Here is a 72089-nt window from a genome sequence, read left to right on the forward strand (position 1 = left end):
ATTATGAAGCGCCGTGTACCATGCATTGTAAATATCAGCTCGCGACGAAGCCTGGTGCACGTGTAACAGCGGCACGGAACGTATAGTATGCCTTGTGCATCACTCAAGAGCGACATAACATAAATGCAGTCTGTGAAGAGTTCTGATTTTCCACACGAGAATGTTTTGTAAAATTGTAAAAAAGTACGGATGTGTTTTAAGTAAGGAAATATCCTCGTACCTCTCCATTTCTTAAAAATAATGGAGCCTCTAAGTAACGTATTTGGTACACGCCCTCCCCCATCTATCGTTTCCAATGATCTATATGCAATTTGGTACATGTAGATACCCAGACCTCCCCATCTATTGTCATCGATGATCTATATGTAGTGCACGAATTCAGAGCATGACATTGAAAGACTAAATTCATCATAATGCTTTTTTTTTCAACATAATCCCTTTCCAAATTGCTACACTTTTGCAACGACGTTGGAGGAATTTTATCGAAGTTTGGAAGAGGTTCTTCTCTTGGCTGTCCAAAACGTTGGCCAAGATCCGGCTAGAGCTTTCTTCATGCTTAGGAACAGATGGAAGTCTGACAGAGTCAGATCAGGAAAATAAGGTGGGTGTTGGTCGATTGTAGCCTTTAAAACGAGTGACGTGTACACTGGCGCAATGTCCCGATGGAAGAGAAAACCTTTTCTCAGCTTCAACCATCTCTTATCTCAATTTCACCACGACATCCTAGGCCTAACCACGGAGGCCATAACCTTTCAAGCTGATAGGAGAGTCTTTGCCTTCTTTGATTGTGGCAATGTCAAATGATTTCACTGTTTTGATTGTTCCTGGAAGTGATGAACCCAGGTTCCAGAGTCACAAATCATTTCAAGAACCTTTCTGGTTTAGCTTCAAACAGAGTTAGAATGCCACGAGACATGTTTTGCTCGATGTTTCTTTTTTGTTAGATGTCAGAAGCTTTGGAACCCAACATGTTGATACTTCATTGCAACATTTTCTGTGATAATGGGATGTGTTATATCTTCCTGGTAATGCCTACCGAACTAGCAATATGAGGCTCATTCACCGGTCTGTCATCGTCATATCATGGATTCTCTGGATCATTTCTGGTGTTGCCGACGTCACAGGTCGTCTTCAAGGCTCTCAATACCACGCTTAAACTCTGCTGCCCATTTTTACGAAGGCATCGGAATCCTGTTATATCGTGTACAATTTCAAATTTTCATGTCATATCCCGCGGGTCGGTAGTTAGATCCCCGACCGCGCCATACCATCTTAAAACGTTAAAATATGGTATTTTGACACCCTGCCTGGGGCTCGGTATGGACGGTTTAAAACAAGGACTGGTCGGCTTGCCGTCAAGTATAATATGTCTGAATAGAATATTTATGTTAAAACTGCGACATTGTATCTCAGTGGGATACCATTACAAACAAAACAGGCATCAGTCTGGGACTGCCCCCCCCCCCCCCCCCCCCCCACACACACACACACGCACACTTCAATTTTGTATATTGTATATTCCGCCAAATTAAAAAAATATATGATTATTGTGGATTGTTGTTTTGCAACAATATTGTGTTTTTGTCATGTGATCAACATTTATCTGTTTGGATCATGAAGAAAACTACATCAGTCAATGTAGCTGTTTTGACATACAACACCAGACTATGTTGATTAGACCTATGTTTGAAATGAACAAAAAAGAAACAGATATCCCACACCTTTGGTCTTCTCGCACGGATTAACTTATTGAACCAGAAAAGATTCAAAGCTCTCGTAAAATCAGTCGACGAAAGCAAGATTTAGATTTTTATCCTAAAATGCAAATTGTCGGGGTGTTTGCAGATGAAATCACATTTTCTTCTACCGTTAAATATCATCATCCCCATGGGCTCCTATTGTGCGAACTGTACCACAGGTTTCCGTATTGTTTCTCGTGAACAATTGACTTGCATTTGCATGTGTTTGTGACGTCTGCTATCAGAATGGCAGGATGCACTGACATTTTCGATTTGCAATTCCCTACTTTGACTTGTACCATATGGTCCCGTGTTTCTTCAGGCAAAACATGACATGCTTATGACAGGTGCCACCGTTGGGGAGGGATACGCTCACCTTTTAGTGGACACCTGGTGCCATCGCAATTTGATAGTGATTCATACACACATGCTCATGACACAGTGGGAATCGTACACTCGCCACTGTAAATTTATTCTAACTATGGAATGGAAAGGGTTTTGGTAGCTTTCATTTAATCACGTGGTTCCAGTCCGGGTAAGAGTCGGCAGTCATGTGACTGAGATCAGTTATAGATATCAGTGTGTGCTTCTCAATAATTGTCACCTGACTGCAGACCTAGCCCGGATTCTAACCACGTGATCGAAACTCAACGATGATGTTTATCGCTTGCAAAATGGTATTTCCTGATGAGCACACTTTGCAATTTTTGTCCTTAATGTAAGAAATATTACTATAGGTGGTCGTGCGTGTATGAAGTTTTTCAGTCAGAGAGTAACTCTGTGTATCTTTCTTCATCGGAGTTCGAAGTGTGTAGGTATACATAATGTAGGTATACATAGTGGTTATCGAAGCTCAACTACACACAAAACACAGACTGAGGTGTTGTTCCCCTATTCCTACACCTGAGTTGTTATTATCTACACATGTACAATGCGGACTGATCTTATCTGTCCATGTACTTGATGGTGGTACGTTAACGTTTTGCAGTGATTTTAGCATGCATAAAACGGCACAGGTGTCATTTATGATTAGTATTGACATTCGCTTATCAATGTGCTGTTGTCAGATATTTTTGGTTTCTAAATCAAATTCACCTTTACCAGATATGGTTCAGAATCGACTCTTTGGTGTTATTCTAAGTCTTCTACACACGTGTTTTCATTTTAGTCCACATGTTTATGTATAAGTATCACATATTCAAAAGTGTCCCGATGGCTATAGCCTTAGACAGAACCACCACTCATGTAATAGCCTACCAAACTACAATAAACTTACTACTACGTTTATAACGAACACGAACTGATATAACGAACTGGGTTTTTTTATTCCGGCCATTTGCTGTATATATGTTTATAACGAACTACGGCTATAACGAATTAAAATTTGTGGTCCCTTTGAGTTCGTTATAACCGTAGTTTACTGTAGGTGTTTCGATTATATTTGACAGTAGGGAGTGATACTGTGTCTGGCCTTTACCCAGTGCTCTCAGTAGCTCTCAGTAGCTGATAAGTTGAATATAGAAAGGGCTATATTTGCCCTCATAAAGGCAATGCTGTACACAGTAAAAGTTTAAATACAAAAACTCACACATCTGTCCGTGGCACTTTATTCAAAATAATCAATATGACTGTACCATGTGCCGTAATGGGCGTAGATGGTGTCGGCTTCAAATTGCAACAGGTTACCAGGAAGCGATTTAATCGTGTCATCTTATTTCACATTACAAACAAACACATTAGTTGTGTCTCCTAAGGTACGTGCCCGCTCGGGTTTCTCTGCCCAAATGGGGTTTCTCAAAGTTGTTTCTGTGAGAGTACTATACCAATAGCGTTTCCAGTAAAATGTGATGCCGGACAAATGTTGACATGGTTTGCATGCTCGAATGAAAGATATTTTGAACCAAATGGAATCTTTATCATGTCATTTAGTGGTCATAAAGAATGATTTGTGCTTGAAACGCAAAGTTGTCAACGCTATTGGCAAAGTAGCTGCGTTTCATAACATTTTTCTGCACTCTTCAAAACTCGGGCAAGGCGGGGTCAGGATAGATGAAGCGGGAATGTACCTAAGTGAGCAACTATTTGCTAACAACTAATGCCCTAAGATACAAATAACTTAACAGTGAATTTCAAGTCATTTCGTATGGTAAACAAACGTCAGTACCTTATATTATTCAATTTGTATGGTTATAAGTCCTGCAAGAATATAACTATCAACATTTGGAACATTTACAGTCTTGATTGCGTATGTGTATGATGTTGTCTAATATTCAATTCATGTTTGGACAGACATAGCGGCAAATTTCTGTTGTTAGTCATCTCCCCTGGGCGTCACGTGTTTGAAATATGGTGGTGCTGGAAGTTGTCAAATATTCCCACGGCTGTTGCCTCCCTTTGATGGCAGTTATCAATTTCCAGTACGGTAGACTTCAGACCATGAATCCGGGTTGGAAGCAGGGCCGAATCCGCCCCCTTGGGAATACCTACAACAATGAGAAATGTTCAGATGTTGAGAATTCTTTGACAGGTGAAACATTCAAGGAGTTACAAGTACCGGTTGTGTGCAATTATCTTTTCTTTGACCACATGGTACATATTTCGAACATATTCTGTGTATGGTTCTAAACTAATGCAGAAACATTGATACATCTGGAACCTGTTATTTCTATAACAGTACATGCGTGTGATTTGATCAGTATTCCCATGTAAACGAACGTTATCTTCGTGCCACAGGGGATATCCCTGATAACCAAATTGTGTATGATAGAGATATCTCGGTTAACGCCGAAGAAACAATCAACTACATATTGATGTATAAGTAATGGCAATATCAACTGATGAATCAGTAAAATTTTGGACGAATTGAACTCTGTTGCGAATGTCATACACATGGTTAATGAAAATTCCACACCATAAAACTGTTCAATCTCATGATGTTACATTGGCTCAAGTGACATCTTTTATCTACAAAATTGTGTCAAATCAAACAGCAAATCATTATGAACCATCACCTTGAGAGGTTTTCATGCATGCAACAAATTAAAGTTAGGGTGATGAAAATGAGACCAGAAACAAATTGACGGAACGCTTTCCTACTATAATACGTAAACATTACAGTCAAACACAGTTGTGTCGAGGTTGAAGGGACCTATGTAAATACTTCGAGCTAGCCTAGGTTCGACACAACCGAAAAATGATGAATAAAGAATATAAGTGACAAAAAACGTCCCATATTCATAGGAAATCTCTGCCAAAAACAGAGTCGAATGTATCATGAGCATTTGTTTATGAATCCTGTGTTTAAGGAATACACGAGGAACAAGCTATGACTTCGAGACAGCCGAAAGCTCGACACATCAAAGTACAACACGGTGTTTGTTTAGACTTATTCATTTGCACATTGCTACCATTGAACGATCGTTATTTTATAAGTCGAGATGTATGTAACATCTGAGCACCTTAGATTTGGGAATATTACATCTATATGGGTATTTATTACATCGAACGAACACCACATCACGGAGTCATGATCAGCAAGTTTGAAGTAGCGGTTAGTTCAGTGGGCCGTTCTTATGACCATTGAAACTAATCGCACAAACACATCCAAGACAACATACTTTACAGAAGGCAGATGGGAGTCAACTCATTACGTCTCTTCTGTGTTTCCAATGTAAGTCAACAGTATTCGAACAATTGTCGGCCACGCTGAGAGGGGGACATTATCGGTGTGCTTTCAGCAGGAAGGAGTCATTTAGAAAATAGACACTAAGTGTTTTCATATTTGCTGGTGTTATTGAGTAAACTTTCCGCGCAAAGAATACTCAATAACACAAACAAATCTGCAAACACACAATGTTTATCGACATTGTAAATGCGAAATGCTGAGGGTAATTTTCCACTTCTTGTACGTGTGCTGAGACAGCTGTGAGACGGGCATGACGTCACGCTGCAATGTTTTGATCGTCAGAGTACTATGGATGACATCAAATGCCTCCATGACAACTGAATTGTCTGGCAGCATGCGGTGGTAAAACAGACCTAAAGGAAATTGATAAAATCTTAATATAATGAATATGTATGTCCTCATTGCTCGACTCCAGATTTTATAAATGAAACGAATCATTTTCATTTGAAGTACTCATACTTCGGGCCTTGAATCCTATTTTACAAAGTATTACTTCACACATTCCCTTTCGTTATCCAAAGACAAGTTGCCAGAGGTTTCATGTGAGTGCCCACTGAAGACTGTTTATAACACAGGCAATGCCATACGTGCAACATCTAGGGTTGCCAGAGTCAGAAGCCGTAGAGACTTACAGAATAAGACTGTGAACGTTGATAACATGTGCAGCAAAGCGTCAACAACTTTATCGACCTCCAAGCAAAGCATTTTCTTGTTCGACCCCATCACGTCCCACACAGACTGCAATTATATTGCGTAGGCGTCGGCTGCACTGCCTCACTGTTTTTTCAATACACTGTTTCCGAATGCAACCTGTTAACTTCTAATCCGAATGTTTCAGTTAGGCAAGTTTATTTCCCTAGCAGAATGTTCTTCGGGTTCTTCAAGAACCGATCAAATATTTATCAAAACATTTGTCAATATCAAATGCTTATTTTATGAATCTGAAAAATGCTTACGGCTAAGAGATGTGATCGGGCATTCTTTTAAATGATAAAAAGCAGTCTGATCTATCAAAATATACGTATTTACCCCAGGTCTACCTTCGTTAATACAATCAAGGAAGGACTATCTTTATATTCACAGAGTGGTACTTGAGACAAGTGGAATTAATACCATGTTCATTCTCAAAAGCCTCATTTCCTTACAAACGTGGTTCAGGACATTCTATCAAAAATGTAAGCAAATGTCATCTGAAGATTACTGGGAATGAATATGTAAAATGATGGACTTCGTCATTGATAGCATCTATGTAAAAGTTTGGGATAGGACAATTCAGGCAAGAAGTAGGCATCTGCATGGGCAGCAATTGTGTTCCCCTTCATGCTGATCTGTTTGGGGCAATCACTTGAAGAATTCTGCACACCAAGTTTCGGTTTAATCGTTAAGGCAGCTTTATAAAAGATAACTTTAGATCATGTTTTCAATATGTGTGCAGTTTAGATAAATAAGAGCGACAAAACCCTTTCCATAATCATAAGACTGAAATATCTGCTAAAAGCAGAGTCCTTTGTATGATTCCGACTATATCACAAGCATGTGTTTATGATTCACTATCAAATAGTAAAGATACCAGGTGTTTGAACCATTGCACCCTCGTAGGTGTATCATTGTTTTGGACTTGCGTACCGGGTACCTGCCCCGTCATTCAAACGTGTAAGGCGAGCTAAAACGCAACAGTGTTCACTAATTAGTGATAATGACTATATCAGGCTGACAATCATCGTTTAGAGGAAAAAAACAGTAAATGAGCAGCATAACATCGTGAGATATCACATTCTAAATGCGTCCAGTTTTACTATGACAAGTAAAACTTTAGGGTAACTCAAATGTCAAACAAAGGTTCCAGTGGATGTCAAATATTGTTGGTATGTCTTGATACCAAACTTTTGAACGCTAGACCTGTGCTTTGAGTTGCTTTTGCTTGCATTGCAGGAATTACATATCTACCAGATATTGACATATCGCATTACTTTAAGTGAGATCTTTCGGATCTTTACTTTACGTCATCTCTGTTGTTAAACATTGGGTAATATGCATCTATACTGAGTACACACCATTTAGAAGGACGCGCAATGTTCCTTATCAATGTAATTTGCTTGAGTCTGTATTTCATTACACAATACCGATGAATCATCGATCAGGGATGGTTATTTCTGTCCCTAAATTCAATAAAGGAGCCTATGAAAAATTCACAACTGTCAGAGAAAGCTAGATATTTGTTCTTCTTTGATTCTACATTCATATCTATTATGTAAAGGCCTAGCGAATCAATATTTCGTCTTAAAATACGAGTATAGGATGTCATTATCCGCTACAAACAGACTGATGAGCACTTGAAATAACAAATAAGAACAATGGTCTTGTTGAATGAGCATACGGAGTGTTCTCACGGTGACGACGTCGTGGTGCGAGGAGTTACTAGATCGTGTCGAGAGCGCTGTCACTCATGCTGCGATCACATCTCCACGTCAATACCATCTGATCGCCCCAACTCCTGGAACGTCACCGCGCTCACTGACGTTATCTGTTCTGCTACGGACACGGATGTGTAAGCGTGCGTGACAACAGCTTAGAATTGTGTGAGATGCTGCGTGGTAATTACGTGCATACTTTCAAAGAATTAGCCCCCTCCTTCGCCCCCATCACAAAAATACGAAAGCAATGTCATTAAGGCTGTTAGCTGGGGACATACATACATGGATGCAAGCTATTTCGAGAAACTCAAAAAGGCTCAGCATGTATTGCTCGTTACAGCTTTGCATACAGTTGCATGACAGTGCCACTCTCGTTCAGTTTCTAGGAGAACGTTTGAAGTCTGGTAAAGGTTTGCTCGTTCATTTGGTGTACATAACAATACTATAACCGTAATATCTCATCCTTATCACTGAATGAATGTCCAATACAATACACCCGCTGATCAATGTTAAAATATTACGTTTTAAATAACAAATCATTATGTCTTCCCAATGGCACCTCATTTGAAAAAAAAGAACGAAAACTGATCCGAATATATATATATATATAAGTGTATTATTTATTAATTTGTGAAAGTTGTCGATGGGTGAACGGAATTTATGCGTATTTCATTGGGTTTTTTCATGAGAAAAGCCGATAAAAGATATTCTTGGAGGACATTTCAACTTTTTGCGATCGCAATGATTAAATCTCAAACTTTTTCAAAGATAGGGAGGGTAACTTGTATTTGACAAACGTGATGTATGAGGTAATGGGAAACATAATTTATGGAGAAAGCTGCTTTTCACGGGCCAATAATCCACGTCTACTCACTTGTATATGACTTGTATGGTATGATTTTGTATGATTTGTCATTACTCGTTAAAGAAAGAACAATCCTTGTCTTGTAAAACCCCATACAAATCGGTCGAGATTGCTTGTCACGCCACAACTCACCGTCAGTCACTTCGAATTACCATGCTGAAAATCTGGTGACAGTCAAAACATTGATTTAATTATCACTTACAAATATTTTTTCCAATAATAAGTAATGTACGTTGCGAACACGTAAGATAAATTCTGTCATTTACGATGCTTTCGGTCTCGCGGTTTACAAGTTGGCATAATCCACGTACATCCTCCTATTTACACAAATGAGTAACAATGTTAAACATGGCTATGAGAACGCCACGTTGATACAACTGTTATTTATCATGCACATGCTAATGGTGATATGTTGATACAATCAGTCGCGGATGTATTTCTTGAGTTAACAGTTAATATCCGTAGCGTGATCGTTAATATATTTATCATCAATGCCAATGCACTTCAAACATTTGTTTGCGATGGAACTATGAAAACAAACTCCCACATTAACGAAATAACCTATTTCGGTGAAGATACAATAATTGACATTGTTTGTTATGTTCTATAGGTTTGTAACATTGCTGTCTCTTGAAATAGAATTATATTGACCAGGTATGGTAGGAATACAGCAACGTTAGACGAAATCAAATGTCGAAATCGTTATTTTTTGTCAGGTAGTCTCCATATGTCGGTGACAAACCAATATCATGTTCATGCCAAAAAACAACTATTGTATATCAACGTTTGCAGCATGGTTCCTGTTTAAAAAAAAATACTTCTGCTTGACAATGATGATTGGACTCGATCATGAACATTTCCCTCTAAATTGAAATTATTTATAATAAAACCGGACATTATCATTATACTTTTCTCTTAAATCTAAAGAAAGAGCACATGCTTAAGCGTAAAATGTATACCAACAAACGTGCCAGTAAAACTAGTTTACTGCGGACAAATAATCTTGTTGCCAAGTGCCAATAACCAACAGGGTCAAGCAATCAGCGATTTATACTTTCGATTCCTATCAAATATTTATAACAAAGCAAAGATCAAAGTCATGAGCGCTCATCACACTTTACCATATCGGCAATTCATTTGAATCGATATGACGTGTATGTGACCAAATACGATTGCGTTTTAAGCCAATGTGTTTTTATCAGTATGTGCGCCGGTGGGATTATTTTAAATATTGATTTCTGTTCAAAGTGATATCTTTCTTGTTGTAGCAGGTTTCTTGGCAACATGTCTTTTCACAAACAGTGATACGGATGCTGTTTCACTTAGCGTTTTTGTACTGTAATTAAGACATGTATGACGTTACAGTGCTTTATTGTTCATAAAGACACACGTATATGTGATGATTAACCATTGTCAATATGACAAACAATACAGCAAACAAAGCGTAGCTGCACATGCATTAATTTCAAATGAAGGACCGAGGTTAGTTTTCCCTCTCCAGATTCTTAAAGAATACGCATGTCTGAGTCCTTTTATGCACTGGAAACCTAACTCACAAAATGAGAACACTTATTTTCAGTGATCCACTCATATACTTTTCACAACTGAATGTCTTTTGGCGGATAATCGAGATTGGTTATTCTCTGGTGTTGATGTTCTATATTTTACTACCTCTTATCATCACTCCAAGGTCTGTCATCTAGTCTCAGGTATGCTTTGGATAGTCTATACTGAGGATGTAGACCATGTTATTTAATGAAAATGGACCATATAAATTATCAACTATTTGATATATTGACGTAATTTTTCATGTACCAATATATTAATTCGTTAACGAAATGAAATAACCAGAGGTGTATAGGATGAATCGCATAGGGTCTTTATTTGACCAAATGTGACAGTATGGGGAGTAGAACCAGTCCTTGCTTTAGACCCTTAATGTCGAGAGCCAGGCAGGGTAACAACAAGTACGAATACGTGTGTTTATATACGTGGATAACGATGTGCCCGCACGTGCGTGTGTGTCCATTTTCGCATTTTTTTATATTGTAATTGTTCCGCAATTCAATTGTTGGAAAACAATTATCACATTGGACAAGTACAAGTAGGAACAGTATGAAAAAGTGTGAAAAGAAACAAAATATGTATATGTGGAATCTAAAACAGTTTAAAAAGAACAATATTACAAAAATATGTCTGTGCATTTCGTCAGTTCCGATTCAGACACATTCATCATAGAAAATGCACGATAAGACCATTGCGACTTTTATCAGCCCTTCCCACGCAAAACTATGTACACAAAACGCCATAAAAAGAGGTCTTTGCTTCTCTTGAAATATTAATACTAGTTTCATTGGTTCCAAAATGTCGGCAAGTCATAAGTTCGCTGTGAGAATGTTCTTGAAACAATTAAAATTCATTTTCAGGTTTTAGTATGCCAGATTACGAAATGTCACTGATATCAAAGGTATTCACAGGGGAACAGAAAAGTTTATGAAAAGAACAATCACGTTTGTATGGGTTCCTTTTCAGGATTCTGTTTGCGAAATCGATACAAGGATCATGATGACAGTTAATAGAACCCAGTGTCATCCCGTCTAAGACACAAAGAGTATCGTTGCAAGCAATTCCAATTCCAATATCTGTTCCCCACCTTGCTCTTAACACCAACACGCTCATCAAGAATTTTGAATAAGAGACATACATGTCTATCTAAAAGCATTATTATTGTTTATACTTGCTTTCTGTAGGACATATATTGAAAGTCCCAGCTGTTGCAAAATTGTTCAATGAAACCACCACTCAATAGCATCATTGGCTGACCATTTCACTCATATTTGAACAATGAACAAACTTCTTGCATTGACTGCTCAATCTGTCAGCCAACAAAAATGTTAAAAAAGGGTTAAATGAAACATTGTAGTGCAAAGATTCATCAGATGATAATCGAGTGCACGAGTTTGTTTGGAGGGTATCAGTGAGTTTCGCGCAATTTAGTGGTTGTAAAGGCGATATGTTCTGTGAACAATTAACTACACAGCACAAGCGATTGCAGCAATGCCTTACGCAGACGTGTGAGAAAGATGCAACGAACCTAGAATATAGTATGGCTTCGGAATTACATTAGAACGGTGCTTCATCAGAAAATATAATTAGGATGACATTGGCGTCTATCTATGCCGTCTGAGATTCCAGACAGTGTCAACAACAATCTGCCAGCCGACTGAGACATATTAGTACATAACACCCCAGAAACAACCAGTTTTGCTGTCAGTCCGACTGCCAGTATGCATGTAAGCCTGCGTCTCTGTCCTGCGTCTGTCTGCCAGTCTGTGAGTTCTTATCCTTGTTAAACATCACTCAAGTTACTTAAATCTAGGAAAGACTTATTTTGTGGGACATTTGCTATACGACAATCGATGGTTTGCGATAAGAACACAATGCCAAGAACGTTCGAATACTACATTCACTAGTATTCATTCAAATAGGTTTGTGCTACAAAATACTTTAGGCGCTTAACCATCGATTCCTCTTGTACAAATAGTAGGGAACAGAATGCTGATTATCTTTTATATCGAAATAGAAGACATGAAACCATACGCGGTTAAGGTCTGGACATTGATGGTCAAGTGTTGGGGCATAAAGCTATGTTTATAATGAGGAAGTGTCAGCCGTCGGTCAACATTGCCCAAAACAAAAGCGTGTAAGGTCAACGAAGAAATTGATCAGGCGCCCACTTAACAACATAATTAGCAACAAAGCTTTAAAAGTGCTACCAGAAAGTCAAAGGAATATTAAAGCGATCCATTGTTGCAGTCGTTCGTTCATATATTCAATAAACGCATCTTTGACAGCACAATGGGCAAAAAGAGGTGAAGATAAATGAAACTTCAACTTAGGTTAGCCAACATTCAATGTATCTTTCTCCCGGAATGACGTTAACAAAATCCAATACGTATAAACCTGTCACAAAATTTCTAATATGAATCCAGTAAAATGTATGTCTTTATTATTTTTCGAAATTCCACATCACCTTTCTTGCTAGCTCTATCTCTACCACAAGTAATCCCATGAACCCTATTAGAGTCGAAATTAATCATCAAGTGTGATAGATTAATGTCACAACGATACGGCCGTGAATGCTGCATATCTTGATTAAAATCCCCTGCAAGATGCTTTTTAATCTTAGGACAAGCAGAGATCAGTTGACACCTGTCTCCCTCACCCTGAAAAATCAGAATAATCTATCTTTCAAGAAGGGATACATTTGAGATACGCTATCCTTTCTATCCGGCCTTCAGATGGCAAGAGTCATACGATATAACGCCAAGCGTTCAATCGTCGTGATAATGGGTAGGTGGAGCGCAAGGTTGTTTTCTCTTTTCCCCATCATTTTCATGTCCCTTATTAATTTGCCCTCGTTCGGTTTTGAGAATAGGGGTCAGAAGTTCTGAAAACTAACTTAAGTAAAATTGCAAGAGACCTTTACCGAAATACGTGCATCCATTTACGACTGACTCTTAGCCCGGGTCGTTTCACATATGCGTCATGTTTCCATATATATGTTTAAGAAATAGAAATTAAAACAATAGTTTAGTGTACTCACAAATGGATGCGTACAGATAACGTGAACAGTACCTTTGTTATAAAGTGATCCATTTTTTGTAAACCCTGTACTCTCATCTGAGCGTTGATGACATAGTCTAGAAGGGGTAAGTGTTGATTGTTTTCTCACTCCTTGAGACGCTGTAATTTGTACTACAGGTAGCGGCGACCTATCGCTGAAATGTTTCTAACTTATATATAAGCCCCTACTGACACATCCATGGTCATATAATATAATGTGTATTTGTCTAAGTTAGTTCGATTGTTAGATCTCACAAATTCAAAACCTGCAGCGCTTAGGCCAGGATGCGAAGTACTTAAGATCCTTAGTTTATTCAAGAATTAAATATGAAAAGTATATGAATGGATCACTGAAAATCAGTGATGATGTGCGACGTCATACTACAGGGTCTCTCCAGTGTGGTGTCCGAATGAGACGACATAGGTGTTGAGGCTGCATAATGCGGGTATAAAGCTCGGGCATAACGATACGTTATCGTTTGTTTTGTTGTCCTTATTGCCTTATACCGTGATGAAGATTTGTAAAAAACCACTTCCCTATATTTATCGTACATACGTATAACAGTATTATCCGAGTTTAGTTTGATGCCGATGAGTTTCATGTGTTCATTTTGTTGTAATGATTTTGCTTCTTGATTATTGGCTGATAAGCGCCTATTGCAAAATATACCAAACAAATAAGTGCAACTATATTATTGGATGGATGAAAAGCAGTATTTCAAATAAGAATATCATTAGATTTGTATTTGATCATATAGTCACTGTATATAAATAAAAGCGACAAAACCATTTCCATAATCATAAGAAACATTTGCTAAAAGCAGAGGCCGTAGTACGATTTCATAATAATGTGTTAAGAAATTACTATCAAATAGTGATGATGATCGAAAAGTCGGTTCGATATATCCTAATTACGAAAAGCTGACCAAATACGAAAGATCGCCGGCTGGAGAAAACGCCTCCACCAGCTCGCTTAAAAAAGAAAATACACTTAGTCTATCAATTAAAACTATCTAACTCTTTAAAGGTTATCGATACGTAAAAGAAGGAACATTCACACTCTAGTAGAAATCATGTTGCGGAAGTGGCGATGATGACATTTGCACGTGCTTCTTCTCGCACTTCCCTCATTATATAAGGACATAGCAGTATGCCTAGAAGACAGCAGTGGCCCATGGAGTTCAGATAAAGCACTGTGTAAATGACTGGCAATCATGGACGGAATACAATTGCAGCCTACGTTAGTTTTAGTACATACGGGAAGTTAATATTGTTTGATCGAATAACGAGTTCTTTCTATTCCGCCTGAGATTGGCATTAGCTTTTTGTACAGTTCAGGAGTATGTGAGAGGTCAGAATGGTGGCTTGTCACGTACTTTGATTCCTCACTTGGATATAATTAATAAATAATTTACTTGTTTCCGATCAGATTCGTGCTGAAGCAAAAGTACACATGAACCTACACAAACCATTACCAATCGGTAATCCGGCAGACAGTCCAGTTATTAAAATTCCTATATGCAGCTATATCACGACGACCTGTAAATAACCAAGTCTGTAAGATTGCACATTATGAACTAAGTCACTGTGTCTGACTACCGGTGCATTATAATCTCGCACATCTAAAACAAAAGAAAACATAATAGTGAGCGAGTATTGTTTTACGCCGCTTTTAGCAATATTCCAGCACTATCACGGCGGGGGACACCAGAAATGGGCTTCACACATTGTACCCATGTCGGAAATCGAGCCTGGGTCTTCGGTCGACTGCCCCTTAAGCAACATGATAAAACCAACCAGTCTTACCAACTTGTCGACAGTAATAAACGCCATTACACAAATAATTTATAATTACAGTCGATTCACCTTGAGTTACACTTCACGGTATCAACATTACTTGTCACTTGTAAAGGGGTACATAAAGTGCGAGATCTAGAGTACCAGTTGTCGGAAGCAACCCATACTTGCTGTAAAAGGCGACTATGCTTGTCGTAAAAGGCGACTAACGGGATCGGGTGGTCAGGCTTGCTGACTTGGTTGATACATGTCATCGATCCCAATTGCGAGGATCGATGCTCATGATGTCAATCACTGGATTGTCTGGTCCAGACTCGATTATGTTACAGACCGCCGTCATATAGCTGGAATATTGCTGAGTGCGGCGTTAAACAACAAACAAACCAATTGTCGGACTTTCATTTTTGAGTATGTTAGGTCACTGACTTTGTGTGCTGGCGATTAGGTGCCTTACTCTGAGATTGTGGTTTCGAATCCCTGATGGAAAAAACTACTAGAATGTGAACTTAACTAAGAAAATGTTATCCCAAGTATAACTTATTGCCCAACCTACCTGAAATTCTACTGATCCAACTCACATGCATCTAACATTTCCATACTGTACATGCCATCACTTTTCATAGACACCAGTCATTTGGTTCTTATGCTTGAATTCATCATTTTATTTATATAACATAACACATAGCTAAATCATACTTTGAGGTTACTCGTCAGTTTATGAATAGCGTTTGACGTTATTCATTCACTATCATAACTATTACACATTAGAAGTGTGCTGTAATTGTCGTTATTCATTCACTATTATAAGTGCTACACATTAGAAGTGTGCTGTTATTGTCGTTATTCGTTCATTATCATAAGTGTTACACATTAGAAGTGTGCTGTTATTGTCGTTATTCATTCACTATTATACGTTTTGCACATTAGAAGTGTGCTGTCGTTGTCGTTATTCATTATCTATTATCCGTGTTGCACATTAGAAGTGTGCTTTAATTGTCGTTAATCATTTACTATTATACGTGTTGCACATTAGAAGTGTGCTTTAATCATTCACTATTATACGTGTTGCACATTAGAAGTGTGCTGTAATTGTCGTTATTCATTCATTATTATAGGTGTTACACATTAGAAGTGTCCTGTAATTGTCGTTATTCGTTCACTTTTATACGTGTTGCACATTAGAAATGTCCTGTAATTGTCGTTATTCGTTCACTATCATAAGTGTTACACATTAGAAGTGTCCTGTAATTATCGTTATTCGTTCACTATTATAAGTGTTACACATTAGAAGTGTCCTGTAATTGTCGTTATTCGTTCACTATTATAAGTGTTACACATTAGAAGTGTCCTGTAATTGTCGTTATTCATTCACTATTATAAGTGTTACACATTAGAAGTGTGATGTAATCGTCGTTATTCATTCACTATAATACGCGTTGCACATTAGAAGTGTGATGTAATTGTCGTTATTCGTTCACTATCATAAGCGTTACACATTAAAGTGTCCTGTAATTATCGTGATTCGTTCACTATTATAAGTGTTACACATTAGAAGTGTCCTGTAATTGTCGTTACTCGTTCACTATTATAAGTGTTACACATTAGAAGTGTCCTGTAATTGTCGTTATTCATCCACTATTGTAAGTGTTACACATTAGAAGTGTGATGTAATCGTCGTTATTCGTTCACTATTATAAGTGTTACACATTAGAAGTGTCCTGTAATTATCGTGATTCGTTCACTATTATAAGTGTTACACATTAGAAGTGTCCTGTAATTGTCGTTATTCATCCACTATTGTAAGTGTTACACATTAGAAGTGTGATGTAATCGTCGTTATTCGTTCACTATTATAAGTGTTACACATTAGAAGTGTCCTGTAATTATCGTGATTCGTTCACTATTATAAGTGTTACACATTAGAAGTGTCCAGTAATTGTCGTTATTCGTTCACTATTATAAGTGTTACACATTAGAAGTGTGCTGTAATTGTCGTTATTCATCCACTATTGTAAGTGTTACACATTAGAAGTGTGATGTAATCGTCGTTATTCGTTCACTATTATATGCGTTACACATTAGAAGTGTCCTGTAATTGTCGTTATTCATTCACTATTATAAGTGTTACACATTAGAAGTGTGATGTAATTGTCGTTATTCATTCACTATTATAAGTGTTACACATTAGAAGTGTCCCGTAATTGTCGTTAATCATTCACTATTATACGTGTTGCACACTATCATACGTGTTGTAATTGCTTATTTTATTTATATCCACAGGTGTTAGTTAGAATGGATTCAAGAACAAAACTTAAATAAACTGATTGGCCAAAGAAAGTATACACCCATGTTTGTAGTGGCTAAAAATGAAACAAACAAGAAACGATTATTCGATGGTGATGTATTTGATACGGGTATCATAGTCGTGTTGTCTACCTTACGTTTGCAGTTTTTCGGCGACTGTTTTCAGCCCAGTAACGTTTTTATAACGTTTATGATTTTGGGGTCAAATCCAATTTTCAAGTGTATATTTTCTTTTGCCCGGCAGTTTAGAAGCCTCGTGAAAAATATAGGGTGCTATGACCGTTGACTTAACCGCAGTTCCTTAAATGGAGCTATAATATTCATATTTTCACCATTACCAGTACTAATGAGAACGGGTGGCGTCGATGGGGGTAGCTTAATAGTCAAAGATTTCCCAAATGGGTACAATGTTGGAAGTCCATTTCTGGTGCCCCCCGCCATGATATTGCTTGAATGTTGCTAAAGGCTGCGTAAAACCGTACTCACTCATAACTAGATGATATATCGCTCGTAAAATTAGAGTTTTAACGATAATATAATTGCATAACACGACTGTAAAAGTATGAATGAATTAATCGACATAAGTCCAAAACATAAATAACCACATTGTATCTAGACTGTCAGAAAACTATAATTTTATTACATACAAACTATTTGCATTGTTAGGTTTTAGTCAAAGAATAGTGAGATATAACTTCTTACCCTATAATAATACTGCGTCATCGCCTTGTGAGACCATTGCACGCCCACGGGAAGCACCCACTGAACACACAACAGAGTACGACCAACTCCCTATCAGTATCTCAGGCATAGACTATGTACTGGTTAATAATTAACCATTCTGAAAACGTGTGCTAATTACTCTCGGATTAACGAATCAGTAGATTAAGAATTTACCGTTGTCGGGAGATAGGGCGGTAACAAACCATGACAACATGTATACGAAAAATGTTTTCACCGTACACAAGAACACAAAACATCTTTTATATCTTTAGCTCAAAAAGACTAAGATCAATGTTTTATGTGCTTCTCCTACCATGGGGTAAGCGCGTTCATTCGGTATCACTATGTGAGATCAATCAAAGAGTCTTCTACTAAATCAGGATACTGCTCTTAATGATTTATACATTGTAGCTAATCACAACATAAAATGTGCACCTCTACCCCCAAGTTCAGCGATAACTAAAGGTTTCATTGTTCTTTGAATGACGAGATAGAATCACCAATCAAACATGTGTGTCAGGTTATTTCAATTCAACTTTTTCTAATTTCGATCCGATGTGTGATAGGAAGAAGTTCACAAAATCCGTTTCATTGGCCCAAGTGTTTTATTCTCACGATGACAGAAATGAGTGTTGATATTAAGACTACTTTCTACTAAACGTTTGTTTTTTAAGAAAAACTATTTGCAGTTAAGCACGAATTGGAACAGTTGTGTGAGTCAGATTATGTTCATTTTTATTCATATCTACTGGAGAAAGTTTGCACGTCTGTATTTCAGTCAAACACCGTAACTGTATCAGTTTTGTTTTAAATCAACACGTAATACTTCACATGAGGACTCGAACCCCAGTCTTCGGAATGACGAGCCGACGCTTTAAACAGAATGCTTCCTACATGTACCTCCCAGCAAGTGCGCCATAAAGTAATGTACAATGAACACAACAACGGTTAGACGTAAACGATATATCGGTAATCGACATGAGCGAGTGAGTTAGTAAACATTTACGCCATTTTCAGCCACATCATTGAAGGGGATATCAAGTACTGTACACAAGTTGGTAATTGAAACCGGACCATTGGCGTGATGGTTAGATGGATCGGTGGTCAGACTGGGTGACTTGCATGATGGAATATCATCGAACGAGTACCCGTCGACATTGCTCATAATATCATCACTTTTTGGTCTTTTCCGATTATTTACAGACCGCCGCCACATGGCTAAACTGCTGCTGAGTGTGTCGGTAAACAACAAACAACGCCACCGTACTTAATGGCAATTACTAACTTAGTTAACACTGTGTCATTGCCAAACCACCAATCTCTGGGATCTACTGAAAGCTATTTACGATGTCTGCTTGTATATTTTTATATTTTTTCATGAAAGTGAGTGCACAAAAACATTTGAAACTCGTTCTATCGCCAATATGAATCGATGAATCTCACTCTGAAAGATGACTACTTTTATAAGATTTTATCTGTGAATTACATTGAATATAAAGCGTCAACGCCAGATACGACCCAAACATTTCTTTTTGCAGTTCACTGAGCACAGATAAATGCTACTGAGCTCATGATAAACGTCGGGGACTTCAGTCCGCCAGCTGAAACATCTATCAAGATCTAGATAATATATACAACGTTAACGCCAGATACGGCCCACACATTTCGTTGACGTTGACGTTGACGATGACGTTTTATATTGTGCAATTCAGCATAGAGAAATGCAGTTGAGCTTTTGATTAAACTCGGGGACAAAACACAAGGTTTGGCTAACTATAACGAATTCCTTCAATCGTATCAGTATTTGACCTCCGATAAGTCGTATCGGATAGGTGGAAGTTACGCCTTGAAAGTTTTTTGCAGTTCCAAATGGAAAATACAATATTTGACTAATAAGTTGAACTAAAAATAGGGGACTTCCTTTAAGAGCTTGAGCTTTTTTAATAGCGAATTCACGAGTAGCGTCATACCATTCTTTGACTATGACGTCACTGTATGAGCATTTTATAACATTCGCAACGGAAAGTAGCTGAACGTAATACATCAAGAGGAATACATACATGCGCATGTTTTATGATATGGTAATTATCACACAGACATTGATTATGTTTTTTGTTTTTTAAATATACAACGTTGCATAATATCAACGCCAAGGACTGCTTATTTAAATTGCTCATTTGGAGGATATTTCTATATTTCACACATCAGTGATCAAACTGATGTCAGATGCAATTCCGTATTTTGACTAATACATGTTTCCGTATTTTTTCAGGTGGACAATTGCCTTGCCTTTGCCTGTGTTTGTGACGGGCGCCACTGGTGGAGCAGGGTACGCTCACCTTTTCGCAAATACCTGGTATAATTACTATTTGATAGTGATTCATAAACACTATTTTTCGCGAATAAGGTGCAAGTTCACAAATAGAGTCGTTTGGTTCCGTTCTACCACCAAATCCACGACAAAAGCAACGTTTTATTTACCACGTTACAGAAACGTTATGACAAAAGTCACATATAGATACATACTTTTAGATCCGTTTTCACTCTCCCGTAACCAGAGCAAATATCGTGGAGTCTACAATCGATACGTCACGAAGAAAACATAATGAAGTCTATTTTGTATTCTGTGGCATGACATGCAACGTATGAAACCTTGTTTTGGGTATTTGGTGTTGACAGATTGCTCCACTGTTTCCCAGTGTCCTCTCGTGATACATGGAACAAAAAACCGTGGTTCAGAATTCAACGCGACGACCACTGGGGACTGTCAAAAAGGTCAGAAGTTCTTTTGGCATATAATATCCAAGACGCGTTAGCAATTATTTAGGTACTTGCTCAAATTTCCAAAATCCTTTAGATTTAGAAAAAGGGTTCCGAATCCCCGACCCACGTCTTTGAAGATGCCGGGAGGAAATGGCGGCTGGTAGAGCCGGAGTAATCCCAAGAAAGCATGATCTCGGTCGAGGCATTACCGGCAATTGGCCTCCCTCGGGAGGAGGATTGGATACACATAACAGAAACTAGTTTCAATTAAATTCTCGGAGGGGCTGCTTTTAAGAGACAAGTTGAAAATTATTTATTGAGGTTGTCCCGATTCGACCAGGATTGGTGGTAAAGACAATCGCTGCGTCGTGGAGAGAGCGAAACCAGAAAAACAGCGTTTAGTGAAAACCGATTGCACGTACAATGACAATTACTTACGCCTCACTTGAGGAAATGTGTTCATGCATCTAATGAGCAGACTTCTGCCAGATTCACTGTCAAATAGGTAAATAGTTCCGTTTTCCCACGCAACATGATGACGCGAAATACAAGTTGTATGGCCCATGTTCATTGTAATTTTGTGGGAGTAGTTAAAAACAATTTCCAGCTGTCATATCATAGTCGCGGCTGTTTATAAACTGAATATCACTGGTCAGAGAATAAAAGACAAATTCAAACAGGAGAGCAAAGATGAAAGCAAAACCAAGCCTAGTCTCCACTGAATCGCATTGTCATTTATCGATTTGCAGCATATCGTATACATCCTATAATAGCGCAACCAAGTGAAGGCATGCTTACATGAACATGTGCGTGTTGCGATATTAAAAACAATGAAAACAAATTACAATAGGTAATTATGTTCGATAATTAAAATTAATAATGTAGCTGCGGTGATACACAAAAGCAAATCCGTTTTTATAGTTGTCAGAAAATAGAAAGATGGTTATACACATAATAAATGTTAGGACAGTGTCAATACAACAATAGTGCTTCGTTGTGTCGTGGTAATAATTGAAGTAGCGATATTGGTCAAAGAAGGAGTAACATTCAGGGACTAACATTCAGATACTTTGTATAAATTCACCCCCAGATTGTTACCGATGTCAAGCTACACTATACTATGAGATGCATGTGAAGAAACGCCGTTGTATTACAACAATTGTCATGGTTTTTAGTGGTGTGTTAGCGATAGAAGTGTATTGGTGTTATCGTTGTTCGTGGAGTATACCCAGTAGACGAGTATAACCTGTTATCGTTCTTGAAGTATAAGCGGTAGAATTGTAGTAACTGTTATCGTTGTTCACAGAATTAACAGCTGTAGCATAGTAGCTGTCATCAATGCTCGTTGGGTATAAACGGTAGAAGAGTAGTATCTGTTATCGTTGCTCGTGAAGTATCAGTGCTAGAAGTGTATGTGGTGTTATCATTGTTCGTAAAGTATTAGCTGTTATTAAAGTAGTAGCTATTATCGTTGTTCGTGGGGTAGAAGTGTAGGAGTTGTTATCGTTGTTCGTGGGGTAGAAGTGTAGTAGCTGTTATCGTTGTTCGTGGGGTAGAAGTGCAGTAGTTGTTATCGTTGTTCGTGGGGTAGAAGTGTAGTAGTTGTTATCGTTGGTCGTGGGGTAGAAGTGTAGTAGTTGTTATCGTTGTTTGTGGGGTAGAAGTGTAGGAGTTGTTATCGTTGTTCGTGGGGTAGAAGTGTAGTAGTTGTTATCGTTGTTCGTGGGGTAGAAGAGTAGTAGCTGTTATCGTTGTTCGTGGGGTAGAAGTGTAGTAGTTGTTATCGTTGTTCGTGGGGTAGAAGTGTAGTAGTTGTTATCGTTGTTTGTGGGGTAGAAGTGTAGTAGTTGTTATCGTTGTTCGTGGGGTAGAAGTGTAGTAGCTGTTATCGTTGTTCGTGGGGTAGAAGTGTAGTAGCTGTTATCGTTGTTCGTGGGGTAGAAGTGCAGTAGTTGTTATCGTTGTTCGTGGGGTAGAAGTGTAGGAGTTGTTATCGTTGTTTGTGGGGTAGAAGTGTAGTAGTTGTTATCGTTGTTCGTGGGGTAGAAGTGTAGTAGCTGTTATCGTTGTTCGTGGGGTAGAAGTGTAGTAGTTGTTATCGTTGTTCGTGGGGTAGAAGTGTAGTAGCTGTTATCGTTGTTCGTGGGGTAGAAGTGTAGTAGCTGTTATAGTTGTTCGTGGGGTAGAAGTATAGTAGCTGTTATCGTTGTTCGTGGGGTAGAAGTGAAGTAGCTTTTCTCGTTGTTCGTGGGGTAGAAGTGTAGTAGTTGCGGTCGGTGGTCGTGGAGTATAGTAGTTTCCTTTTTTGTTCGTGGAGTATAAACGGTCGAAGAGTAGTAGCTCTTATCGTTGTTCGTGGCGTCTAAAAAGTAGTAGCATAGTAGCTGGTATCGTTGTACTTAGTTTATGCTCGATAGACTATAGTAGTTTGTATTGGTATTCATGGACTATAAGGGGTAGTAGTTGTTATCCTTGCTACTAAGTAATAAAATAGTTGATGTCGTTGTTACCTGTGTATATGTTGTAGCATATGAACTGCAATTGTTATTGTTCCTGAAACATTAACGACAGTGTAAAAGGTTGAAAAGACCGTTTATCTGAGACGCGGGGTTATCTTGCTCCACCTGAATGTGAAAATAAGGTATGGAAATGAGCTGAACATAAAGTTTGGGTACACTTACATGATCAAGATCCTTAAACGGAAAGTCTACATAGTATATATTAAATAGATAATCGAATAACCAACATTAATGACGAACAAATGGTCAAAAAACACTGTTTCCTTTATGACGTTTTACATGGATGATATCTCCACATTTTATACTCTGCTGATTGTTTTCGAAACAACATGAGTGAGTGGGGAAGTGAAATGGTTTTAACGCCGATTGATACTGCATTTTAGTTATTTATATTACGGCGTGTCAACTTATTTTGGTGTATGAACAGGGTGATTTGTGATTCGAATTCACAACCAGCGGATCCTGGCACGCTTGAGGCATGCACTCTATACATCAAATTCCGGTGTCTTAGAAATAGGAAATAGCCCAGTCTATGTCCATGACGTCATGTTTACCATTGTGTAGGCTCCTCGGAAATCTCGTTCCAGTAACGTCATCTGGTATCATTTTTTTTTTTAAATCAAGAAAAACTAATAAATATCAAACAACTTTCCGGAACTACGGTTTATATGTTCCTACTGAACAATGATTGAAAGTTATTCGCCAGCTGTTTGAGTTGTTTCCTGTCAACTTCTTATTCCCTAAACAAATAATTTGATAAACCCCGCAATAATCATTATTATGTTGAAGGCTCCATCTTCTAATGTCATCAGATACCTAGAACATGACGCTACAGCGGATGACTTCACACAACGGAAACACAATTAATGTCTGTGGGAAGAACGTTCGAGCTTCACTACCTCCATTCACCCTTTGAGAAACAGCTGATGAAATGTGAAGCCTGTTATTTCCCCTCTACAATGCGTTTGACATCTGTTTCTCAATCATTCCACCGATGACACTACGTCAGTTCACATACAAGTGCATTCAGATAGTCAAGTTCACGAGAAAAGTAATGACCGTCGAGACGCCCGATCAATGAAAGAAATCGAATTGGGTGGAGTTACATTGCTCGACAATTACCCAATATCGTTATTTATTTATGTACAAAATGTACAAAATTGATAGGTATAAGAGCAAAGGTACATTGCCGTCATGAATGACGTCATATGAAAAAGTGAAACAGTTTTGTAGATTCTCAAATCACCATGACGAATGCTTCTAAAAGAATCACCGATAACAATATTTTTTGTTCATTTTCCGAGTTGGGAGATTATAATAACATTATTAGCAGACTACGTAATTATGTACATGATGGGATGTGTCCATTTTATTGGCAGATTTGAAATAAATGGTTTTACTGAATGTCCATAGGAGTTCGTTGCGTTCAATGCTTTTGTAACAGTGCAGCGAGATTCCTCTACACATCAGGTGTGAAGACCTAACACACACAGAGATGAATTATCAGACTCGTCTTCTTTCAGTTTGTGGTCAGGCCTACATGACAGTAGGCACAACACATGGTCAACATCCGAGAGGCTCTGGAGAGATACACCAAAGCCTACATCCAAATATTTATTAGTTTGTCTCGAACTCCGGCTAACTTGGTACGAACTCAATGGTCCTCATGACTTCGGGGTACATTGTATAAAACCTCGCTGATCATTATGTAGTATAAGTAAAGGAAGAGCAAGAGATGAATTGGTTATATGAATTCCACATCAGGGATTGGATGGGGGATGAGATGAATGCGATGTCGGATTCAGCTATGTCGAAAGAAAACATTAAATGACTCCCAGAGCTGCTGTAGAAAAACACATAATGGCCCTTGCAATCAAACTACCGAAATCAAACTACCTCACTCTTCGAGTGGCGGATTTGCACACAAGGACATCTCATCCAGTTCAAATTTAACTCAATTGATCATCCACGTATACAACATTTCCTGGTAGCGGTACATCTAGCCGTGAAGTGTTGCGACCCACATGTACAGCTGCAAGAATTTGGTTCATGATTTCAGGTTTGCGGTTGGTTTCACTAAATGTGCAACACCCCTTGGTGATGTCACACTTGGGGCTTTCCTCCATTTCACGGTGCTGATATTTACAAAAGTTTATAGCGTTAAAACCAAACCAAACTCCTTTATTTAAACTCCTTTATTATTAAGATATTCTTATCTCCCAATAATGGTTAGAATACAATACTTTACAAGTAGAGCAAACACGGCAAGTCATAAACAATTGTTTAAATCCTTATAGAAATGCATGTACTTTCTTTCCAAATATCCATACGTCCCATAGACCTTTCCCAAAACCTTTACAATAACCTTACGGGAAATACCTATACCCATTAAAGCAGACATGCTGGGGCATTCAGCGATACGTCATGTTCAGTCATGGCCCCTTTTAGAATACACGTTCTTGAGCATGTCATTACAGATTGTGTAAAACGTTTGTCATTCATTATATTAAATTATTCACGACACCGACCATCAATTTTGGGGATTTTTGTTCGGCAAGTTGAATTTTATTTCACAACACATTTTTGTGAACATTTCTTTTTGTTGTCAACCCTGGTGAGAAATTATTTTTCACAGTATTTTATGGAACAGATAATATTTTTTTCAAAACATCAGAGGCCTCTGATTGGTCGATACCTTAAACGACATCAACTTGTGACAGCACGGGTATAAATTATGAAACATGTTCGTGTTAAGGGTAAGAGTTTAGATAAGAATGTCTCTTTCCTTAATAATGTACAGGACATTCCGTGTAAATGTGACGCACTTAACTGACAACATCTCAAAAGTGGCAGTTCAACATTGGAATGCAAGAAGGTCAGACGGCCATGAAGATAAAATTGAATAAGTGAAGAGAATTCCAAACATTCAACAGACGCACTTAGACGCATTGTCACTTGCATTAAAAACATTGCCTGTTCAATTGCAACATTCGTCAATTGTATGAGTCTAAAAAAACACATTTACTTTGTGCAAAGGTAGAGGTGGACTCAACCATAAAGTGACACAAGTGACATGTGGTAAGGTTCTAGGATCTTCCTAGTTGTGGGTCTTAATTCCAACTTCGCACTGATTATGAACCATGGGCTTTCAGCTGTACAGAACCTTGGTTTCACCAAAGTGGTAAACGTATACGAACTGCATCCCGTCAGGCTTCCTGTAAAATTAAGCTGACAGGCAGTGATATAACTGAAATGAGACCTCAAACCAAAATCGCTCACTCATTCAATCACTCACCTAATCATTCACTCACTCATGCTCACGAAACTAAGGATATCTGGAAATTGATATTGCATTCAGTCGCTGTGATTTATTTTCTATTTGAACTGAACTTCCCATTATGGAGAAATGGGCGCAAGAGTGAGTGAGTTAAAATTTAACGTCGCATCGGCATTATTTCACCCATATAGCGACGGGCGCAACAGTGTTGCATTGGTCACAACACTATCTCTCTCTGTAGTTAGACTAATATAGTACACTACAGCCTTTCCTTGCTTGTTCAAACGATGGCCATCTCCCAACAGCATCGTGCTTACGAATGGTAAATCATTCAGCAGATGTATATTCACCTTATTGGATTTGCAAATATGCCCATGACTGGAAAATAGATATTCTGTCAATATGGCCTTCTGAAACTGTTTATCAATGACATACACTGCGTGTTGAAAACAAATACGCCACTATGGAGTTGAAGTAGGTTGTTCTGTTTTCTGTCAAACAAATCCGTATCCATGAGCAATGGTATTCCAGTGGTATTCCACAGTGACCACAATAACTCTCACCTACATTAAGACATCAAATCTAAGGGACATCAAAATGAAAATAGTTGTCTTTAAAAGAACCATATATGAGCCGTAGAGGTAGTGGAAGGCTTTTCGATATATGTAAGAATCTAATTAGTCTCAGTCATAACCATGGCAGAATCAAGAATCCAGAGAAAGCAAATATTATGCCTCCAGACTGAAGGTTGTTCGGAATGATCTTGCAGTACATCAAAGAAAACTGTGTTACTACAGGTATCTAGTTACGATTTAATTTTTCGAATATAGCACCCTTTTTCAGAAATAATTTGTTCGCTTCCAATGAACTCAAGTCCCGCGTATCATTAATGGTATGATAATAGAAATTTAGGATATATTTAATGGGTTACCTAAAGTCCGTAGCCATGAATGGAGCTAAACTATGCATAGACAGGTGGCGCTGTGTTTGACATATCATATTTTTTAGTATGGATGACATGAATGTAGGTCAGGAATCAATGCTGACATTGGTAGGGGATGTGTCCGCAATGACGTTGTGGCAATGTTTACAGTCAACATTCTGTGGTGGACAAGACTCTGGAAGCAGCAGAGTCGTGGCTACAGTTACTACACTTTTGTGGTCAGCTCTGACCCTGGATTAACAAACTCAAAAGTCTACGTATGGTAACCGCGTTCAACTCTTAACTGGCATTCGAGCCACAGAAAAAAAAGAAATCTACAGATTTATAGTACAAGCGTTTGTAGAAACGGAACAGCTCCGTAAACACTGGGCAGTATCTTTTTATCTTACAATAGACAAATATCAAAATGTCTTTCCTTCTGTGAAGCTATTTATTTTTCCCGGTATGAATGATACCAGTTCATCAGTATTCCTAAATGAGTGTGGTATAACTGATTGTTCACCACAAGCTAACACACATTTTACTGCCATACAGTTATACTGTTTGTGAAGATCACTTGCGAATACTTCATGGGGCACTCATGAAAATGGTGAAGGCACAGTTATTCAAGTGGTTGCTCTAAAGTGGCTAACTTCTGATCCTTATATCTGAAAGAATGCAATTATTTATTACAATGTGTTCGTGGCCATGGCTCGAGTATGAGTGCAGCTTTTCAGGTGGTTTCGTTTGGACACAGACGTCTGTCAGTGCAGATGAGAACACTGTTTTGTTTCGTGGTATAAAGAAAATGACAATGGCATAAGTGTAATGACAGTTTGTTCAACAATACCTCATGAAATATTGCACATTAGTATATATGTCTTGTACACGCCCTCTTTAATGGACTGTTTATTTGTGTGTCGTCAGACATATCTGATCACTTTTAGCTGTGACATCTTTCTTTACAATGCATTGTACCCTGTTGTTATCGTTCAGGATTTGATTACGGTACGAGTAAATGGAAGTCACGAGTACTGGACTTATCTCCCTTGGCGATACCACTTTGTCTTTGCTTGTCGTGTAACTTTACAGTCATCCTATTTTGATATCATATTCGTGTAGTGAAGGGTCATGTTCATAAACATTTAATGTTGTGTACTGACAATGATATTTGAGTAATTGTGTACTACAAAGTTAAATATTGTCTCTTATTTGCGCGACTCACCAAACATCATAATTTGTTTATGGCTAGCGCATATTCATCATCTCCGATCCTGTAATGCGCAAAATACTGGAACCATGGCACATAATCGGCACCACTGAGACCTGAATGGCTCATGCTTAAACATATCTCAAACTTCACAAGCACGTTTGACTAAATTCATCTCCTAAATCCAACCGTTATTTCTCTCAGCATCATAACGCAACATGAGTCCCCTACCTCAGGGAAACATCCGTTCCACCGCTAGGTGGCATCAAAGTATCTTCCATCTTAAAATGCCAACTTTGGTTTGTGTTAATTAACTATCGTAAAAAACATTCCAACGAAGGAATTACAAATGCCATGTGTATCAGGAGACAGTTTATTGATACCTTATACTGTCCTTTCGTAGATAACCGCAATAAAATGTGTATTAAAGGTGTTAAAGCTCGGTGATTTGTGTAACATCGTACCCCGATGAAAATCACTATTAGCGTGTTGCTGATCCATCTATAATTTTTGAATGGATGTTTTTTCAGAGAAGCGTTCTTTTTTTCACATACTAACACCAATGTTTCGTCACTCTAACGTTTGTTTCATTAAGACGCATAGTGCTGTTTATTCGGGGTTGGGGATATGATTCTTTGTGTTGTTTAATTAAGGTGAGGGATCAGTTATAATCATATCTAAAAATCGCGAAATCCTAATATTTATAAAATCCTATGTCAATATTTTTTGGAAGAAAACACAGCATCTGCAGAGTCTATTACTTTGGTATCGATTCAATATGTTGCTAAGATATTCATTACCATGATGTTAAACAGCTTAAAATCGACATTACGTTGGACATGAGTGAGCTTATATCAACTCGGGTCACGTCTACACGTTGTTTGATCAGCAATAAAGCATGCCATTCTGTGAACATGACGTACGTTTGTTTATTGCCCTTTCCCTTACATTACTAGATAACATATTTGTGCAAGTGTAACCTCACATGTCAAAACGTGTTTTGTGCATGCGCAATGTACTTAATTTATTGTATTTCACAGGTGTGCTTCATGAATATTCAACACACAGAGGTATCTTGCCGTCACACATGGCGTATGCTACTACGTTAAAAAATACAAACCTTTTGTTGGAACACCTGGCGGCAATGTGTTCATCAAAGAGTGCAGCGTGTGCTTTTATTTTTAATTTCGCGAAATCGATTTTTGGAAGTGTAAATACCTTTTCTACAGTGTAGTACATAACAACGCTGTCATCGATATAGAAATCATACGGCATACACACTTAACAGCGTTGTCAGAAAAGAAATCATATGACGTGCATACTTAATTATAAAAACGCTGTCATCAGTATAGAAAGTATACGACACAAACACAAATCCCAATGGCATCAGGATACATAGATACTAACTTTTTCATTGATGCAGACATCATACGACATACACACTTTCCAGAGTTGGCATCCCTGTAGGTTGGTTGGTTGGCTTGTTGTTTAACGCCGCACTCAGCCATATTCCAGCTATAAGACGGCGGTCTGTTAATAATCGAGTCTGGACTAGACAATCCAGTGATTAATATCATGAGCATCGATCCCCTCACTTGGGATACGATGACATGCATCAACCAAGTCCCTGTAGTCTGTATAGGATCTTGCAGTGGCATTGGCGTTAGATTTATTGTTTCAACCCTTTTAACACGCTTTCGAATTTGTAATACCTTAACTATTCCAGACAGTACTATACAAAGTGAACAAATATTGAAAATAGTTAGTAATCTTGTTTTAGTGATCAACAGAATGTCTATGTGCATGGAAAGTTGACTTGTATTCTCAAATTGAAGACAATCTTGTGACTTACAAGTGTTGTCTTCAAATTATACGAAACATTGCGAACTTAGCAAATAATTACACAATTTAGACTCGAGTGTCGTTGCCGAGCCTGAAAAGGTCCCTTAATTTGGTTTAGGCATCCCCTAATTCAACTGGGCACCAGGAACTGCCAAACACAACGATAAAGCCTGAATACGCCGAATACTTGGCTCAGTTTGTCCCCGTGTTTCCATGGTTGCTTTTATGTTGGCGTCATACTCGTTCAGGAAATGTAATTGTACTTTATTCTTAATTTCAAAATCCCCATTTCACCCCCTTCAACACCATTAACAGTTTCGCTTTCTATTTTACGACATTAAATGAAATAGACACAGGATCCACCGAGGTCTAGAGATATAACAATGTGATTAAACCTACCGATTAACATTTACGATCAAAACACCCCACCCTGAATTTAACAAGGGTGATTAGCACATGTTACAAATGCACGAAATGTACTATTAATAGATCTATGGACACGCAATAGTCTCTTCAAAGGATACACCAGCCATCAAGTCTAAGCCGTATGCAAATTTCCGTTTCTGGTAACATTCGTTTTATTCCAGGCCTTATCTAACAGGTCTAAGACAGAGACAGCTTTCCATTAGTCAGGATTTCCCTTCAGTTTTCTTCTCAGGGGAAATATATTGACATAGCGCAGTGCGAATATCAAGAATAAACTTACAAGTGGAATTATGGAATCGAGGGCGTAATGTGAGAGAAAGGGTATACATATATAATGCATATCAGCCAAACAGTAGAGATACTTATGCTTTCGGTGTAATTTTTTGTCTGTCTGTCGTAAAGATAGCTGAGAATTTGATTGATAATGTCAGCTAAGCATGGTTGTATATGTGTACATTACTGTCTGACATTCAGACCTGTGTGGGGCGTAGATGGCTTAATTGAAACCCTTTTCTTTGAAGAAAAATGAATATCATATATTTGGTATATCATATATTTTTTCAAGTTGACAAAGTTTTAATCATTCTTATGTCCGTAACGGTTTGCGCGACTTGTGAACATTAATATATTTTGATTATCAATACTTTGTCAATTCGCATTCATTACTAGTTTACCTTTTACGCCCAGTGGGATCGGGATCAGTTTCGGCAGATAATCGAGACTGGATATCCTCTGGCGTTGACGTTTTATATAAACGTTTATAAATTCGTTAAAGAAAAACAATTACAAAACATGTTTCATAAAAACGAAATTATAGAAATTTTCAAAACCTACCTCTCGGCGAGATATTTTTCTAGAAGAGCACGAAAATTCCCTCGACTGTTTGTATTTTTCAGGGTCCGTCTCCTCGAGTCATCCTTAGGATATCCAAAAACACCAAAACCCTCGGAATCCAACTCAAGAAAGTTTTCTTCTTTCGAGTCGCCCATGGAGTCTGTTAAAAGATCGGAGTCCAGGGTGGGAACCCCTCGCTTACCGGCAAAGTGAAAGCCGTTACATTTACACACGTTACCACCTTTTCCTCTGGCGCAGTTTGAGGCACAGAATCCTTTCAAACTAAATCCGTGTGTAGTAATAACTATGCATGTGACAAACAGCACGGCAAGGGTGTACAGAGCTGGTGTGGACGCCATTTGGATGACAAGGACCGAGAAAAGTCAAAGATGGAGTCCGGTGTTGCTCCCGGAGCTCCGGTAAAGACCGCTAGTCTTCTTCCTGTCGCTCTTTCTGACTCAAAGAAGTATTTGACTGAACTTTATAAGATATCTCAGTACCTAAAAGACGTTTCTTTGAGGAGTCCGTCACCCGCCAGGAAAGTTTGTCAAGTCACTATTGAGTCGGGATTGTCGTCTGGCAGGCAAGATGTATCCCAGAGTTCACCGCGCCTGATCTAACTGGCTTCACCTCACCTGTCTCCCTGTCACGAGGGTCGTCAGCCTGGAAAGAAAATACTAAGATGATTGGTGAAAGAGTCGCAATTTATAGCCGATAGCGGCCGCCCTTTGGCGTGACTCGTCGCTCAAACAAGTAGCGGAACCAATTAATTACTGAGCATTGATATCGGTGATAATTGATACGGCATCAGTTTGATTAGCTCATCGCTGGAGCTTCCTGATACAGTGGGAGGCACTGCTTACGTGTTTCAGATTAATAATTAATTACTACGATATAACCTTTGGGGAATCCAGCGTCCAAAACTTAGTCTTAAAGCGGCTGCAGTCACAGTGGGAGATGGAGACAGCTTCCTCACTTAGTGCTGGCGGGCTCACAGCGAACTGCTCGCGCACTCGTCACAGACACAATACCAAGATCAATGAAAACATCGCGTTTATGAAGCCCACTCGCGTCAAAACTTAATTCGCATATTCAGTATGAAGTTCGCAATGCAGATCGCCTGATTCACTAGAAAAGCTCGATATTGCCACCGTTGCAAGAAAACATTTTGACCGATAACCAGGTTCGCGTGAAGCACTTGTGTTACTCATCATCGAATGTTGCTCATATGAAGTGACTAATCTCCTTCTTGTGTAATTCAAGGTAAATAAGTAAATATTCAACAACATAAATATGCACTTGATTGTCGTATTGTAGCAGGTTTCCACGTTCAAAACTAAAATCTGAACAGAACAAAAATGACAGTTGTTTGTTGTCATTTTCTCAATTTGTAGTACATTTTTTTACAAAACATTTAGATATTCAACATTACGGACACAAAGATCTGCTATATCTATAATACATTATTAGATCATTCGGAAATGTCAGGCCTTGTCGATTGTGAGTGACGTGATGGGTTTAGGTTATCGTATATGTTTTTGAAAACGTTTTCAAATAGTTTTGAATGATTGATTTATAATTATGGATGTGTCCTTTTTCTTAGATATTGTAAATAATTCACAATGAAATTATTATCTCGCAAGATGATCAGCTTTATGACATGCTGTTGGTTTGGAAAGAATCAACGTGAATGAAAAGTTTTAACGTAAACTCCTTCAGTCAATATAATCAATGTTGTAGTGTATTACAAAGTAGTGACAACGTATTGGACATTTTATCAATGGGTAATGAGTACAGTCGCGCACAAGTAAGGTTCTGTATCATCCCAACTGATCATGACAAAAAGGATACAGAATGATATATAACTGCCACTCCCTAAACAACGCTGTCCCCAGGATCAATTTCTATCACGGTCAGTACCTGTTTTAACCTTGGCAAGATGATGCTATTTACAACCAAATGTATATTTCAGTGCAGGTTCATACATCGTCGTCATGGCATTACTAGAAGCCCTGGTCGTTGTCTGTGCTCGACAATCTTGCAAGCCATACTTATGACTACCTTAGGGAGCATTTTTGACACAAACGGTCCTGTCGGTGACCATTTAGATCATGTTGTATGTGACATTGCTAAAATTTCTGGATCCGCCTCATATGCAAATTTTAATGTTTCCCGAATTAACGAAGATGGTGAACATTAACGGTTTAACCTTATCATTAAAGTTGTGATACTTGTTCCTTAGAGCTCGATCTGATAGCGTATTGTAACGGTAAATGTGACGCATGGTGCGGTGTGATCATTCACAGGCAATGCCTCTTCCTCAATGATGATTCAACGTACCGAATTTAGATAATTCGTTTGGCTATCTGTATTCAAACAGAGATCTATATAAGCGGTATTTTCAGTGCTTGCATATTTAAATACTAGCGATAAAGCTCTTTCAATATATTCAAAACAAATCTCGATTGTAAGATTGCGACTATCGTGTGCATGTCTTTATTATCTGTCCTGGTGCAATTACAAGCATGAAGTGTAAACATTATCTTGTGTTTGTCTCGCTATTCGTATCGTGACTGCACGGAGTGGCTTAATGTAGAATAGTTGATATTTGCCCTTTAGATATTTGACTTATACATCTTAGTTCCGGGTATATACGCTTACACGTTCAATAATAGACTACTAAGCAGAACAATTCAATATATACATTTTTCAGGATATTGGGACAACTTGTGTATTCAACTGGTAAGTCGCGAACAATGCTGGCGTCACAGCATAGTATAATAGTGGTTTTGATCGGCATTAAGAGGTTAGACGAACACCAAACTATCATGAATACCAACCATAATATTGATATTGTTATTGTAAATATTTCTATTTTGTGAAGTGTCATATCGTAATCTAGTCAGTAAGATACGCATGAGTACGATATTTCGATCGGTAACGCCACGATCAGTGGGTTGCGTTAATGAACGAGGTTGGTCTTTTAACGTTATATCAAACGTTATTGGATTTGGAAATTACTTGACTCTGATTGGTCATTCAGAGGCTATTAATTCACAATAAAGCCCCACTGATTGAAACAGCTGGTTTGATGGCCGCATCACCGAGGGAGCTAATATTTACAGAATAGTACTTTTTTCAGTCATTGCAGGCATATTTAAACAATTATATCTACAATTACAGGTTACAAAATGCAGAGAAGTGGTTACTACAATATTCAAAGGGTGTGAAGCAATAACACGACAGAAATCTACAAAGAGAATTTATGTACGTTTTGGAGAGAACAGAGAGCTTGGAATTTGGCGCTTTTCTATATACGACTGTGACGTCAGATCTTTTGCGTCACAATGAGTGATATGACGTCATAATGGTGACGCGTGTAGAACGTAAAGCTCCTGTCTCACATACACGATTTAAGAAAAGTTGAAAAATTGTGTTGATTCGTGCTCGACCTTGTGGTTTATGCAAATTTCCTAACCAAACACGACCCTCATACGACCAAAAACGACCCTCATACAACCCTCATACGACCTTCATACGACTGAACACGAAACTCATACGACCGTCATAAGATATTCATACGATACAACACGATTTGACCTCATTTAACACGACCCCAATACGACTGTCATGCGTTCAAACACGACTGTCATACGACGCCCATACAACTTAACACGAATCAACACGACTGCCACACGATTAAACCCGAATCATTACGATGTCCATACGACTACAAAAATAAACACGATCTCCATACGACTGAGCAAGACCTTCATACGACATATTTTTGTTTATTTTTGTCACGTGGGTCATGTAGTATATAAGCTGCATTGCAACAGCATTTCTGTGTCAGTCTTCACCATGTTCAACAACGAACAAGACCCCCAAGGAGCAGCTTTGGAGGAGGAGGAAGTACTTCTGGTAGCTATGGCTTTGATGGTGAGGGGTAGGAGGCATCACTCAGTCACGTGATGGGCTCTTCCGGTCGTATGACAAACGTATGGATTTCGTGTTCAGGCGTATTGGAGTCGTATGAAAGGAGTATGAAAGTCGTGTTGAAACGTGTTAAAACGTATGAAGGTCGTATGAGTTTCTTCCCACGCTCCCCAACACGCCTGAACGCGACTGAACACGATCTTCATACGACTGAACACAACCTTCATACGATTGAACACGACTGTCATACGACCTTCATACGACTGAATACGACCTTTCAGCTCGGCTTTAATCGTGTTATAAATTTTTGCATTGCAAAAATTTATAACACGATTTAAGCCGAGCATTGCAAAAATTTATAACACGATTTAAGCCGAGCATTGCAAAAATTTATAACACGATTTAAGCCGAGCATTGCAAAAACTTATAACACGATTTAAGCCGAGCTGCGACGTCCATACGACAGCGCGCGACCGACCACGACTGAACACAAGTGAACACGAATGAATTCATTAAATAAATTTGCTAACACCAAAGAGTTCGCGTATAATTTAGTCATGGTAGAATGGCGATAAACATACTGTGTTTTCAATGTAGAGCTAGGTTACGATGTGCTTTCGGTTCCAAATTCAATTTAGAGGGGTTAAATCTACAGGGTAACCCAGCTCTACATATATAACACAATATATTTATCTCCTTATTTACAGTCAGGAGATGCAACTAAAGCCAATGTGTAACAGGTTATCATTTCAACAAACAACCCAGAACAAAACTTTAGAAGACCCATTCCCAATGCATATCGGTACTTGTTGCATGTTTCAGCATCCCTGCACGTTTACCTGTATCAAAGTACAACGTTTGATCGAATTATAAGTGTTTCCGTTTCTGAACCACAAATACACGTACAGATTAAGGATGTGGTTTTAATATCGATAAGTCGTATGGGCTTCTACCGCGTTAAAGAACTATACTATCCATAATTTGTTGGACCGTGTCATTTCTCTCAGGAATCCAAGATAGTGATATCAAATATAACCAAGGCACGAGTCCATAACAATGCTCCTCAGCAAGCCACGAGGGCATCATTTATATTTATTAGGTTATTATGTACAGTGGAACGATGTTATCTCGAAACTGAGGCAAGCAATTACATATTTCGAGTTTTAGGAATATTCGAGATGAACGTGCAAAGACAGATCAGCAAAAAAAAAGGAACTTAGTGAACCTCATTAATTTTAATTTGACAATTGGCATCTTTTATCATTATATTCCAGTTAGCCCTAATAATCACAACGTGGAACTTTTTCTACATGGCATAAAAAATATTTATTAAGATATTTTAATTCCTATCTTAAATCTAAACCTTAGGTTGAATGAGATAAAGGTTTAAATAAACTACGCGTTTTTGTTATTTTTATGCAGCCGTCATACGGTTGAACGGATTATCCTAAAATCATCCCATATCTGTTCCATAAATACTGCTTTTAACATGATATTCTCTTATATGCCTTTATATTCTTAAGTTACACAAGTCCTCCAGGACTGTAAAGAATGAGTGGGAGATGGGAGCAACTCTCAGTATTGCTCATGGGGTAAGGATCATGGCCTGTCGCAACAAACGGTAAGCTGCGCAATGTCCGTTTACATCCATTTCAACGAGCAGGTTAAATGGAATAGCTCAATAAATCTTTAATTATCTCCCTTGTGAAAAGTAAACACTGAGACCGTCTCCTTCCGAAGTTAGCATAAATCGTTACACTTCCGCTTGCGGGTAAACGTCACAATGGCGACCTCGGCTAGTGACGTAAACTATTGACGTTGATCACACAGTTTGGCAGTGTCTCCCTCGCATGCTGTCTTCGCCTCACTAGTCCTTACACTTGCCAAAGAATACTTAAAGGTGGTATTAACGATCTGTTGCCGTTTATCATGCATGCCCGGGGCTTCAGTCGTTCAGCTGGCAACGTGGCCATTTCCATGAATATCTTTACATCAATTTTAGTGTATATTATTCAGAAGTGCTATATCTGCCCCGTCTTGAAATAGACAAGGCTGATATGTTTAATGCCTCGACCTACAGTTAGTTTCCAGTTGATTTTATTATAAATATGATCAACATCCAGCTTACTTCAGTCTGTTATGAGATTTGAATATCCAAAATGCCGAACGGAAAAACTCGACTTGCCTTGAAGCCGAGCTTTATATCTAATTCGGATAACATTCATTTACCTCATTATATATATATTACTGATCGATCGTGATTTCATTCATGGGGAATATACTCTGAGCAACTGTTTGTGAAACACTAAAGACGGCAATGCCCAAGAACCTATGAAATTAATGAGGAAAGCTATGACCCACGGCCAACTTTGATATTCTACTCTTGCTAATTTTAGGTGTTATTTGTATGGAACATTTACACGCGTGGGAGTAGAGAACACGAGCTACATTATTTCCTTTTATATGTGGAAAGCTATAATGCAATTCATGAATATGTATGTGAAACGATATTTGCATGTTTTTTTTTATTATTTGTAACTTTTTTTATACAGTTTTGAAATTATCATTTGTTTTTGTGGCTCTATAAACCTTCAAGTATATACGATTAGAAAAGTGTCAGTAACGACAGCTTTTCACACGTTAGCGCTATATTTCTCTTTTCGAATCAACACACACAAATAAGTGTAAAATCCATGACACGTATCCCTGTTGTCATAGCGATATGTGTTAATGAAAGGTCAACGGAATTATCAATACAATCTTTATTCCATCGTTTCTAAAATTTTCATGCTTAATTATTTAAAACGTCATGGGAAAACACAGAACTAACGTGTATCTTTGTATTTATTTTGTCGTGCAACTTGTAACTTACCCAACAACATCTGTGAAATTGAATCTTCAGTTGGTCAATCATATCAAGCAGTGACCGTTCAACGATTTGTCGTTATGAAGGTTTTAATCCCACAGTCATAGTTCAATGCCGCTAGTAGGTTGGTCATGTATTTTACATTAAGCCAATTAAAGGATGTCTGCTTATTTAAAATAAGCGTGTTTAACTTTTGTGTAAGAAAGGTGATTTTCCAATTTCAATGAAGGGACAGGTCACTATGTATTTCATTCCACTTGATGGTCTTGAAACCTGTTGTGTCAAAACCAAATTCACACCTTTTCATGTCTACGTGATGTACAATGTTGCCCCATGCTGTGACCTTTACATGCAGGTTTACACCATGTGGCAGTTACTGTTTTAGTGAAAATTGCGGGAGAGTCGGTAGAGCAGGACACCTGGTGTCATCACTGATGTTGACATGTACGCCCTATTGAAACTCTTTTGGCACTATCCCAGATCATCATTTCAGGCGTTCACGCACACATTTAATTTAATTTAACGGGATATAAGGGAAATAATTGTCGTTTCAGCTTTGTGAATCAACGTATCATGACGAGCATGTAAGGCGATTCAATGCATTCACCACACATCCACAAAACCCGATTCCTCCTATTAAAATATCAAATTTCTATATGTTATTTTGCTGATATTTAAGCAGCTCCCTCAATTTCTAAAGTGCAAAGCTGCTCCACTGAGAATAGTAATATGCATGCTTTCGCGAAATCAGATTACACATGTATTGATGTCATAATATGAGAATATTTCGGAGCTACCAATATTCACCATTGTCGAGAGCGATAAGCAACGTTCACTGACTTGCCACTTGATTCAGCATTTAAATTATTTGGTGGGAAAATTCAGCCAATTTTATTATATGGTTCGTAGCTCTGGGATATAAATTTTCATTATACTATAGAAAAATGTTCACAATAAATTATGCAGGTTTATACTAAATATTAGTTATAAGGCATCGAACAAAGTTATATTGGCAGAATGTGGTCGCTTTTATCTATGGGTTAACGCCCGTTCTAGAGTTATAACCTAGTGGATAAGACTTACTAGACAGCTTTCTACAAAATAGTCTAAACGATATTATGATTTATTATAGAAATTAGATGATGTTGGAGATTAATTGGGTTCCATTTGTGTCATATATCTTCATAAAGATCTATTCTTGTGTTTTACAGAGATGTAAAGATATTTACCATCAAGAGTGGTACAACGATATCAAAGAGTCGACATCCTTAAATTAGTATTTAGTGAGTGAGTTAGTGAGTTAAAATTTATAGTCACATCGTCAATAGTTCAGCCATATCGTGGCTATATTTAGTTGTACAGGAATAATGCATAATTATAGACTATAATATCTGTCGAAGAAGGACAGTAAAAGCACAAGATTATCACAGGTTTAGATTTAAAACAAGTATGTAACCATAATAATGTAACTATTCAGAACAATACATTGTTAAAATTGGCTAGTGATCACCATCAACCAAAGTTAGGCCACCATACAAGGGACCATGGGGACTTACGGTATATCTGCTTCCTGTATGGTACCCCAGCAGGATTTACACCACCCCTCTAGCTACTGGTGATTGTTAGAAAGTGTAAGTGAGTGAGTGGGTCATATCGACAATATTTCAGCCATATCGTGACTATCAAGGGTTAAAAATAATAAATACAATTAAACTTACATAAAAACCTGCCAACGAAGGACAGTAAAATAATTAGACTTATCACAGAAAAAGATATAAAACTGGAAATTACTATTCAGATTTCAAACTTCAAATCAGAAGAGATATCTGGTGGCTATAAAACTTAAACATGCGCCGGGTATTAACAAAATTAAGATGCCATTGTCATGATTTTCATATCAGAGCTGCCAGATTTTCCAAAAATCAAGAAACGGAAAATACAACATGTTTTTACTGTAACCATGGTACAGATAACCATGGTACAGAAGATGGATATTACGTGGTAAAGATTTGCCCGGAATACAGTAACACAAGAATTAAATATTTACCCCAGTATTTTGTAATCAGGCCCTCTTATGAAACAATTCTGATACTTATACAGACTGATACGATATTCCCCTATTTTTATTATTGTATCATATACACTCTTCAAAAAAAGAAACGCTCAGGTAACATGTAGGTCATTGGACCTGACTATATAAAATCCGGAATATATATTGGATATATGTTATATAAGGATTGAAGTTGTATTTGTTGACGTTCATCAGCTGATGAAGACAGTGCCTCATGTGAGCAAATTCCACGATGCACGCTTCATGGTAAATTTGCTCACATGAGGCACTGTCTTCATCAGCTGATGAACATCAACAAATACAACTTCAATCCTTATATTGACAGAAACATAAATCATAACAAAACAACCCATTAAACATGAACCTTTAATCATTTATAGCGAACTATATCAACGCGGAGAGTCGTGACGTCGTGACGTCATCCGTCCCAAACATTCCATTTAGAGTGACATCCCTTGGTTTTACAAACGGCAGAAAATGGCGGCTACCCCAATGTCATTCGCTTGAAATAAAAGTTGCACCTAGTAAAGTTAGCGGTGGAAAAATCCAGACCCGGCTCATGCTGACAATGGAGACATATCAACGTTCTGTGAGCTTTTGGTGTGTGTTTGAGTCATACTACGGCTGCTGACGACGGGGATTACTGCTTGAGGTGGCTCGGCAAATCGCTAAAGGAATCAAATTCTTCAACCTCACCTTCCAATCATTGACCACCAGAGGGAGCTGTTTCAACAGGACAACGCTCCACCGAACACAGCTCGTGTCATGGTACCTTCATAACGCCAACATCAACGTCTTGCCTTGGCCGTCGAGATCTCCAGATCTCACCTCAATCGAACACCTCTGGGATGAACTCGATCGACGTGTACGTCAACGTCAGAACACGCCGCAGACACTCCCACAACACTCCCACAACAAGCACATCTTATCCAGTCAGTGCCGAGGAGATGCAGAGCCGTGATTGCTGCATGCCCGGGGCGGTCACACAAGATACTGAGTTCAGCGCAACCTTCTGGCCATATGTGACATGACAATGAACGGTTTTCAATGTCTGTGTGCCACGACAACATGTGACTATCGAGCTCCAGAATTTCATGTTTGTATCTATGATATTAGATTAAATATATCGACTCTATTAGGTACAATAAATATAAAAATATGGTTTTATGCTGCACCGCATAATGTCGGCCACAGATTTGATGAAATATGTCGGAATGTTGACCAATTAGTTCTATAATGTCTTTCACAGCGCACTCAGTTGCTCACAGTTCCTAAAAGCTTAATCAAGAAAATGGTAATATCATTCCTGCAATTTCCTCATTGATTAAACTCGATGTAGCTCTGACACAAAAGTGATCATGACAACAGACATCTGTGCGCAAGGCTTTCTTCTCATATTTTCTCCTATCAAAATGATACATTTCGGTGGTATACATTAGTTAATACTGGTATATAACAGAATACCATAACTACAGTTCGTTTATTCAGTCTACATAATAATCCATTGTCTTCACTACGTTAATTATAATATCTGAGATAAATACGAGTGAATGTACATGAAACTATCTAAATACCAACTAGTTCCCACGTGTGCAGTCGCGGGCACAAACAATCAAGGCTAGAGAAACCACGCTGTGGATTACATGGGTACAAGTTCCGAGGAATACCCAATGGACCAGTAACTTGGTCTTACAAAGTTAATCATCCGACCAGTCCATTCACGCCAATCGCAAAAGATGCGTTCGGGCGAACAGTTCTGTATTGTTTTATACTCTTGAAATCGACCCTTACGTCGGGGATATCGGATTTGCATGTTGAATATAGTTAATAACACGAAGGTATAATTTCATTAGTCCTTATCCATCTGTTTATCTTGAAGAGAGCAGGCAGTATTTAATCGTACATTATTTTCTACGGTTTTTATAATTGATGAAAAGCCTACGAAGCGTACGCATTTGTCTTGTTAAGTGATAAATAGGTACCGACATTAATGCATCTTAGCTTTCATTAATACCACACCCATTAAGTGACCTTCCGTCAGATCAGGGCATGTTTTACTTTTTGTGTTGTTGAAACGCAAAACGCATTCCTATCTAAATTGTGTGTTAATTAATCGCCACAACGCAACAGGTCCGTCACTTCCTTCACCATTATTTGGATAATAATGTTTCCTATATTTTCGCCCACATTATGAGCGATTCTCGCTGTCTATCACGCACGCCACTCGAAGTAATCAGTGTTTTTGTGCTTGTCCGTGAAATCCAATAAACAATAATGGGGCTTTGTTGCATAAATAAAAATTTTAGGTATGATTATGATGTCTGACTCGAAGCCCCCTTGATAGCGTGGGAGATAGGAACACGGGCTCTTGTGATGTGTCTACGGATTGTAATACAATGAACGCTGCCTGGTTGACCTGGCGCGTGCGATGACGTCCTAAGTCCATTTCCACATGGATTTGGGAATGCACATATTATCCGGTGCACAACCCAGCTAATGATATCACACAGGATTATAGGGTCATTGTGTCACGTCTACTGGGTGTAGGTGATCTGAAGCAGAGCGAGTAAATGTTGTAACATCTGAGCATGTGGTGACGGAAAAGTCCACACGGGACGTTACTGTCAGTGTGGTTACTTTCTTGTTAACGCCATAGTTGAAATGCATTTATACTTGTTCAGCTTCATATGTTTAAATTGCACACATATTACAGGGAAACATATATCGAAATACAGCTTCATAAAATTTCTGTGGACAAACATGCCAAATAGTTCATACGAAACTCCATGTTAAGTAGACATATTGATAAGAAGCAATAATACTTTTTAATCTTGAAACAATGTAAGTTTCTTGGCATTTTCTTGATTAACTTTATTTTTCAGAATCTATTTCTGACATTACTACAGACGCAATGTTGGGATTACTCTACAGGATGAATAGTAATACTCCGCACAGTGTCACGCTGTCGAAGAATTATGAGAGATGATTGCTGGTTTCCTTATAACGAATAGGGCCGATACATTCCGGGACTGGCTGCTGACCGCGGTCAGATAGAGTACGGTTATCTGTATCTCTCTTCTGTAATCAAAGCTGGGCAATTTCCTCTCGCTATTAAGGTCTTCGGGAGTTATTTCCGCTGCGACACTGATCCGTGTCCGAGGCATGCGAGACGACAAGTACCCCTGTAGGAGTTGCTTTGTGTTGCGAGATAGATCAACGGGATTACAAAAGATAGTTGCATTGAAATGGCAGATAAGACCGTGATGTAACCGGATCTGCTGTTATTATCTTCTTTATTCTATTCACTGCTGACCTTTGTTGACATGATGTTGGACTTCGCCAACATATCACCCTTGCTGAATCCACAAGTTAGGCCACGTTTGCTAGCCAGCATGTACGTACGTCTTCCGATTCCACGTTAGTCCAAGCTTACTAGCGAACAATATCTCTGCTGATTCCACAAAATAATCCAAGTTTTCCTTCCAGAAAATACCTCTGCTGATTCCACAAGTTAGTCCAAGTGTACCTGTCTATAAGTATCTCTACAGTCTGAGGTTTCTCCATCCGGTCGCTACCGATCCGTAGAGTCTTTCATGACATGGTTTTTTTACGTTATTAATCGTTATGTGTTTGCAAAGTCATTTTTTTGGTATAAGGATACATAATTGATCGCGTTTCGTTCCCGGATTTTTTATCAATAGACATGGTTATTGGTTTATAATAGTGGCGAAGAACCTGCATGTTTACTTCGCAAGTTCGCCGTCATATAGTTGGAATATTGATGAATGCGGCGTTAAGCAACAAACAAACAAACGAACATTCAGGGTGCTAATTTAGGGTACTTTCAAGACAGGTGCTTGTTGCAGTTGCAGCGAAACCTCGTTTAACGGGAACTCGTTAACCCTGTTAATCTGGACAGTACCATTCCAAGGCAAATAATTTGGATTAAATCATGTTTGGAACAATGAGTCATTGGTACGTACCACTAACACCACCAAATCTGTCTACTTTCTGTATGCAATTTTGTTCATAACGTTCCCCGCGACGCCTGAAAACACGACGGCTACTACCCGCACGGCGAAGCATAAAATGTGACTCGTCAATTAAACAAACTTTTCTCCATCGTAGTTGTGGTTATTCTCTGTAACCTAGACACCATTGACGTCGCACCCGACGGTGCAGGTCCGTCAAAATGACAATTCGAACTGGTCGTCTTGCGCAAATACCTTAGCGTATAAACGGATCCTCACTGTCTGGGTTGATATGCTACGCAATCCTGGTATTGCCGTAAGTTGTATAGGTGGTCGTAAAGTGATGTAGCCGTTAAAATCTAGTACTGAATATATGCTTTTGTAGTCATGCGTGGTCGACCGGATCTGGGAAGTTGTCCTATGTGTTGTAACGGTGCTTGGTGCTACGTGGAAAAATCTGGCTACATATGAAGATGATTCTCCTGTTTGCAGTCGGCCGATGGCGTTGTTGCATTAGGCTTCCGTCAGTTGTGGCATGTTTTCGTTTCACTTGCTGTAAGATTATGATGGCATGCAAATTAAAACCCATCGTTTTTATAGCCCAACAAGTAATGTTGTACATGCCTGCCATGTTGGTGTGCTTCAGCACCAGATGGTTGTAATTTTTCTATTTTCCACCTTTAAACCAAATTTCTGCAGTACTTCATTCTTTCCACACAAAGCAATCGCAATCCATAAAGAAATATACCAGTTCATTTTTGGTATTAATTTTATATGGATGTCGGCAACACTCAGATATTACGATTATATTACTTCTGCGTTTCTATTTTTGCAGAGTATATATACACACAAATCTTTCGTGATGCCACCCACGAACAAAAGCACATGTTTTTGCATCTGACAATTTACGTGGACAATGTGTACCATAAGGACATAATGGATAAAAAATGTTCAAGGGTTCAACAAAAACAACATTTGCTATGAGGCAAGTTCCGGGGGTTGTAAGTGAAGTCATTGATTTCCTTCTGTCTGACGTCGGAGTAGCACCCAGTGGTATATTTGCCGCCTATTTTAATCTCCACTCTTTCATTGTTTGTTCATAACTTATTGAAGACTTAATTAGATCGACACACATGATTATCTGTCACAGAAGAGACACATCATCCTCTTCTTCAAACCATATGATAAATATTTCAAGACGTATCTGCATTTGCTGTGAATTCCTGTCTCATGAACGCAAGCTCCTAACATTGTTATTAAAAGATTTCAGGATTATTTATCTTTGTTTGTGGTTGGTAAAGAACATCAACACGTAGTACCGAACTATGTGAACCCAGCAGTGTTTGACAAATCATCAAGACACACATCTAAAAAACATGGATGTATTCTTTCTTTAGATCGGCAGCGACGAAACCCTTTCCATATTCAGCAGAGTCGGTTGTACGATTCTGACTACATCATGAGCATATGTTTATGAATGTGAATCGCTATGAAACAGTGATGACACCAGGTGTTCGCGAAAAGGTGAGCGTAGCCAGCCCAACCTGTGGCACCCGTCACAAAAACCTGCAAAGGCATGATTTGAAATGCGCACGTCATCTTAAAGATATACTTTCGAGTCCCCTCATATGACGTCCATTTATTTTGTATGTAATGTACAGAAATTAAGAATTATCCTATTCTAAATTTGCAATTCTTCAGCAGACTTCCAAATACTCTTTCTCTTCATCGTTCTTCATATCTTTGCGAAGGCGGTTTCACAGCAGTAGTCTATTTGTATCTCTCTAGTATTAAGTCGACAGTGTTTGTAGTTCCTTGATATCCCAATTCTATCCTTGTCCCTCCAGTAATTATCAAGAGAGGAGGTTAAATTCTAAAACAAATACGAACGGTGTCTGTGCGTGGTATGAACCCACACTATCTATATTGAGTGATGGATATGTCTTGCATCTTTGTATTTGCCCCATCAGTTTTCAAGAATACATTTGTTCGTCAAACACACTAGAAAATGAAAGACTCCCGCATGGCAATGTTCTTGAGTGATAGATTATAGTCAAAATGTTGAGCCCAGACAGATCCATTTCATAATTAGCCCTAAATGACAAGTCTGAGCTCCGGTGAACTGGAAACGACATACTTTAAACCAGCTTATGTGTAATGTTGTGATATCAAAGGACACATTAGTAGGAGTGCCAGTGCCATTTGAGGAACGTATAACCTACAGTGGAATCAAAATTTAACAAAGAGCATCGAGGCTCATACTGCTTAAAGTCAGCTATGATTGTATATCTGTGAATACGTATGAAAACGTATGTCTATCTGCTATTTCTAAAACCAATATTTATTTTGCTGAATTGTGTACTTATTCAGACCAATGCCGCTCATTCACAACCTACCTTCCGCTAACTTTGATACCGTTCTATATTCTCCACGATTTTGACCCTTGGTTTGTCAGCACCAAACGGTGATAAACTCTCAGACCTGTGTCATTTCAGTTTTCCTCCCACACGCATTGATTTGACTTAAATACTTTTCAAAGTAGTATGTAACCAAAGAAACTCACTCACTTCTATAACGTTGATAACATTTACTAATCGCGGCTTAAACGAAAACCAAAAGATGACGCCAAGCAAAGCATCTCATCAGTCGGTCAAACAAAAGCTGGATGATAGAGGCGCTATTCCAATAGACTTTGATGTCGACAGTATGGTATTACAACCGGCCGTGCGAGCTGGAAACATAAGGCTTATTTCTTATGTTAGAACGATATCACTCACAAAATTGAACTGAAGAGACATTTAAAATTCATATTTTGACATATCACCAAAGAAATGGAATATTTTACATCAAAGAAACACGAAAAACAATTTATGATTGATGTACCATGCTTCTCGGATCACATTTGGCATATACGAATGCATACTAATAGAATGAATGGAGATGTAAAATACAACATGGTGTTTGTTTTTAAGCTATATTACGCATGTCTTGTGCGTACGTTCATGGTGTACATTACGGGATTGGTAATTTAATAAAAAATACATTTTATAAAATATAATATATATAACACACTTTTAATTCATTTTGCCAGATAATATTTATATCAGAAGTGACAGGCGTCATACATACACGTGCACGTGCCGATTTGATGGATTGTTTAATAAATTCCTCCTTTGGGTATTCCGTGTTAGCTGTGGTGGTCGTAAGATGTGATTTAATAGATCGGGTAGTCAGGTTCGGTGACTTGGTTGATTGGGTATCACCGTAGATCGACCACGTGGGTTGTTGATCATGCTATCAACCACTGGATATCCTGGTCTAAACTGGATTAATAGCTAGAATATTTGAGTTATGTATTTGAATATGTAAATTCAAACCCGCATAGCATGTGTGCCACTGAAAATTATCTCAATACTAGTTATTGTGACAATAGTCTGTGTCATCAGGAATAACAATAATCTCTCCACAACATATAGCATCCATTGTTCGTGCTGCCAGAAAATATATGTGTTGGATTAGTTCCGCGAAATGTACAGAAGCACATGCAAACAACAGCGGGCGTTTTCGGTTGAATCTGTTTTAAAGTTGATGAACTATTACTTTATTATTGTATGTTTGTGACTTTTATCCCCTTATCACATTTGATACTTCTGACCACTTTCTAAAAGGCATTGTTAAATCAGATATTTTAGTTTCTCATTCTTACCCACTTTGGTGTTTCTATAGGGCTCCTGTAATGTAGTTATGACGCGCTCAAACGCACACACACACACACTCGCGCGCGCGCGCACGCACACACACACACACACACACGCACACACACACACACACACACACACACACACACACACGCACACACACACACACACACAAACACAAACACACACGCACACACACACACACGCACACACACCTACTGACTCCGTGGTTAAGAAGCTAACGATTTTTTTTAAAGAACAGTATATTCTACACAGGTTAATACCAGTTTGAAATAAGAATACTGATACATTTTGTGTGTGCGTGCGTGCGTGCGCGTGCCTTCGTGTGTGCGTGCGTGTGCGTGCGTGTGCGTGCGTGTGATCCTGACATACCTACAAATGTCTTCATGGCATACAATTTATAGAGAATTTTTACGAAGACCTTAAACCTGACTAATCTTAATTACTTGGTACCTCTGAGTCGATGAAACTAACTTACTGCTTCAAGCCTAGCGGACATGTAAGAGCATACATTTGAAGACCAGTTGTAGCTGAACTCCAAAACTGAGACTAGTTTAAGACAATCTTGTCTTTTTTTCTGTCAATTAATTCCACGTAGATGAACTATTTTAATGACGAATATGCGATCGATTTTGGGGATTAATGCAGTTTCATTTCATATTTGCAGTTTTGCTTGAAGGACAAAACGTGATGTTTTTATCGACGTTTATTGCTTTTTCTCCATTGTAGCTGGAGTGGTATGGATATACGTGCTTTGACAAGAAACAACGGTCCTTTTCAGTGAGCACTTTAGATCATCCTTCCTCATAGCTCTATCGACAGGAAGCTTGTCTATTCAGTCTGTTCTTGGTTGTCCCTAAATCAATGGTGTGCTGTGGTATTGTTCAAAGCGCCGTTAAACTCAACTCACTCACTGATTTAATCAATTGTCGATGTATGCAAAAACGTGGGTGGTATCGCTTACAAATATATTCTATATAATGAATTATACAAGAAGTACAAGACTATGAAGTCTTCCAAATTTGGATTTCGACATTTCTGTAAGTTCATAACGTTAAATGATTATTATTCATTGATTATTTAAAACGGGTTGACAATGTTTTGATAAACATGGGCCTATTAGTTGATTAATTGATTGTTATTGATCCGGGCTGTCAGAAATAGACTGACACTAGTCACAGAGAGTTATCCTTTTTATGGAACAGTATTCAATGACAGAGATGTAATGTAACGTGGGGCGCAAATCTCACAAGAGAGCCATCACAAAACCTATCCCGACACCCTCAAGCCATTCCCTCCATCTTCGGCACATTCGTGTTTACATCTTCTTTTTGTAAAAAAATGTCGCATCGACAAAATTCTAATACACATAAAAACTAAAAATTGATTCCAAGTAGGTTTGTGGAGAAGGAATCTGGCTCTCTTCAACAACAAAATCACACAGTTCTTTTTCAGAGACGTTACTGTGACCAATCCAGCGCCCATTAATTATATATGACTGTAGTCAGTAATTCCATTGATTTATAACTTACTGTTAATAGTTTCTCGACTCTGAAGTATAGTACAAACCATGTAAAAAATGTATGTTTAACAATGTTAAAACTTCTTTACACATCGTTTCTTTCGTCTAAGTTATCCACCCGAACCCAACCAAATGGGACCAGTGAGACCGCCTCGTCTGTTTCATATAAACAGTAAACTACGGTTATAACGGACATGCTTATAACGAACTAACGGATATAACGAATTAACTTTTTAGTCCCGACCATATGCTGTAGTTATGCTGTATATATGCTTATAACGAATTACGGTTATAACGAACTAAAATTAACAGTCCCTTTGAGTTCGTTATAACCGTAGTTTACTGTATAGATATATGCATAAAGATTCAGAAGGACAAAAAACTCTCCACAAGACTGTTTGACAAGAGGGATGACTTCACCTTTCCATAGTCTACTTTCGTTTTACTTCAAGCAATATTCCAGCTGCTCAAGCCTTTGGTGTCTACGTTAAACATTTTTCAGGTACAACCGAGCATGCTCTTTCTACCCTAGATTTAAAAGAACCTCATATGACTCTTGCCCAAAAGTACACTTTCTTAAGGTTACAACACACAAGGCCTCAGTAGAGCTTTCAAAATGTTTTGTGGTACACACGTGGAACACATTTCGTGACAAAAATTATGTCCTATGCAATTCCCTATTTCGAATTGTACCATCTGTTGCCGTGTTTTTAGGTGAACAATTGACTTGCATTGCGTGTGTTTGTGACGGGTTGGGCACCTGGTGTCATCACTGTTTGATGGTGTATCGTGAACACCACATGCTCGTGATGTGGTCGGAGTCTTACAATGGACTCTGCTTTTATGAATGTGGAAAGGATTTTGCCTCATATAATTCACTATCAATTTCAATTAGGATGTTACATGTAACTGTAAGTAGACGCTGAATTCCTGCCATTGCGTTCAGGAAAAGTCATTTAGGAATGATGTCATAACTCACGTTTTCACTCATTCAGTGTGTGCACGTGCACACACTATTAAATTGATAAAAGCGGATAACTGGTCGTTCCAGTTGCCATAGTCTCTCTTCATAACCCCAAATCGTACATGTAATAAAAAAAACTATTCGAGTAAAATATCAGTACCTTCTTTCTGTCAGATAATAAACAATAAACAGAACAATTGTCTTTTCTTGTCAAGTAGCATGCTCTGGACGTTACCGGAATCTCATGAACATATCGCTTTTGTGAGATCATACGCGGAGATAAACTTGTCGGTTGTGAAGAAATAGATATTATATTATATAGTTCTATAACACTATCAATAATATGATAGAATCCAAATTTCTGTTTTCCCCACATTAATCACATAAGAGCTCAGGGGATACGGGTGGCCCAGTCGTCTAAGGCGCCGCGATTCGCTGTGCAGAGTTGCGTCCCTTGGGCACGCCAGAAACCTATGATTGTGTGATCGATTATGTTTCTAGGTTTGTCATCACCGTACCCGTGCTCGTGGGTTTCACTGAAGTGGTAAACGTCTGAGACCTGCATCACCTCGGGCTTTCCTCCCCCATTAAGCTGATGCGCCGTGATATAACTGGAATAATGTTAAAAGCGGCGTTAAACCCAACTCACTCACTCATAAGGGCTCACTTAGTGTAGTGTTTACTTCACATAATTTGAGTCACATGAACTGGCCTGACGCTGACTGATCCGAAATAAGGAATTAATTTAAATAGGCTTCTGTCCCATTACTTGGGTTTCATGTAGCCCACTTGTGGAATAAGGTCCCATTGTGACATTAAAAAACAAATTTGTTTAAAGGGGCTAGTAAACGGAAGCGTTTTTGACGGCACAATATCTCCATATACTAGCATATATACCAGAACATGTGTGGTTTAAGCATTCAATGGCCCACATAAAAGAATCGATTGACACTTCTACCAGTTAAATTGGACGCATTTATCTGTTACAAGACAGTCTACCTCCAGAAAAGAAAGCTGTTTATGTTGCTAATGTTGTAAATATAAATTGTCAATAAAAGAGAATAACCTGTCAAAATTATCCGCCGAAATAGATTCCATTTGGCTATGGGGCAAAATTAGCTGTGAAAATTATATGAATGGACCCAAGAATATCAGTGATGATTCGCCAAAAAGGGTGAGCATGACCTTCCGCACCGGAAGCAGCCGCCATTCACACAATGTGCAGAACAAAGTAAGCGTTTATAGCCTGACGCCGCACAGCAGGACTCCTGATATGGGACGGTGGTCTTTAATCAAACAAGACAATCAAGTGATCGATGAAGCAGAAAATCCAGTGACATAATAGTGCATTTACTGCTTTTGTTGAAACTGATAAAGACGATACGTTAATTTGGAATTACGTCTACTGTGTACTAGTGTAGAGATTCTGCTGCTCATAAGTAAAGAAAAAAGTTCAAGAAATATAGTCGTTTTGCAACCCAATGGGGGACAGATTTTATCCCGCGATCTGAACATTTCTTTTGTAGTTGACTCAGCGTAGACACTGGCCACAGAGCTAATGATGAATCTCGGGAACTTCCGTCCACCAGCAGAAACATCGGAAGAAATGAGCACAGCTCTGTAAAATACATTCCAGGTAGACGTGACACAAAGGACTACGGTAACAGCGTGGTAAGGGACATTGATCCTACCTTGAAATAAGATACTAGCAATACACGTTAAAGATTTAGCAAATTCTTACAAATTCTACCTCCCAGAGGCTATAAATTTCGTCATTAACGATGACAGTTGTTTCTTGCTAGCTCAATAAAGTTGTGTAATAACATGTTGTTCAATAATAGCGACATATGCACAAGCCCGGAGTTAATCCAGTAAGTAATTAACTATATCTACTCACATCAGCGGCCCAAAATACCTGATATTACATTGGTCTATATAATGGTCACATCTGAGACCATAACATTATTAAACCCTTAACCTACAAGGACGAGTGGTGATTATACAGTTGACAGTATGTAAAGGAGTCCGGAATTAATACCTTGATATTTGTTTACAAACACTAATGACATAATATGAGGTTAATATTAAGGTAAATATCGTGTAGGTGAAATAAGACAGCCCCTCAAAACAGGCTTTGTATTATTAGTTTGAGATACTCTCAACAAGAAATTGATTGAGTGAACATGTAACAAAACATTATTTAAAATGTCTACATGTTGATACCGACATGTGGGGGCACGGGTGGCCCAGTCGACTAAGGCGCCGCGACTCGCTGTGCAGAGTTGCGTCCTTTGGGATTGTGGGTTCGAATCCCGGTTCGCCCTGATTATGTTTCTAGGTTTGTCAGCACCATACCCGAGCTCATGGGTTTCACCGAAGTGGTAATCGTCTGAGAACTGCATCACCTCGGGCTTTCCTCCCACATTAAGCTGACACGCCGTGATATAACTGGAATAATGTTAAAAGCGGCGTTAAACCCAACTCACTCACTCACACTCTCACTCACTCACTCACTCACTCACTCACTCACTGATACCGACATGTGTTGATACCTTTCTATACGCGATGACGAATCTGCCAAATTGTTCTATTTCTAATATTCCCAAGAATGTCCGAACAAATCAAGCCGGAAGCACACAAGTCAATACTGAAATTGCTTAATGCGTGTATGCGGTTTTAGTGTTAAGTGACCCTAACCTCAGTACTACCGCTGTTAACCATATCCAGTTTCAAACAGGTCTTCGTCCTCTTAATCGACAGTGACTACCTCTTCTGCGATCATTTGATAATGCTTATACCATAATGCACATGAGGGTCTTTTACACACGAACACTGCAAGTAATGTACGATAGTTTAAACAAGAATATTGACGAGGCCGAGATACGGGCAAACATGTTCATTCCCTGAGGAGCAACGCCCTCTTTATACTTTTGTCAAACTTAGGTACATTTTGCACATGGGTGAAGACGAATGCCTCCGCCAGGGGGCGCTTTTAAGACCGCCATTTTCTTTTAAATAAGCATCTTTGCGGACATGACGACATAGAGTTAACTCGCCTCGGGCGAAAACAGGGATACCACACATAACTGAAGCTGTTTGCTGTAATTGCCTCCGTTCTAGATTAAAGATTTTCGACGTTTTCGTTTCGATGATATCTGTTGCGTTTGCTCCTCTCGCTCTCTGACAAGGCTCACATGGCGTGTGAGAACATCCCTAGCCGTTCGATACGTGTACTGTGTTCTCAAGTGGTTTATTGGTAAATGTTTCTTTGAGGTTCTGAAGAAATCATAAGTTGTGCTTTTAGAGGATATTCCAAATACGTTCGTGAAGTGCGGACTGTTTGCTACTCTATTTCTATTCAATCGTCCATTTCCGACTGTTGAAATTAATCTATATGACACGAGCTTACAAAGGTTGTTACTGTTGTCTTTCATGCACCTTGAAGGTATGTGTAATGATTTCATTGCTCGATAGATTTCGCAATAGCGACGATTATGTATTGTGGTACTTGTGAATGTTTATATTGTGAACACCCAGTTTGATAATCAAATGCTGACTACATGCTGTGAAACTCAGAATGGATACTGGTGTTATTCTTGTAGCAGATGTCTGTCGAGAAGCCGTGTCAGCGGCTGTGTCTACCAATGTCACTGCATTCACATGGTGTTGTGTATGCTTCAGATTTCTATAGATTAGAGGCGGTGGGTTGTCTTATGGTTAAAACGTTTGCACACCGGGTTCCATTCCCCAGATAGTACAATGCACGAGGCTTATTCTTGATATGGGTAGAATACAGGTAAATTAATCATTTTCAGTCACTAAAATAATTTTTAGAGTTATGTGTTCAACCCTGTTGGTAAAGTGAGTGAGTGACCAAGTCTTTACGCCGTTTTTAGCATTATACCAGAAATATCACCGAGGGGGACATCGGCTTCACCCATTGTACCCATGTTGGGAATCGAACCCTGATCTTCGGCGTGACTCATTTAACGTACTACGTTTAATCTGTGATGTGCTATAGGAGAATTGTCCTTGAAATATATTTTTGTAATAATGCATATCATTCTGAACATGTTTATTTCAATGTCAGTTAAATGCGGTGTGATGTGAAAACATGACTCGTTATTAACTATAGCATTGTAATGTAGCTGACCAGTGAAGATTCGGGGTAGAATAGGTCTTCAGCAACCCATGCTTGCCGTAAAAGGCGACTATGCTTCTCGTAAGAGGCGACTAACGGGGTCGGGTGGTGAGGCTCGCTGACTTGGTTGATGCATGTCATCGATCCCAATTGCCTGGATCGATGCTCATGATGTCAATCACTGGATTGTCTGGTCCAGACTCGATTATTTACAGACCGCCGTCATATAGATGGGATATTGCTGAGTGCGGCGTTTAACAACAAACAAGCGAAATGTAGTGCAGCTTTAACTGAACACGAATCTTTGATACAGGATGTGAACCTATATAATAGACCTGTCAGGTCCTCTGAGGGATTCCAAAGCAAGATTACATGCACTGAAAATAATTATTTTGTATTTCTTATCTTATCGCGCGCTCTTTCTACAAAGCGTTTGTAAAGTTACCGCTTTGTATATTGAAATCATTTTTCGCTCGCCTTTTAAGTCTAAAAGTATTTCTACTCCAATACAGTGAATTCAGCAGGGAAGTGAAGTATATACATTTCAGCTGCAATCTAATGAAATGTTTGCTCATAATGTCCCCGCGCCATTCCCTCGGGCACCTAGTCTATCTAGAAACTTATTTCTACATGTCTGCTTCCATTTTTATGCGTCTGTAACATTATAGCTGCCCTTCTAAATTCTTCTTAATGATTGAAGGTAATCCGTTGGTGACGTAAAAAATCGCGATTTTTATCTAGCAGAGAGTTTTTTTTATCTCAGTCGGACATCGGTAGACCACAAGAAGCATTTACATCTAATACTGTGTAACGAAAGTCGCTCAGAAGGATATGCCCCCTCTATCCTACTACTCAATATCAACGGATACGCCCCGTTGAATTTGATTTCTTCCCCTCGCCCTCTCAGTGTTGGTTTAACTAAAAGTAGGAAGATGGAACATTATTGTCAACACCGCCAAATCGTAATATCGATATATCTGCTTACCTTTTAATATACTCGACATCCTTTCAAAAGACCTTAAGTTACAAACCATGGCAAATACGCCGCGAATAGAAATACTGTGTTTGTAGTTTCTTGATAATCCACAACCTGGAATTGTATACGCAGAATGAAGTTGGTTATTTCTGTCACTTATAATCTGCAAAGGTGGTTCTCAGATTGAATACAAACAAAGATCACAGGCATGAAAAAATATATATTGGAATTCAAAAAGAGTTTTCGAGATTATGATAAATGGGCGTACTGGTATTATAGATGCTTAAGACACCCTGTGTAGGTTAGAGGTATATGCATGCATGTCCCATATGTGTTGATAGGTTGGCGTGGGAGTAGAATAATAATTATCACTTGTCTCGGATTTGGCTGTGATATATGAGGAAAACAAAATACTCGTGGTGAGAAACATGAACATCAATAAATATTCTGCCTTCCAACCATAACTTAAGTCTTTTGTTAAAACAGAGCCGAACAATATATATAGCATAATGGCAATCTATTTCATGGCGTTTGCTATTTCTATTTCATTAGTTTATGTCTATGTAGGCTGACAAGTACGTTTTCTGAAAATAGCATTTTCCCATTCAGCCTACATGTTATCATAACAAATACGTTCATGAAAGATTCAATAAAACAATTACAACTAGCTTATTAATGTTTATCTCGAGCTAATGTAAACCACACAAAATAGAAATTAAATGCATGTGCCCGCAGAAATTATCGTTTAAAATTTCCTATTTAGGATCTCCCACGACAGGCAGCGGCTCATCCTAAAGTATCCAATAAATATACACTTATATGCCATGTTTAATGGCTAATTTAAATTCCAGCGTGTGCGATCAGCATCGATTTGCCTTGATGTTGATCAACTTCGAGTCAAAATAAGCTGAAAAGGTAAGGGATCATGAATATGTAGGGGTATATTTTTATAGTGAGCAACGAGACTGAACAAACAATTTCATAAATTATCCCCAGAAGTATTCATGATCCCTAAAACTTTGCTCGGTATATTTGTACAGATAAACAGTATCCAATATAACCATGTGAAAATGTTCAGATTGTTGTACACTGTATTACCCTACCCAAGGGAACCATTTGCATAGTACATTTTATCATTATGATCCCTATTGTTTCATTTAGTTTCATAAGAAAGAATGGTGCGCGTGTATACCTACGCGAAAAACATATCTCAGCATAGCTTTGAAAAAAACCGTACAAGAGTAATTCAATAGTAGCAAAATGCATGGTCCCCTTCGATAATTCCCAGGGAACCTTGATAGCTTGTTTACTCGTTAACTAAATGTTTCGAAGAGGTAATAGTATTATCTGCCTTGGGTGTAATGAGGGTTTCATTTTATGCACACTCAGCTGCATGCAATACATGTTTTAACTTAAACACTAATCAGTCCTAAAGAAAACTTGTTTGGAAAAGACCAGCGGATTGTAGAGAGTACGGATTATTTCGCAGTCGGTGCCACATTGTCTGCATGTTTATAATAAAGTTCGGATACAAGCAGTCATGATTGTGTGTAAAACGTGAAGTATTACCTAGTTTGATTCATGCACTGCTTGCTAACTACAACTATTCTGAAGCTACAATATTACTCCTCGTTCACAGAGCATGTGCGAGCATTAAAGCAACAACCATCAGCAAAAATACATTCATTTGGCTACAAACTATTCTTATTTAACTTGAATAAATGGAATTGAAGAAAGCTCTGTGCAATGCTGAAATGAGTTTTATGCATTTCTGGCTGATACAAAGATGAGAAAAATGTAAATGATACAATAGATAAGAAAAATGTAAACATTTGAACAGTTTAACAGTTAAATACGATCATATCTCCCTTTTCCAGATACTACGTATACGGTGAGTTTTGCACCAAGTCGAACTTTTGGATAACTTTCAATGTTGGAAAAGGAAGGAAACTACATTTTAAGCAGCGCTGGACACTGACTTCACCTGACAAGAATTTCAGAAGAAGGGAAGCAATTACCAGTTGTAAATGACAACGAGTGCAATAGAGCACGATATGTGGGAAGGGCGACGCGTGAATTACATCAGTCAAGTTCAAGTTGGCTCTATGATGTTGACAACAACAAAAAATTGTATATTTGATGTTTGGTAGTAGTGTCCAATACTTTTCCAACTTAGGTAACACTATATATGTTCATGGGATTAGTTTAATGATGTAATAAGGTTAGAAACTCAAATTATTCTGTTTTCATCAAACTATGTCCTTGTCCTCAGTAAAGCAATCATATTATTTCAATATAATCAGGATTCTAAAAACCGAATAAACAAGATGCACTTAACACACGTGGGAGTTTTTGTTTTTGATAATTGCGTGACTTTCACCGATCAGTAGACAATACAGATCAAATGTTAATTTTCATATTCACAGATTGGATAGATTTTTCGTCTTGATAAAAGGCACGGCTCTCTCAAATGATTCAGAAAGAGATGAAATTGTAATTAAAGTAGAAAAACATATCAGATTAATTTCCACAATAACGACTTGTAGCGCTGCCTCAAAGTTTAATATTTAATAAGTAGAGAGGAAATTCGCTTATCAATTCTCTCTATTTCCCCATAGAGAACAATATGACAAATTGATTAGCTCTTGTTTGGCGGACAAATGCCTCCCTGCGTTGGAACCCTTTGGTCACCATTGTCAGTATATCACAAAGTCGTTTATGTTTTTTTTAGCAATGGAGTCGCATGTTTTCAGACTAGCAGTGAGAGGAGGGAGTAGTTTTTGTACGCTTGTGTTGGAGGGAATTGGATTTTAGATGTTTAGTGGCAGTAACCGATTCCCCTTTAGCACTATACAGAAATCAATAGTGGAGAAGGGAGTGCTTCAGAACATTGTGGTTATTTGTTAGGGCGTGCACATAAAGATTTTATATTAATTTATCATTGTTATTGATCTAGGTTTTACTTCTATCTAGTTATGAATAATTGCGATTAATCTTATTTCGCGGAACACAGCAGTGTAAGTTATGATGTATTGTGCTGTCTGCATTGTACTAGTACAAGGCTGAATAGTATTCTTGAATATTTAGCTTAATGGCTATTGGATACCACGTACATGGTTTTACTCTAACTGTGGAATAATTAATCCCAACGTTTTCATAGAAAAATCCATAGTAAAACACAGTGGAAGGGTTTTTTTAAACTATGATATTTTGCATTTCAGGAACCAAATCAGTGTTATCGCACATGGATCAATGTTTGACGACTACTTTGGGGTAACCCTGAACTGTAAAACTACCGTTTATGTCAGCCAACTGTATATATATAATGTATTATATGTCTGCCTAGGCCTGTTCGTATCTTACTTTGTCAAACTGTCTATACACCCTAGGTTGTGTATGCCTTCATCGTCAAGTGCTCGCCAGAATGTCCTTTCAGATTGACAAAATCAAAACAATGGAATTTGGCCAAGATGCTTAACTTAAGCTTCAGATACATCGATGATCTGATATCCTTGTGTCTGACTTCCTGTCTCCCCCGTGACTGTATAGTTCCTGTTTCTGTTGTCTGACGACTATCTGATCCCACATATTCGTTGGTGTCTGACTCCCTGTCTTCCTGTATCTGACACACTACATCCACAGGTGCATTTCCTGTAACCACTGGTGTGTCATTTCCTTGATCTCCTGGGTGTCTGACTCCCTGTCCTCCTGTATCTGACACACTTCATCCACAGGTACATTTCCTGTAACCATATTGGTGTGTCGTTTCCTGTGATCTCCTGGGTGTCTGACTCCCTGTCTTCCTGTATCTGACACACTACATCCACAGGTGCATTTCCTGTAACCATATTGGTGTGTCGTTTCCTGTGATCTCCTGGGACTCCCTGTATCTACTGGTGACTTGATCCCATGCGGCGTATCTATGGCTGTATTATTTCTTGTGTTCCTATATCTTATGGTTCCTGGCTTCTGTCTACATATATTTTCGTCTTCCTGATTGCCTCTATCGGTAGGTGACTGATTTTCTATGTTCCCTGTATCGGTGAATGTCCGACTCCCCGTATTCGTAAGCTTTTTAAATCTTGCCGTATCCCTAGAATCTAACTTCCTGTTTTCTTACGTCCTGTAGCACTGAGTGTTTAATGTGTGTCCGCATGTTTGTGACAATATTTGTCAAAGCATCAATGTCACTTAAATGTCCTGTTCTTTTCATGTCGTCCACGTTTAACTATCATGTATCAGTGTTTACACGTCCATCTGTTTCTCTTCCTGTACGTTCCTATTTCAAGTAACGCCTCCAATCATTAATGCTTTAGCTACACTCAAATACCTTCGGAATTGAAGTGCTACTCACAGTTTTTAATAAACTAATGAAAAATACAATTATTTAAAAAATCCTCATCGTAATTACTCCTAAAGGTACCTGACGGTGAGAAGGTTAATGGCATTATTTCATGATTTGAAACTAAATTATCCGGCATCCGTCACTAGAGGGCAACATTGATAATAAAACGAATATTGGACTGGTTCTTACATCTCGTAATATCCCGTTTATTATCAGAGTTGCCACAAACGCCATATTTTTGCGAGCGCTTTTCTTTGGACCGTTGAGCCGCACACTCCGGGGACGAGACCTCAGCCTCCGCATACCCTTGATAAGGGAGTTAATGTTCCTGTTCTGACTATTGTGATTTTATTGCGGTCGGTAGGCTTCCTTTATGTTCAAAGTTGTAAAATATTGATTGTATTTGTTGAAATGTTAAACAAATGCACGTGTGATTCCCCCATTAAAGATGAATATCCCCTTTCTATGCCATATTGAATATAGTGTCCATGGGTGAATCAATCGTCTATAGGCGCAGCAGTTCGCTGAGTTGTGTCCTTAGGCGTGCCAGAAATCTTTGATAGTGGGTTCGAATCCGAGATTCACCCTGATTGTCAGCATCATATTCGAGCCCGTCGGTTTCATTATAATGGTTGTCGTCTAGAGCCTGCGTCACTTCGGATTTCCTCCCACGCCCTCTTTTGTTTGTTTGTTTGTTTGTGTGTTTGTTTAACGCCGTATTCCCACTATATGATAGCAGTCTGTAAATAATCAAGTCTGGAACAGACAATCCAGTGATTGATATCATGCGCATCGATCTACGCAAGTGCATCCACCAAGTCAGCGAGCTTTGCCACCCGATCCCGTAAGTCGCCACTGATGACAAGCGTGGGTTACTGCAGACCTATTCTAACCCGGAATCTTCACGCGCCCACGCCCTGATGTCAATAAAAGTATTATGGCGTTACATCACACTCACTCAACCACTCTCTCACTTAGTGCATATGTGTATAAGTACTACTCGCCATAAACGAAAAGATACTCATTTATTTAAAAGACTCAAACGATGTTGCTGTCCGATGCAATTCCCTATTTTGACTTCAGCATATGTTCCCGTGTGTGTTTCTTTCAGGTGAACAACCCTCTTACGTTTGCACGTGTTTATAACTGGTGCCAAACAACAAACAACACATAGTATGTAATATATCAGAGAGACGAGGGACGTCATGCCGTTGCATGTGTTTGTGATGGGTGCCACCGGTGGGACAGGATACGCTCACCTTTTCGCGAATAGTGCTATGCTTGTAGTAGAGATTTTTCGCTTTTATTTACCTTGAGAACACCTTGTCTTACTTGAGATGCAACTAGCTTGCACCTGTTTATTATCTGCAGTAAGAGGCGAAAATCGTTTCATCAGTAAAAGAGCGAATGGTGTTAACAGTGCATCCTGAAATATTACGGCGGTCTTAAAGAAAATGAGCTTAAACCAGAAAAAACAGTGGTTATTAAACTACATATAACAATCAGCATTATGTTTGATCATCCGTTCCCAGATTTAGATGACTCTTGCGACAAAAATAATTATATACTAGTCTGCTTCAGAATCACATCCGATCAGCCAACACATTAAGAATATATGTGAAATAGGTAATGCTTTTAATGAACAGTTTCTTAAGGAAGTTTATGACTGCGTACAATAAAATAAATTTCCAAGCACACGCATTTATTTGTCGAATCTGTGGATTTTTCTGTTAACTTACCAACAGATAGCTGCTCTTATGTCATCGGTACATTAACATACTTAACGTTGAAAGTTAAAAAAATATGTGTGTATGTTAACGTTTCTTCTTAAATCTGCATCTTTGTAAAAGTAATTTCTTTCCTTTGGACAAAAAACACATCAAGAATGTTTCAGTCTAGACCAATTGTTTTTTACATTTTTAATACAACTTAGTAGTTGTTTCCTTGCAAAGCAGCTGCTCGACCTCGGGACGTGATTTTTTAAAATGTTTTTATGTTTTTCTTTCTCCATGGGAACCCACTCAATATTGTCTGTTTGTTCACAGCACATCTTTCATATTTCGAACTGATATGATTCAAAGAAACCCACAAACACTCACATTTTTTTACGTTTTACACGGCTAGAATGTGTCTTTATCAATGTGTTTCTTTTACCTTGTCATCTCTATATGTTTTTTTTTCTTTGTACATTGCATGGTCCTTTTTCCACACACTAAATACAGAAAAGGGTCAACGCCAGGCTCCGAAGCAGATTCTATTTGACGTAAAAGGCAAAATAGGGGCGAAAATTGATTCTGCATACGTAGCTTGTCTTTAGTAAAGGGTAAATGGTACTGACTCATGTAACACACTTACGTTTTCTCCTAACACCTATATATAGACACGATTATCCAAAAAGCATTAGTTGAAAAAACAAGGAAAACATTATACCCTAAAACTCGATGTGCAGAGTTGTGCCCCCTAAAAGGTGGGAGGGAGCATGCGGCCTTTTGCTTGGAAGCGGGGTATGAGGGATATATTCTGCCTCTCAGAACGCCACGTACAGCCTTATTTGCTCGTGGCGGGGTATAAGGGATTTATTCGCCCGCTGAGAAATATACTTCCCTCCGAGGCGGGATACATACTGTTTTTCAAGTTCAAGTGAACCATTCAGAGCTCGTCAGTCTGACTGACATGGAGGTATAATAATGCTGACTGTAGCGTAAAACAACAAATAAGACAAAATATTTAATATTTCAGAGAGACGAGTGAAATCATGCCTTTGCGTGTGTTTGTGACGGGGTTCCACCAGTGGGACAGGATACGCTCACATTTTCGCGAAAACCTGGTATCACCTCTATTTGATAGTTATTCATGTACACATGCTCTTGATACAACCATACAATCATACACTTATAGACTCTGCTTTTAGCGGAGATTTCTTAAGGCTATGAAAAGGGCTTTGCCGTTTTCATTCACTGTTTCTGTTGCTTTATCAGTTGACATATTCCTTTTTCATGTTGGCATATACATATTAATCACTTCGGTTCACCACTCGGTTCACTTCTAAATCGTATTCTAGGACTATCAAAACTTCTCAATAGCACTGATGGAGCATCTGCTGCAGCTGCTTGACGCCATGCATTATGGGGAAGATGCAGTGCACGTATTACAACAAATACAATAAAGATGCATTCTGACGTGTCATCTTCACCATTATACTCAAGTGTCCTTCAGAAGAAAGAACAATACCTCGATACCAGCGCTGTAGACATACTGATGTTTCCACTGTCAGATGGATCGAATGGACATTGAAAATCTGGCGTGAACAGTTGAAAGAAATCAGTTTCCTGCATGCTAGTTGTAGACCTAATTATCTCGGCATATCCAGCGATGCGTGATTGTGTGCAGAGTACGTTCTTTATCTTAAGTGGATGTGGGCGGTGGTTGTCTGAGACGAAACCCTTTAATTTGATCAAATGATTTTCAACATTAAGCAAGTCCCTTATCTGATGCCCATCAGCTTCACCACAGAAGGAATCAATGTTCCTTCTTCAGATTTTGCGGGGGCGGTGGGGTAACCTGGTGGTTGATGTGTTCACTGATCAAACGGAAGGGTTCGTTATCCCGAATGAGCAGAATGCGCGAAGCCCGTTTCTCCTGTGTCTCAGTATGGAATATTGATCAAGACGACTGAAAACCCTACTCGTTTACTCTTAATGTTGTATTATGTGATTGTATTCTCTGTACTGTATCTGGCGCATGGGATAGCCTAGTGGTTAAATCGTTCGCTCGTCACGTCGAAGGTCCGGGTTTGATTCCCCTCATGGGTACAATGGGGGAAGTTCCCTGTCATGATATTGCTGGCATAATACCAAACGCAAAGTAAAACCACTCACTCACTGTATTGTATCTGGCCTTGCTGAGTGAAAGAATATCGAGTGACTTGATTTGTTTGTCATCGTACCCCAGCGGCGTGGGACGTTCATAGTGTTATCCCTCACTGGTTTAACTGCTCGATTACTTAAAAACCGATGGGATTGTATCTGGAATATTGAAGACAAACCTGGTAAAAATCATATGTTTAAATATCGTATATATGCAGTCAACATATTACCTTAACCGTTTAATACACAACATGGCCATCATCTTATATTAGAGACTGAATCGTAGTTTCATCATTGGAGATAAAAAAAATAAAAAAAGCCGAAAAAGTAAATTTTCATCTTGATCTTATTTTATTTCCGATTTCATATTTTAGGGCAACCCAGTGGCACAAATGATTCTTGTCATGCCTGAGGCCCGAGTTCGATTCCACACATATAATAGGTATAATGTGTCATCCAGCGTAAATCGGCATTGTTATTGCTAAAAGCGAAAGAGATAAAAGCAACAAAATTCCATAAGTATTAGAAAAATCCGCTAAAAGCACAGCCCGTTGTACTGTCAGAAGGATGTGTTTATGAAGCACTATCAAACAGTGATATAAAGTGTTGGCAAAAAGGTAAGCCCCACCGGTGACATCCGTTACAAACACAAACAAAGACACGTCAGTTGTTCACTCATGGTACAAGTCAAATTAGTCAATTGCATCGCACATCATGTGTGTAACTGATGCGTCAAATATGGAAATATACTCCACATGTCTAGAATAAACTAAAAGTTTAAATTACTTAGGCCTTGAAGTTACAAAGCCCGTTCAAACAACTGAGCAAACGTCGCATGACGCTCGTTGGCATCTTCGTAGAAAGAGCATGCTTGACTGTACCTCAACAAGTTGTGAAATGTAGACTCTAAAGGCTGAAGCTGCTGGAATATTGTTCGACATGAAGGGAAAATTGACTGTTGGAAGGTTAAAATCATCCATGTCGTACAATCGTGTGGATACTATTTATCACTCTGAATCTTTATGCATAGAATTAAATATGAAACAGATGAGACCGTTTCACTAGTTTCTTTAAATTCTAGGTCAGATGGTTAAATCAGTGGACGGCAATTGGCTATTTGACCATTATTGAACGATATCAGGTTATCGATTCACGCACCCATATATTAAAAAAACATCACGAAAACAGACAACAACTAATGGGTATTGAATGGGTTTAGAAAGTGACATAAATGCAAAATATTCACGAAGTTGAATATGCAGAGTTGATGATAGTCACCTGTAGTGTGTTGCAGTCGTTTGCATCTCTACTTGGAAGTGAATACGACATTTAAACCAACGCGTAAAACAATGGGGCTGATTTGTCAGCTGTTGAAATATAGCATTCGCAAAAAGCTTTGCGTAGATATCGGCACTTTGAGTTAATCAAAAAAGTATATTTATGGGCAAGTTTTTTAGTGTGGCATAATTTATCATTTCAGTAAGTGACACTTTTATCGTGCAGCTCTATATCATGTCAGGTTTATCTGATGATTAAACATGAACGTAACCATCTGGTCGGAACAGATCTATTATGCTGCCTATGCTTGGGATCGCTTACAATATTAAAGTCCAAATACCACCAGGCTTCGTTCCAGTAATACAATTATTTTACCATGATTAAGCTTTGATGCATTTGTGATTCGTTATCGTGTTAAGCCACTGTAACAGTTAAAATGATCATATGTTCCACAAAATATCATATATACCGAAACAAAACATGACGCCAGGGCATTTCAAAACATTTTAAAATTTTTGTTTGGCAACTTTCCAAATGGTTTCTATGTTGGCCTAATATCAATGTCAGACTAAACATTTAACATATATTTGACTGTACCAAGAATAAGGTAATATGATGTACATGTAGCATTGTCCCAAGCCATCACCAGAAGCATGTACATTATCATGAGACTCATATAGCACAATCTATGCACATATATATATATATCTGTTAGTTTGCTGGTAAGCGCCGCACTACATGTCGACAGTATGATTGTATGGCGGCTGTCTGTAAATAATCGAGTTTGCTCAGGCATACTTTACGCAATATTTGAAACGGCGTCACAATAAGTCATTTTCTTCAGTTTTATTGATACGATGGTTTATGTTAATGGAATACAAGTCAAAGTGTGTATATTTATAAAATAACTTGATATTGCTTTGTCGATGTTTTGACAATCGTGCTGTAATATTCAAGTAGAACTGATTGATTCACATCCATCTTTACTCATTTTTCTGGCTAACGTTTGCATAGTGATACACTTCTGTAAGTGTTCACTTCATGTTTAAAACGTACCGCTGATATTTTGACTACAAGTGCAATTAAATAATATACATAAACTACGTGTATGTAGGATGAGCATCCAAACATCAACATCACCACCCCATCACCATCATCACCACCACCATCATCACCATCACCATCACCATCATCACCATCATCACCACCATCACATTTACCACAGCACCAGCATCCCGACGACCACCAACTCCACAGTCACCGCAATAGCCATCACTACCAAACACCATACTTAGAACCACCATCACAAACAACATCACACCGACTACCATTCACCACCGCATTAGACATCACCACCATCAAACCATCATCATCGTTCTCACCACCACGTTGACCACCATTCTCACTACCATGTACCTACTCCCTCGCCATCACCATCCCCCTTTATACAACGCAGTTCGGGGTGGTGGGACGTTGTGGGTGTAGTGAATATCCAATCAACTCCTCACAAACCTTATTAACATTAATACATGGTATATACATTTTCATGATCACTGCCTTGATAACTTTTTCACAACTGAACATTCTGGCATACATGTACTCCACATTTGCGTGTAGCTCCACATTTAAAAGGCCAAGTCCCCATACAACCCTACCACAGTAGTAAAGATTTCCCCGGTGTCCATAAGTCTCCACATAACGACTACAATAAAGGTCTTGGAGCTAGCTAGACAGTTGTAATGTGGACACCTTACATTGCCACATATACCATCGATCAAAGGGGAGCGGCTAGTTACCCTGGGGTTATAAACTCCTGATCCACACCGTAAATAGACCACTAAAATGACGCAAAATGCTATAATATCGGTTCGGTGTAATTATATATTGACGACACGCACCATGCATGCGTACGCCGTATGTTATATAGCCAGTTTCTCAACATATTCTTTTCATCAATTATTACACTTTAATGGTGTTGTTTATTAGAGTAAAGTGTGTTTAGGTACATAAATGTATATTTATCCTTATCTATGAGTTATTTTCAGTGTAAGCGTGTACCAATAACTGTTGTGAAATCTTCTTGCAAGTAGAAGACATGCTTTTGACAGATATTTCTTATGAACAAGTAAAGGGTTTTGTGGCTTTTATTAGTGTAATGTTTCTGCCTTCAAAGGCAACAAAAAGTCAGTATCTATTCTCATAGTTGTTTGTTGTACTCCCGGTATGCCTGCAACTTCACATCGCCAACGCCGTGATATACCACTGGCCATCATCGGTGACATCACCTTCGGGCTTTTGTCTATTACAAGAAATTCCCTATAGACATTCATATCCGTATTTCTGTGACAACAAGAAGGAACAGCGTCAATCAGAGTGGAGGCGACAACTTCACACACTTACATTCACGAACCATTGATCATGGCTTTATGCCTTCGCTAAACGGTGGTCGTGTTCTGCCATGAGAGAAGCACACATCGTTAGTATAGCAGAGTTTACAATACCCACATACATGACCCTTGAGTGAATTTCAAACGAGTTACTAGTACTTATTTAAGTAGTTTGTGGATGATAAAAATCTGACACTCTTTGAAGGTACATTGCCATCTTTTGTATCTTCGGTGCTTGTGAACAAGATGCGGTCTCGACAACAAAGATGTGGTTGTCATTTGCAATCCTGAAGAGTTTAAATTCTCATCGTGATGAATCATCACCATCTCAATGAAATACGAACATGCATCCATAGCTCCGTGGAATATTGGTTGAAGCGTTCGTCCATCCCGCCGAAGAGACCTTGGTTCAATACCCATATTGGTATTATGTAGTAGCCCGGTCTTGGAGCCCAATGCTGTGTGGTAGCTTGAATATTCCATTAAATCATACCCAACTTCCATCACACACACACCATGACAGAAAAAAACATGTTTAAGTATATAAGACTACCAAAAGAAACTTCGTTCCAATGCGTTTATTCAAACAGTTACTGCAATTGCCTGTCAGTAGTTCCCAAGCTTAACCAATGATAGCAGATCCTTGATAAGCACTGCCCCTGAAAAGAAAACGAAAGCATGTACCAATCGTTCATAGCCCGGATAGACCAACACACAGATCCTTATTTTAACAGCATATTTTCTAGTATCATTATTTAGCCGAAGAAGAAAAGCTCTCAGTCATGACAACAGTGCTACACTAACAATATTAGTTGGTACGTCACAGCTTCTATTACCGATGTCGATCGTAAACATCGGTGAACTGGGCGTAATGTTAATGTTTTCAACTGTTTCTTGTATTAATGCTTCCAGAAAAAGAATCATTCCTCAATTATGTTTTCATGACTATACTATAACTCACGGTATCTCGCACAAAAACATCTGATTAGTCTCGCATGGGGCATTGTTCCACATGAAGTTACGAGATGTGAAGAGAGCCATGCAATCCTCGTCCCCCAAGGAATTAGGTTCTCCTGGGACCCAGTTTGAGTAGACAATAGGGTCTCCAGACCAAGACCACATGAAATTTCCTTCAGCGATGAGGTCACTTCCGCCGATCCAGACGTCAATGGTGTTTACAGAGGCTGACAGAGGCAGGAATACAGATTAAACAGCCTGTGCTTCTGTGTTAACTGTGCAGATTATATCATCAGAAAGGTATTGTATGTATCAGTTTGAGACTTTTCGTTCTTATATACAACCGGTGAAGACGAATCAAACCTTGAAATAGAATTTTGGAGAACTGACTCTTCTTTCAAAATGTCCGACTCACAAAAAAATGAGCGAAATCACTGTTGAACATAGCATCAACACATGGGAACATTTCAACATTGTTAAATACAGTGGGATGAAATAGTTACTACTATGCGCATGTATTGCCCTCAATAACATATTCATGCATTACCACGATTTACAGTTTGTCACAAAGTACCATCCCGAATATTATTGCGGATGTAACGACTATTGAAAAGACACAGGCACTAATGCCATACTTTGTTATTGTACACCTTCTTAGACAATCATAAGAAACATAAGTTTACAATGAAAACATAGTTCAGTAGAATCACATGTAAATGACTAAGCAAATTTCCATGCCATTGGGGCGCGATGGCACATGATCAGCCAGGTCTAACATTGTAGCCATCAGCTCTTCAGTTAAGTTGACTGGATACCTCTGCCCCAAGTTTCAATATTTCACAACGAAAATCTTTGGCACAATTATTTATTTTAACATTACCTTTGCCAACCTGAAATTTCAGTAAGTGCAATGAATATATCCTTTGATCATAAAATTACATGGTCCTTTTACGACTTACATTTTAACGTTGCAAGGTAAGATTCCAAAAAATGTTGCTCAGATGCTGTGGAGATTTCGGCAAGTTTGGCTCCAAATGCTTCGCAGAATATCTGAAAAATATATTTATATCATGTTCATACCATTAGGGGCATAACTTTACATTGTCGTATACTGTGCAACTCACTGATCGAATATCAGGATCATCAAGAGACCCATTAGTTACTAGAGGTCATTAGCTACTATGTGGATGATGCAGTGTACATGTGGATGTAGAATATATAGCATCAACCAGGGAAAGATTACACTACTGTCATATATAAAATATTCACTGCGTCAGAAATTATCAAGTCATGGTTCATTTCATCCGTAACTGATTGATCTTCCGTGATCACATGATGACAGCCTACAGGTATACAGATACAGAAACTGCGGAACAATGTAATTTATTTGTTTTATTTTGCTATTTACGGGGTTGCTATGGTGATTTCAAAATGAAAAGAAACTTTTACAGTTGTTTTTTTAGCTCCCTGCCTTTATAAACACTGGAAAATAACCTTCGACTCTTTGGGGGTAAATATTGTTGTTGATGAGTCATAAATATCAGGTTTCATCTTTACATGAAGTATTTATATATTAATTATTTTATCCCGCTGGTCACTGTGGATATGCTGACAGTGTTGAGTCCGGACGTCAACAGATAGTCTCATATGATATGTTCCACTATGTATTAATTACCATTGTGTCAAATTCTTCCTCCACTGCATGTTTATGACTTGCAGAATAAAACAATTATGAAAGTAAATTGTACACGTTTATTTGTGTAGAAGAAGAAGAAGAAGAAGTTTATAGAAGACAAAGGCAAAACATTGTGTGATTATTTCAGACAGATATTTACAATACGTCAGGTAACACAAAGGCAACCTAATTATACATCGATCATTATGACCCAGCCTTTCGTTTGAAAGTCAAAAAGTCGATCTCTTGGTTTGGCTTGTTACAAGTTGCCTTCATTTGCGAAACATAAAAATGAATATGTCTCTTCGGATTTCACAGCAGAAGAACTGCCGAGTTCAGTATGTTTCATCCGCCTTGTGAGGTGGTACTGTGTTTTTGGTGGACGTCAGAGAGATAACATCTGCTGGTTATTGAACAGTTTACTTTGAGTACGTCTGTGACAGGTACATACATAGTCACTGAAATGTGTACTGGTACACAAATGTTTACTCGTTGATACTTTATTTCCAATCAGACTTCCAAATATGACAGCAAAGGAAAATCATCAAAATACATTTGATTATAAATTTGTTGTTAATTTTAAATTTGTAAGTACTGATCTCCCCTGAAGAGTATTTTTTTATTTTGTCATCACCAATAAAACCTCACTGACTTTTAATGGTAATTATATTATTTACGGCGCATGTATTACCATAACAATTCATTATTTGTTTGTAGTGTTTATATACATGTAGCTATAACATCCACCGCGATGGACCATCATTTTAAAAGGCATGTCGATTGTGGGGACCATTGCAGATGGTTTTGGCTTGGTAACATGGAAATCACTCTCAAACGCACAAGTATGTGAATGTGATTGTCTCATTTCTGCCAGATGGAGCAACGATGATCTTTGAATGCTTATCGACGAAATTTAAGGGGAAAGGTAATAGAAACACGTTGAAATAGAAAAACAATATCACTATTGCACACAGAGCAAATTACGCCAATATCTAAAAAATAATAATACGAGAGAGAGAGAGAGAGAGAGGCAGAGAGAGAGAGAGAGACACAGAGAGAGAGACAGAGAGAGAGAGAGAGAGAGAGAGAGAGAGAGATGTACTTCCCGACGTTTACGCTGGAACTAAATGTATCTGCACTGACAACGTGGATCTACAACTATGAATTTCACTCTGTAGGCGGGAACAGCAATGGGGAGATGTGGGCGTTTGAGGATGGACCCGTGATATATTTGTACATTACATCTGCTGTTGTCAACAGGTAGAATACATGCTAGTTTTTCGTTATATTACGCAGCTGGTACACACTGTGTCAACAAGTACAAAGATACAAGTGGTCCAGCATTTCGCATCTGCCCACTGTGGTCTAAGAGTATGACATTTGAACTGTTTGCCTACAGGCCCACAGGTAAATGAGAGATGAAAAAGATTTGGCGGAACTCCATTTGCAAAAACTAATATCCGGCGCTG

General features: G+C 38.5%; 2 protein-coding genes across 3 annotated transcripts in view; both read right to left on the reverse strand.

Moving 5' to 3' along the window:
* Positions 1-3330: 3330 nt before the first annotated feature.
* Positions 3331-32960, reverse strand: LOC139463497 (uncharacterized). 2 transcript variants are annotated; one of them, XM_071244767.1, is made up of 3 exons: positions 32846-32960; positions 31947-32609; positions 3331-4222 (listed from the first exon to the last, which is right to left on the reverse strand). In XM_071244767.1, the coding sequence occupies exons 2-3, from the start codon at positions 32303-32305 to the stop codon at positions 4147-4149; spliced, it is 435 nt and encodes a 144-aa protein (XP_071100868.1). In that variant the 5' UTR covers positions 32306-32609; positions 32846-32960; the 3' UTR covers positions 3331-4146. The 2 variants fall into 2 exon arrangements, with proteins under 2 accessions (XP_071100868.1, XP_071100869.1); XM_071244768.1 differs by having other exon boundaries at positions 32810-32960.
* A 35590-nt stretch (positions 32961-68550) lies between these two features.
* The window catches only part of LOC139463955 (echinoidin-like), a 6523-nt gene continuing 2984 nt past the window's right edge, over positions 68551-72089 (reverse strand). The window contains exons 3-5 of the mRNA XM_071245423.1: positions 69905-69995; positions 68950-69172; positions 68551-68647 (exon numbers count right to left, since the gene is read on the reverse strand). Of these exons, the coding sequence (XP_071101524.1) occupies positions 68611-68647; positions 68950-69172; positions 69905-69995 (351 nt within the window). The 3' untranslated portion in view covers positions 68551-68610. The remainder of the gene's footprint in view (positions 68648-68949; positions 69173-69904; positions 69996-72089) is intronic.

Source organism: Haliotis cracherodii, unplaced genomic scaffold (assembly GCF_022045235.1).
Source record: "Haliotis cracherodii isolate W230 unplaced genomic scaffold, xgHalCrac1.p SCAF_16, whole genome shotgun sequence".
NCBI classification, from domain to species: Eukaryota; Metazoa; Mollusca; class Gastropoda; order Lepetellida; family Haliotidae; genus Haliotis; species Haliotis cracherodii.

Coding starts and splice junctions, on each gene's coding strand:
- LOC139463497 (XM_071244767.1), bottom strand. CDS start 32,305: ATGGCGTCCACACCAGCTCTGTACACCCTTGCCGTGCTGTTTGTCACA. Junction 4,223..31,946: donor GAAAAATATCTCGCCGAGAG/GTAGGTTTTGAA, acceptor TCATTGTTGTAG/GTATTCCCAAGGGGGCGGAT.